The 63,991-nt window shown below is 32.7% G+C and overlaps 6 protein-coding genes across 7 annotated transcripts in view; 3 read left to right on the top strand and 3 right to left on the bottom strand.

The window, feature by feature from the left end:
- Positions 1-9,916: 9,916 nt before the first annotated feature.
- LOC100778889 (long chain acyl-CoA synthetase 9, chloroplastic) lies at positions 9,917-15,378 on the bottom strand. Its single transcript, XM_003526582.5, has 11 exons — positions 14,709-15,378; positions 14,557-14,637; positions 13,255-13,518; positions 12,938-13,069; positions 12,638-12,811; positions 12,263-12,492; positions 11,809-11,926; positions 11,591-11,722; positions 11,325-11,459; positions 11,054-11,260; positions 9,917-10,327 (listed from the first exon to the last, which is right to left on the bottom strand). Exons 1-11 carry the CDS (start codon positions 15,150-15,152, stop codon positions 10,160-10,162), a joined length of 2,085 nt encoding a protein of 694 aa, XP_003526630.1. The 5' UTR covers positions 15,153-15,378; the 3' UTR covers positions 9,917-10,159.
- An 11,148-nt stretch (positions 15,379-26,526) lies between these two features.
- Positions 26,527-30,803, top strand: LOC100778350 (UDP-galactose transporter 1-like). The gene is given in 5 exon segments (NM_001253288.1): positions 26,527-26,830; positions 28,107-28,356; positions 28,459-28,666; positions 29,606-29,837; positions 30,434-30,803. Coding segments are annotated over 5 exon segments (1,038 nt in total). The 5' UTR covers positions 26,527-26,719; the 3' UTR covers positions 30,671-30,803.
- Positions 30,804-31,159: 356 nt separating this feature from the next.
- LOC100777817 (uncharacterized) lies at positions 31,160-32,812 on the bottom strand. Its single transcript, XM_003526580.5, has 3 exons — positions 32,199-32,812; positions 31,645-31,766; positions 31,160-31,502 (listed from the first exon to the last, which is right to left on the bottom strand). Exons 1-3 carry the CDS (start codon positions 32,568-32,570, stop codon positions 31,343-31,345), a joined length of 654 nt encoding a protein of 217 aa, XP_003526628.3. The 5' UTR covers positions 32,571-32,812; the 3' UTR covers positions 31,160-31,342.
- A 12,104-nt stretch (positions 32,813-44,916) lies between these two features.
- On the bottom strand, positions 44,917-55,314 carry LOC100784968 (uncharacterized). The gene is made up of 16 exons (XM_006581520.4): positions 54,918-55,314; positions 54,562-54,696; positions 54,153-54,320; positions 53,713-54,003; positions 53,443-53,537; positions 51,985-52,069; positions 51,676-51,894; positions 49,350-49,409; positions 48,772-48,851; positions 48,146-48,468; positions 47,963-48,054; positions 47,738-47,867; positions 45,907-47,051; positions 45,543-45,823; positions 45,256-45,423; positions 44,917-45,163 (listed from the first exon to the last, which is right to left on the bottom strand). The coding sequence occupies exons 1-16, from the start codon at positions 55,146-55,148 to the stop codon at positions 45,049-45,051; spliced, it is 3,618 nt and encodes a 1,205-aa protein (XP_006581583.1). The 5' UTR covers positions 55,149-55,314; the 3' UTR covers positions 44,917-45,048.
- A 4,646-nt stretch (positions 55,315-59,960) lies between these two features.
- On the top strand, positions 59,961-62,704 carry LOC100777292 (lysM domain-containing GPI-anchored protein 1). The gene is made up of 5 exons (XM_003526579.5): positions 59,961-60,954; positions 61,070-61,187; positions 61,379-61,540; positions 61,659-61,690; positions 62,278-62,704. Exons 1-5 carry the CDS (start codon positions 60,297-60,299, stop codon positions 62,562-62,564), a joined length of 1,257 nt encoding a protein of 418 aa, XP_003526627.2. The 5' UTR covers positions 59,961-60,296; the 3' UTR covers positions 62,565-62,704.
- A 1,039-nt stretch (positions 62,705-63,743) lies between these two features.
- Positions 63,744-63,991, top strand: part of LOC100776751 (general transcription factor IIH subunit 3-like) — a 6,101-nt gene continuing 5,853 nt past the window's right edge. The window contains exon 1 of one of the 2 annotated variants that reach the window (XM_014776145.2): positions 63,744-63,991. This exon is cut by the window's right edge and continues 8 nt beyond it. The gene's annotated coding sequence lies outside the window, so the exon portion shown is untranslated. 2 annotated transcript variants of the gene reach the window in all.

Genomic DNA, 63,991 nt, shown 5'->3' with positions numbered 1-63,991 from the left:
TGATTTTGTCAGGTGAAAATTTTCTATATTAAAAATATTAGTAACACGTTATTTATATCCACCCCAGAATTTCTCGGTTTAGCTTCCCCCGCGTCCCCGTTCGTTGAATGCCTTCTCGGGTTGTGCTTTGTGTTTGAAGGAAAACTAAACAAACGTACACCAAATTGTTGGGCTATATATATGAAATTTTAACTTTAAAACAAATAAATGTTTGAAAAAAAATTCCTGTATTTCCCAAAATTTAATATAGCCTTGTTAGTGACAAGTTCGAGGCCGTGGGTTTGGATAAAGCATGTATCAATGCAAATTAGAGCAGAGACTCTTTCGGTTCAGGTAGGTATGAATAATAAATGAAAAAATATTACCATTGTAAATGCACTTTCTTTTTTTAGGTAACATATAGTAGTTTATTATTTTTCTTTCAAAGTTATATTTTTTTAGTTCTTTAAATTTAAATTTATTTTGTTAAGTTCCTTAAATTCGCAAAATATTTTTTTTAGTCTTTTTACAAAGTGTGAATAAAAAAAATAAAATATTGACAATTTTTATCATTTTTTGATCCTTAGAATTTAATTTTTTAAATTTTTAAGTATGATTTTTTACCATTTTAAATCATCAGAGTCAAATCAATAAAAAAATTAAATTAATTTTTAAAGTAATTAATAAGTTTTTAATTTTTTTACTAACTTAATTATAGCAATTTTAACCACCAAAAGCATATTTTAAAATAAAAAAAAATAGAAAATCAAATTTTGACAGTGAAAAATTATATATCTCTTATTTTATATATGACTTGCTAAAATAAATATTTTGTGAATTTTTTTTTAAAAAATAACTTTAAATTTAAAAACTAAAAAAAACTCAAATTTAAAGGACTAAATATTTTTACTAAAAGTAATATACTAGTATATAGTGTGAAAATGAGGGGTGCAAGCTTAGTTAAAAAATAATAGTTTAATAAAATGATTAATCATGCAGTTATTTGTTTTACATTATTAATCCTACATATAAATACGTTCTTAAAATTGTTTGTAAAATTTAATTAAAATGTATTATTGACTAAAAAAATTATATTATCATTCGATTACATATTTTCATACATGGTTAGATAGTTTTTTAATTAATTAGCTGAAAAAAAATTTATACTATCAATGAAAATTAAATAAATGAATTACCAACATAGCCCCTAGAATTGTAATAATTTATTAAATTGATCTATAAAATTACACATTGTCTACTTAATTCTTACTTAAACACTTAACTAGTTAACGTGTCAATTCAATATTTATACACTTTATTTAATTAATTGAATTAGATTCTTTAATTTTAACAATGTTAGATTACACCAATTAAATAAAAGAATTATCAACTGATGATGTACAATTTTAATGATTGATATGTCTTTTCTTAACTTAGAAACTAATTTGATTGATCATCATAATTTCAGAGAGACTGAATTGATTAATAATTCGTAATTTCAAAGATTATTTGACAATTTATTAATTTTATATACCAATTTAACTAATCTTCACAATTTTAATAAATAGATGATTCTCTCAAATTAAAATTTTCTATTGCTAGAATATAATAGAAAGCTGGTATGCGTTAGAGTTGTAGGATAGAGTTTAATTTTAATGTACAATAAACGTATTTGTTTACAGTAATAAGCGTATTCTTTTTATTACTTTCTACTTTTGTATCAACGTATTATTACATAATGAGTTTGACTAATTAATAATTACATAAAGTATCAAATTTACTAAATGACGTAGCAACACATTAGTGGATATAAGTATTATTTTGTTTTTGCACTGACAATTAATCGGAATGAAATTCATGATAGAAAATTATAATTAGTAGTCGTAATTCACAAAAAGAAATCTGAAAGTAGTTGTATTGTATTAATTCATGTAAATCATTTTATCCAAAAAGTAATGATATATAACTATTTTAAATATTCTACTAATATTTCTCATTTTCTTATCTCATATTACTCCTTTCTAGTGTTGAATAGAAGTTTCGGCCTTTGGAGGTTGCATTAAATTATTTCCTTATCCAAAAGGAAACACGAGGAATCTTCAACTAGTCCGGTGGGTGTGAGCTAGTGTGTGCCTTTTTTTAGAAAAAGTAGGAGTACATAGAGTAGATAAAAGCAATATTGTTTAATATAGTTTCTTTTTCTTTTTAAAAAAACTTTTTTTAAGAAAATATGTCTGTTTCAGAATTTTAAAATAATCATTAGCTGAATATTTTTAAATTTAATTAAAATCAAAATAATTTTAATGACTTTTCAAAAATCAGCTATGGTTTTTTTAAATTTTTTTTTTATGATTGTAAGCAACATTTTTTTTTCTTTTTTTCCTAAAATATCTAAATATAATTACTATAGAGTATTATTTAAAATCAGAATTATATTTTTTTAGGTTATAATGACATTAGTGTGAAATCTCAATCAATTTTAGTGGAGTTTTTTTTTTCTAATCACTTTTTTCTTTCATTCACAATATTTCTGAACCTAAAACCTTAAGGAAAATAATCTAATATTATTCAAATCAACGATTTATTATTATGATATTTCTATATTTTTTAATATCTAACAAATTGTCCCTTAATTAATTAGCTTGTTTACTATCTTAAAAAAAATATGTTAATAAAATATGCTTTTTCTTTCACCGTTTTTTTAAAATAAGTAAAAGTCTAAAATAAGAATTACTTTCTCCTTGTGATTTTTATAATTCTAAAACTACGTATCTTTTATAGAAGATAATATAATTTTTTAGTATAGAGTACATGCATTTTTTTACTTTATTGGAAATAGTTATACTCAAGTTGTGTAGAATCATTATAGACAACAAATACATTTTATCTCTACATAGTTAATGCAATCATATACTTGAACTCAAAATTATTGGTTGAGCTAAAATAATTTCATGCTAATTAATACACATATTCAATGGTATAAAAAATAACTTTATTCAAATTAAAAACATTTATAATATAGAATTAATTTGTTTAAACTTATTTATAGAAATAAGCATTTGTTTTAATAAAATAATCAACATTCTGTTTTTTAATGTGTTTATCTAAATTTTTTTGTTAAAAAATAATTTTTTATTTATTTTAAGAAAAAATTATATATTTCTTAAAAAAACACTTATATAAAAAAATATTTATTTTTTTAAGTTTAAATAAACTCACCCAATGAGACTGTCTCTTTCAATTTGATTTTTTTTTCTCACACAAAACTCCAATACTATAATTTGTTTGTAATTGTTAAATGCTATTTTCATTTTGATAAACTTTTTTTACACTATTTTCAGCTAACACAATACCCCGATAAGCCAAATAAAACTAGTTCATGTTGGCCTAAGAAACAAGCAAGTCTAACAACACATAGCAAATCCCAAATATCATAAAACAGCAGCAAAAATCAAAATGAAGGAAACGTGATAATTACATATCATTCTGTAATCATGAGGGCTACATTACCATGCATGAAGGATCAATGAGCTATACATAGGAAGAATAATCCCACCTAAGGTATGCATCATCTCCAAGTTCAACTCCGAGTTATTAGTGCACTGAGATAATGAGATACAAATAAGATATAAGGTTGTGATTCAAATTTAATTGATTGACATTCTAATAAAATTATTAATTGGCATTTACCAATAGAAAAAAGACGAAGAGATATAAGAAGAGAAAAAACATTAAAAAATGTCATGATTCTTCTTATGTTTAGTCCTTAACAACAATCAATATTTCTACTTAAAACATATATGTCAAATAATTTATAACTTTCAACACTTTAATATATTGATTTTTGTTATCTAATTATGCGAACAAAATAAGAAGACTCTTTTATTATACAAAACTTCAATAGAACACATCAAATTATCTTATCTTAAATGTAATTCTGAGCCTTTTATTTTTTAAAATTCACAATTTTTGTTGCTTTATTTTAAGATAAAGACACTTCATCTCTTAATTTTGTAAAATTTATGATTTTGGTCCTTTTATCAAACTAAAAGTGTTGAACATGGATTAAACCAATAATATCATGTTACATTGCTAAATTTAGATCACATTAAGTTAATCTCTTACATGTCAATGTTTTAGAATGATCAAAATTATAGATTTTATAAAATTGAAGAACTAAATATTTTTATTTTAAAATAAGAGGATTAAAATTGTGAATTTTAAAAAATATAAGAACTAAATATTTTTATGTTAAAATACAGGGCCAAAATAAAAAAATGGAAAAAGAAAGACTAAAATTATATTTAATTATCTTCTACCCAGACAATGAAAATGATCATATAAACTTCAAGGATATTAAAATATACCACATATTCTTATGCCTTCTTTATTATTATTAAAATATATGGTTGGGCCGTTTTCAACTTGGCATAAATTATCTGTGGTCTCCACTCATGGGCTGTTGTAAAACAAATGCTATTTTCAATCCGTCCCCTTTTTTTCTTCATTTTTGCAAACATATTGAATTGAACGTGTTAAATTTGTGAGCTGATTAAAATTAAAAGAACAGGAATGTAATAATCAGACATTCAAATGCGTGTAAATTACTGCCTGGTACCTAGAAAACAGAAACTTGGACCATCGCACCGTCTAAATCAAGACCAACTTTAAAAATATATTGAAAAAAAAACAACAAATTACAATTACACTCCCAAACTTTTATCAAATTACCTACAATATCATTTTTTAAAATTTTTCTACATCAACCATTCTTTAAATTTGAAAACATTACACTAATTTTCCTTCAAATCTTATACTAACACCTTCTCTTTACCAAAAAAAACCCTTATCAAATATACTAACACCTTCTACAAGAGAAATAAATATAGTGGTTAAAAAAGATGAAGGTGATTATATAATCCTACGAAATCTCAAGAGAGATTGTTATAATTTGATTTAATAATGAAGAGAAAAATAATAAAGTAAAGGATGGATAAGGTCAACATTTGCGACTGGCACTTGAATTTTGGGTATTAGAGCTTTGACAAGGTCAAAATAACTCATGCGGGTTCTTGGGCCATGCCCTGTCTCATTAACACCAAAGGCAGAAAACGTGTAATTTTACCATACTTTAAGTTAGTTTATTATATTTTTGTTTTGGGTCTAAAATTCTATTATATTGTTTGACCTTGATATGGAAAAGGTTGTAGTATTACCATGTGCAGAAAAGGTCTACTACAATAAACTTTTGTTAACCTAAGATAAATGCTATATTAATTGGTTAAAGAATTAAAATAAAAATAATTTTTAAAAATATTATTATATTTGCACAATAATTTTTAATAGAAATTTATATTATTAATTTATCAATTAATACCCTTAAAATATTGGTACATTGATTAACAATACTCTTAAACTATGTAAACTTTTATTCACTTATCAACCAATGACATAACTAGTGAAGTTAACAAGATATAGCATGGCAATTAAGCCAACATGTACAGTGACTGAAAAAGAGGAAACTATTTGTAAAAATGGCAATTCTTAAAGTCTGAAAAGTCACCGCGAACACCCAAATTTGCCTTCAGCAAAGGTGGGAAGTGGAAAGGGCAGAGATCAAAGCATTCAATTCGGTTTTGGATTGTCATGACTCATGACAAAAATTAAAGAAATGATAGATAAGTTAATAGTACTACTTGATGTATCATCCTCTTTTGCTAGTTGAATAAAACCAGTATTCTATTGGGAAAAAAAACTATTTATTCATGTCATTTAATTAATTCTTATTAAATAAGTGACATAGCTCACAGTCACATATAGCCCAGATCGAACAAAAGATTGTTTGTGCAAAAAATTCTTCATCCAATATAACGTGCCTGCGTGCAAACATGTGATATACACTGGTTAAGGAATTAGTATGATCGAATTTTCCTTTTAAAAGAAAAAGTATGATCGAATTTTCTTCTTCGTTATCTCTCTCCTTTTATGAAGCATGTGACAGACAAAAGACACGAGGAGATGGCCAGTAGATGCACTTGCTTCCTCTAGCATCAAATAATTTGTATATGATAATATTTTGCTGGTTACTTTTTAATTATAATAAATATTCTTTCACTAGTTCTTTTGAATAATTAAATAACACATAAACATTCAAACCTACGTACTTTTTTTTCAAAAAAAAAAAACTTCTCAAATTAAAACTCCATGAAATAATGCAACATTGTATATTTGTAGTGAATAAAAGAGATACAGACATAACCCCTTTAGCTATACTTTAGCAAAAGAAAATAAAGGGAGAGGGAAAAGTATACACAAATTGAAGAAAAAAGGGAAAGCAGCATTGGATGGAAACAAACAAACTAATGGTCACATGGGAAGAAGATGCGGAGACTGTTTCTGATTTGGTTGGCTTCAAGTCATGCTCACATCATGGCCCAAAGTTGGATGTGGGTCTCCTTCAATTCATTCTCCCTTGCCTCCTTCCTTTTTAGTAGTTCTCATTCATTTTCAACTTGTGTTTCAATTAAAACACTTGGAATTGAATTTCAACACTGGTCTGTATAGAAAACTCTTATCCATAATTAACTTCTATTTTTTCCACACCAATTTGAAGGCTTGAAAGGAATACATACTTAACTCAATCATAACAACTTATTTATAGCTTAACCCGAAGGACTGAATATGTCAGTTTTCAGTTGCACTGCTAAATCAGATATTTGCATTAATTATTATATATTAAATAAATGTCAAGCTTTTCTAAAGAGAAAAAGGACAACTACAATGTGGTGGATGTGTATCAATCACTGCTAATCAGTTTCCTTTCATTGATATAACCAGAGTCAATAAGGATATTGATATTTGAGAATAAAAAGGGAGAAATGATGCATGCAATATTCCAAGTTGGATGAAATACTTGAGAGACACATCGGATTGTCATAAGGTAGTAGTCCATTTTTTGGTAAGATGGGAGTGGCATGGTAGGGCATGCCATCTTTTGGAGTGGCATAAATGTTGTTACATACACAACCGTGAAAATGTTGTTTGTTTTAGTGGTGACACCTGACACGCCTCTCAACTGATATATCATCACTGGAAAAGAAAAAAAAAGGTAGTTTCAATCAATTGCATGGACAAGTACACTCCATTTGTAGTGACCGGAATAAAAAACAAATAGGCAAAAGACAGTTACCACTTCAACGAAATTTAAGTATAATTAGCCAAACATTATTAAAACTCATTATTGACTCAATAAGTTATTAATGAAATTACATGATAATAACATTAATAAGTTATTTACTCAATAAGTTATTTTGATGTTGAATTGAAAAAAATAGTTTAATTTTTACTAAACAATAAAAGTGTTCCACACCTTTAAGTGTAGAAAGTAAGGAAACATTTTAATAAAAATATTTTTTTTTGTTGTTTTTTTGTACATAAAAGTTTTAAGTAAGAGGAGAGCCTCCTTAATTATTTTAAGCTCAGAGCATACCATCTACTTCAACTATAATTTAGAATAGTCCATAATCTATTAATGGCAAATTAACCTATTAACTTATTAGAGTAGAATTTATGTGAAAATAAAAAGTGATATTTGCATTAACTTATGGAAGTGTTCATAAATCATAATCAAAGGGGTGAAAGGAATTAGTCTCTTACAGCGTGACGTGACGAATCAATTTTCAATTTTTAGTTGGAAAAGATGTCCATTTAGTGTCTGATTTACTGATTGTGTCTTAAAGATGATTCTCTCCAAAAGAAGTGAGAAAAAAATGGAACTGTTAGTAGAACTGTTTCCAGATGAGCATTACTTGCAGAACCAAACAAAGAACCTCTAGTTACCAAGGAAAACTAAGCAAACAGTACAATAACGAAATAACTAGGACCAATTTCTCTCCTTCAGTCCTTCTAGACTACAGCTTGTGAAAATGAGCAGCATGCAGGTGCATTTTTAAGATCCATGCTTCATATATGGGCAAGTTTTACATGTACAAGCTTCTCGGATATCTGTTATTGATAAACAAGATCAAGATGAGTATAGTTTGAGGTTTAGACACAAAATCTCCAAGTTTGTTTAGAGTAGAAGTGGTTAGTAAACACAGCATATATGATACGTGGCAAGCAAATGGTGAGAGGTGAATCGGTAATCAGTAATCACACAGTTAAGTGAAATACTAAAGTTTATGGAGATAGTCCGAAATCTTACAGAAAGTCAAAAGTTCTTATAATAGTAGTTAAATAAATAAATAAATAAAAGTAGAATTTGACTAAGAATGAAAAAGTAATATTTTTTTCAATAACTCATGGGGGTATATATACGAGTGTTCTGACGCGGGAATCACAAACAGAACCCAAGAGAAAGTTAACCATCTCTTGTTAGAAAGGTTAAATGAACCCAAGCAACTCTATAATCATAAAACAATCAAGGAGATGTTTATTTCACCAAAAGATATTGAATCTCTGGGAATCATTAGATCAAGAATGTTATTCTTAGATATATTTAAAAATGTGTTTGATTATATTTTAATATTTTTAAGATTATTTTTTAAAACTGTACACTAAAATTAAAATCGAAATGATGATTCAATGAAGACACTTATTTAAAGTTTAATGATTCAATCATAATTAAAAAATAATATTATATAATATTTTTTATATTTTAACTAATGAAAATTAAGGTTTAGATCAAGAATGTTATTCTTAGTTTTATATTTTTTAATATTATATAATATTTTAGATTGAATAATAAAATAAAAAACAAAAATAAAAAGACCGGTTCAAACTCCCATCCTCTATACCAATTCAACACCGGTTTTGGTCGATTTTATATCGGTTTGATCAATTTCTACCGGTTCTTAGATGCTCCGATTTATAAGAATATTGGAACCCGACTAATTTCTGGTTGAACCTTCCATCTCAATTTTAAAAACCTTATTTACAACATTTCCAACGGGATCCAAAATCGTACACTAGAGTTAAATGGTGAAAACAACCCGCGTAATGTTAGCTTGCAAACTCAGCTATTATACCTACCCTAACTAAAATCAGTGTGTTTGTTGAAAAATATAGCAAATAACAATTGTCCATAGAAAAATCAGTACACACCAACTCATTCAGAAAAAATATTTATATCCCTACAAAAAAGTAAGCATGCAGTCTCTTTTACGTTATATGATTAAAAGCATAAATTCAATGTTTGCAACTTAAAACCCAAACGTAGAGATATCATATATTCTTACGCTTTCTGTTACAACGGCCAAGACTGTTTTGAACATCATCATGAATCCATTTACTTCCGTCCATTCTATTTGGGAGAAGGAAAAAGAGCAATGGTCACCCGGAAATTGTAAGTTGTAACCAGACATCCACCCAAGAATTATATTTGTAAATATGACTAATTTTATTTTATAAGTGACTAAAAGTAAATGAATATAATTATCTATATCTGGTTAGTATTGTCTCCTGATAATTGAAAGACAAAAATAGGCAACCTGCCCTCAACCCAATTGAATTGTTCCAAAAGTATACACTCCGGGTGGGTATTTTTGGGTTTGGGGCTGAATAATAATAAAAAAAATCTTATATGACTAATCAGGCGAGTGTGGATTAGGAAAATAGTAGTTAACTTTGTCTTACAAATAATTAATAATATAATATAATATAATTATTAAAATATTTAATAATAGTTAATCACTTATAACACAACCATATTTATTCACGTGATTAATCATGTATGTTAGGTGTACAATTTTTGGAAGTACGATAATCAATACACTCGGGAGAATTAAGGTACTTAAAAAAAAAAGGTACACATATTGGCATATTGCCGGCTGGCCACTCAACTCAGGGCAGGGACAATGCTGGTTTTTGTCCAGAATTTTGGAACAAGAGCAGCGATAGGCAGAAATGCAAATTTTTTAATTCTCAGCAGATAAATTTATGATTGAAAAATTGATGAAATATAATAAAACGTTCGATAAATTTCAACACCCCCCGAATTCATGTAATTCAACATTTTGGCCTTCTACTCGTGATAAGCCTCGTTATGCATTATAAATATTATTTAAAATGGATAAATAATTCTAAATAAAAAGATAAAACCCTCCCAACAAAAATAAAGGAAAAAGAATTAAAAGTGGTTTCTTCCATTGGGACGAGTAACCAGATCCAATTTTGGTCTAGTCTACGAGGCATATAACTCTGAGAGATCTGCTTGAAAAGTCTTTCTAAGTATCTCTCTCTTGAGCTTAAGAGCTGCAGTGACTAGGCCAGATTCAGGAGTCCATGGTTCAGAAAGCAACTTAACTTTTGCAGGAATCTCAAATTTCTCCAGACGAGCCGTCTTTGCTTCCTGGAAATGGTTTACGATAGTAAGAAAATAGAATAATGTTACAGCATTTGTTGCAACAATAAAGGCTATGAATACGATGTATGTTGTACTCCGTTAAAATAGTACATACCCGATATCCCTTTTTTTATCAGAGCCCAAAAGAAGAAAAAATAAAATAAAAACACAACTACAAGAAGCAACCTTTATTATTTGTGTTTTGTTATTGAAAAAACCAGTCTAATTGTTAAAATAAAAAAGATAATTTAAATATTTTATACTTTTCACAGGAATAAAAGCTTTTCAAGACATTGAACCAAATTTATCATATTCATGAATTTGTATCTTCTACCATATTAAGGTAATGCTCGTTTTATTAAGTGAAAAATGGAAAACTAGAAAAAAGGCAGGCGAGGGAAAATATGGGATGCGAGGGTGCCAGATAGATGGCCACAAAATCACTTTCAACATTGTTTCATAATTCATAATAAAATGGAAGTTGCCAAAATTTGTTGTACAAAGCAAATATTTCCAACTTTTCCATCTCCTATTGTCCAAGTTCCAACTGCTCAAACAAGCATATTCTAGGACAATATTAGATGAAGAAGTGCTGTTACTCTCAAAGCTGACTCAGTTAACCTTAAGTTTAGATTTTACGGTTGATTTAGACAAATGTACTTTCTAAAACTGAATTTTCTTTCCAAAATATTACCAATAAGTTGTAAAAGAACTTTGATACAAAAGGCATACCTTTACAAGTGATGCATGCACCTCCTTCACAGTTTCTTCTTTGCTGCACAATTCTGAAAGATCAGAATAAGCAATCCCTTGCTTTGAAGCCCATTGCTCCAAAGCAGAATGAGAAACTACAACGAGTGCCACACAGTAGCTATGAAAAGGATCAGCATGCAACATGATATTGTCTACGAAGGGACTGGCAGAAACAGCTGCCTCAACCTGTATTTAATAAAATTATTATTAAATATTAAACGAAGTGCATTCCACAAACCAACATTCATACCTTTCCCAAGGACACATATTCTCCATGCTGTAGTTTAACTATGTCCTTTTTCCTATCAATGATCTCAAGGCAACCATCTTTATGGAATCTCCCTATGTCACCAGTGTAGAACCACCTCATTCCTCTTTCATCAACCTTTATAACAGAAGAAAAGTAGATATATATAAGTTAAAAAAAAAAGAGCAATATTGCCAAGGACTAGGTCTTCTAAAAGCTTAACAGTTACATGAAGTTTCATTAATAGAGAAAGAGAAATATAACAACACCTTGTAAGATTCTTTTGTTTTTTCTTCATTTTTGAAGTATCCAAGAGTGACATTTGGACCACCAATTACAATTTCACCTCGCGCCATTGGTGAGTCACTGGTTGAATATCCACCTTCGGGCCAGTCAATTAGCTGAGGGAAAAAAGGAGCATTTATGTTAGTAAATATTCCTTGAGGTTAAAATGTATGGAGGTGGATTACATCTAATCAATTACTACCTTAATATATGAGCACGGAACAGGTGGCCCAACACGTCCAACAGATGTATCGTCAAAATCAGAGAATGACCCACCAGCACAAGTCTCTGTTAGACCATATCCTTGACCTATTGGAGCACTGAAAATGAAAACCAAATATAAATGTGACAGAAAAAAGATAATACAGGAAATCTGTAAAGCAAAACAGAAAAAGTACATGATAAAGCTAGACAATTCTAGAGCAAATCTAGTATTTTTTATTTTAGAAGGCCAATCTATAGGACTTGAATTTTCCAAGAAAAATAAGCAAACTAACATAAAGTGATGATTATATTTAATATCAACTATCAAGCGGAGTATTTCTTCTTCACAAAGAACTTCTGTAGTGTTTTTTTTATTATTTCTTTAGGAGAATATCTTAGAATGATATTCCTTTATTTACAAAAAAAAGGTTTGAAAATGCAACAATACTGACCCAAGACAAATATTGATGAATCTTTGGGTATCACCAGAAAGGGGAGCACCACCACACAGTATAAACCGAATGCGACCACCCAAAATTGCTTGAACCTTTTTGAACACGAGAAAATTCCATAGAGCTTTTTCCAAGCCCCAGGCACCAAACCAGCAACCATTAATTGCTTGTAATCTTCGTGAATAGGCTAAATGAAACAACTTCTTTGACAATCCTCCCTTTGAATTTACCTGCACGATCAGGGTTTAGTCTTACTACGTTGACTGTATACCTACAACTACAAGGTTTATTCACCAAGCTCACTAACATAGAGACATCAACGCATAATATTGATATGTAGGAGTGTATTCTTCAATTGCATCACAAATCAAATACCTTCTTGAGCACTCCGTCACGTACACGATCAAGAATTGCTGGTACAGCTGCCATCACAGTTGGCATCAGTGCAGTGGAATCCCCCTGTTTCCCCTTTTTTATTTTGTTTGATGTATCAGTTAAAGTCAAAGGAGATCCATATCCTATACAACCTCCAACAGCTGCAATCAAATTCTAAAACAAGTATTTGAGTTTGTCAAAACATCCAACATAAGAAAAATTAAGAAACTAAAACACAATCTAAATTCCCTTTAAACTGAAATATTTATTCAATCCATTCACTGAAGTAGAAACCCATACCTCAGCTACTAATTCAAGGATATGAGCCATCGGTAAGTATGCTAGATAGACATCCTTTGGTCCAAGGTTAGGAACTATTATCATTACAGAAGAGACTGTTGCCAAGACATTGCCATGTGTCATCATCACACCCTGTGAAAAGAAAGAAATTCAAGAAATGATACAACAAAAAAGAGAGGAAGAGAAAAAGGATTACAAAATTAAGTTAAAAAAATGGTCCCTTCTAGATTCTAGACTACTATTTAGGAAATTCAATCCAGTGAAATGATAGAATAGTTGTCATTGGAAGAACAAAATAACTCAAGGACACTTTTCACCTTAGGTAATCCTGTACTTCCACTTGTGTACATTATAACTGCAACATCTGCTGAAAGAGGTAAATCAGCCTCAACAGGATTTTCTCTACCAAGCCTCTCAACATTAGAAAACGTAGTGATTTTCCAGCCATGCTGAGCAGACGAGGCATCAGATGGGATATCATCGTCCATGCATATCACACGTTTCACTGAGTCAAGTTGACCACTAATATTTACTAGTGATTTCAATTCTTTGCGCCCACAAATCACAGTTGTAACCTCTGTCTGGCACAGATTTTGCAAGTTAGCTTACAAAAAAAACAAGAACATGAACTAAGAAACACATCAAATTCAGTAAACCTTTTCAAAGCACATAAACAAAATTCAAAAAGTAAATCTAAATATTGAGAACAATCTACAGCAAAATTAACAAATATATAATGAAACAGAGTTGAATTCTTGACCACAAAATAAACTTTGAATACCAGAGTTGTATGTTGAGAAGTTGAATGACGTTCTACAAACAAGTTGTAAATGAAAAGAAGGGACTGAAGTTAAGAATAAAATCAAGAACTTCATCATGAGAAAAGAACAAATAATTAAGCGTATGTTTGGGGTAACGTTAAAGGGTTATCCAACGTACTTTTGCCAATGCATCCCCTTCGTAACTTCTCCATTTAGATGTGTTGGAACTTGAAATTTGTGCTAGCAATATTTGAACGGTTAAGCAAACATACGCTAATACCTTAGTTTACCTAAATGAAACCCTCCACCCGAAGGTTTTCTGTCCCTATTACTTCTGTTTTAAACAATTGATAGTTTATACAATGTCACCTTAACAATTGCCAAAAGCATTTATTTGGTGTGCATGGTAGGAGAGGAGAACATGCAACATTTTAAGAAGCATGTTATATTGTTATGCTATGACATTTGTTGTGAGACCGGATAGTCTTTGCAGTATTTCTAGTGTTCCACTACTGCTAGTGGTACATTTTAAAAATAAAAAAATCCAAGAGAAATTAAAAGAAAAATATATAACTTTACACTTATAATTCCATCGCCGTCCTTTTTTTTTTCATTTTCTATAATACCATGAGGACGAGTATATCTTATTCCTTGTTTAGAAATTTACAGTTTCTTTTCTCACCGTCAAAAATTTTCATATCACTATACAAAAGAAAAGGTCACAAAGATCTGATTCTACCTCTTAAGACTAAACAAATGAACCACATTATAGCATAATCATAGAAACATAATATATAGCAGTAACACTTCTCAGTCTGTAATGATTAACATAAATAAAGTCATAAACAGAGAACAAACCTCATTCAACGAGTGACACAAAGCTTCCTTTCCCAACGACGAATACATAGTCACAACCGTCACATTCCTCCTGAAGCAACCCTGAAAAAGAAACAAAACCATGAGAAACAAAAAAAATAAAAAATTGTTCGAATCACAAAAGACATACACACCTGCAGTGCAATAAACCATCGTTCTCTGGTGTCAGCGAAGATAGCAACGCGTTCCTCCCGGCGATGGCCGAGCGACGCCAAACCGGACGCGAAACTCGAGACGGATTCGAACACTTTCCCGTAGGTGAGCCACTGGTAGTCCCCGAGGTCAAGCTTCTCGAAGGTTCTACCGTCGGGAGAGGTCTCCATCTCACGCGCGACCAGAGCGCGCGTGCCGAGCAGAACGCGCTCCTGGTGCTCCCTGCATGCGCGCTCAAAGAGCTCCGCGAGCGTTGTGACGCCCTCCCACGCGGAGCTGAGCGGTGAATCGAAGCGGTGATTGCGCAGCGCGAGGCCGGGCTCGCCGCCGGCTTCGGCGGGGATGCCACGGCGCTTGTTGGAGCTGCGGCTGCGGTAGAGAAGGACGAGGAGCGGAACCACGAGGCCGATAATGTAGGCGTTCATATTGCTGATCCAACGGTCGCAGAACAATTCGGAGGAAATGTGATGTTGTTTTGGTGGTGGCGATCGAAGGAGACGGTGGTTTCAGAAGAACGATGAGCGGTTAATGAGTTTGCATTGGGATCATAGGAATGAGGAATTTGAAGAATGGACGTGGGAAGTGCTGTGAATGTGATGGCTAGTTGCTACTACACTGAGGCGGAGAGTACAAAGGGAGATCAGGTTTGGAATTTCACACTGCTTGTATTTATTTTAGTAATTAGTATTATCTTTTTTTCACAATCAATAAAAAAAATTAAAAATATTACTTCTTTGAAATACTACATGCAATAAATGTCCAACCAATAAATTGTTCATGCATTATGTACGTGTTCTTAATTTAAGTGAAATTTAAAATCAAATTTTTTTATTATTAAATAATACAAGTAGTAAATTTAAGTAGTATATATTAATTAAAAAGTAGTATGTAATTAAATTTTTTTTATTTTTAATAAAGAATATTTTATTTTATGGAGTAAAAATAAATAATAATATTATATTTTTTTAAGAAATTGGTGAAAATAACTCATGTGAATTCTAACAAGTCAATTTTTTTATCTATTAATTTGACGTAGTGAGTTAAGTTTTAAAAGTCTGAATTGGAATTAATCAAAAGTGTTTGAAAGCGAAAACAAATTATAAAAAAAAAAAATTAATTTGCTTTGGTTTTATTTTTCTAAATATCATGATTTTTGTATCTAGTCTCTCATTTTAAAAAATGATAATATAATCTAAATAGGTTGTTAACTTTTGATGAAAGTCTTTCTCATACGTGCAGCAGTTTTAGTTAAACATAGACAAACACGCTTAAAGGATGTAACTACTGATAGAAAAACCACTAATATATGATTATCGTTGAAGAAAATATTGGATGCAAAAGAGTTTCTAAAAGCGTGTAAGACCGTGTCGCCTTCCACCATAATCATGTGAGAAAATTAGATATGTACTTATACCAAATTTAGCAAAAGTGGCATTGACAATTAATGAGCAACTATTATAATCCTTAACTTGGATTGGATTTTAAAATTAAATTAATTATTTTGTTGGTCTTCCATTCCCAGTTTTCTATTATATTCATATTTTTCATATTACTTTTACATCTTTCCCTCACTTCTATTTTCTAAAATAATTTTTTGAAAAATATTTTATAAAATAGTCTTAAAAACTAAAAAAATAAGAATAATCAAACACTCCTGCATTGTGGAAAAGATTACTATCTTAAAACAATTGTGGACAAAATTTCCGCTTTTTAGTATACAATCAAGCTGGTAAATAATGTAGCCAATATAAAACAATTTATTTCACTGATAAAAAAACAATTTATTTATTCATCCATTGAATCAAGAAACTTGATTATCCCAAACTTACTTTTTTTTTTCAGGTGAGTGTGCATGTATTCTGGAAATTGAGTTTATAAACAAATTCCTAAAGGGGAACTGATTTTTCTAACTTTCAGTTTTTAAATTTTATTTACACCTGTTTTTTGCAAACAAAGAATTTATTTTCTTTGGGTCAACAAGCAAACTCTAAATTGAAAACCAGCCCTTTGTTTTTTGCTTTAGAAGCTGGTGGTGGGCCTCAGAAAATACTTGGGTTGTCTTGTGCGCGACCCAGGTGTAATTCTCATTCACGTGTTGTTGTTTCCCTTCCAATACCAAAATTAAAGACAAAAGAAAGAAACCTGATAGTTGATGAATGATCATGGAAATGGATGAGACATGTCCAGACTCACCTTGTGTCTGTGTGTGCTGGGGGGCTTCATGCCCGTGTGTTAAGTTTTTGCTGAGATGTAAATTAAAGAAATAGAAGAAACAGAAATTAAAAAAAAATCATAATATATATATATATATATATATATATATATAATAAAGTGATAACTTCTGTTGCTTTGATTGTATGTTGAAATAACAAATAAAATTTTATAATATAATAAAGAAATTTCTACACAGGCTAATTATAATAAATATCTCACTTTTCCTCGCAGATTTATTTCTAATCTGAAAAGGATATTTGAAGGTGAGTCCTACCAATAGATACTCTTTCTTCCCTGTTCTAAACAAAAGAAGATACTTTGTGAATAATAATAAAAAAAACTCTAAAATTAGGTATTCTTCCTTCCTATTATCTTTCTTTCCAAATTTCATCCCACCAAAAGAACCTAAAAACATGGGATGTAATTTTGAACTTTTCCTATGAAAAACAAACGAATCAAACTTCAAATTAGTCTAATATAATCGAGTGAGATAGAATAATTCATTTTTTATTGAACCCCTTTTTTTTCTTCTGAGTTAAATTTTTTTAGAGAGAGACTTTAACTCATTACTTTAGCAACTAAGCTCGTGGAAATTTTTCTACCACTAAAATAAATAGATAAAAAACTTAAAAGGAATTGAATAAAATTATAAATAAAATAAATTTCAATAATAATCATAAAATATATTTCATCCGTCATAAAATAAATGTTATACTTGAAAAACAATTGTCCCAAAACGAGTGTTATGATAATTTTTTAATATAGTATTAATTGTTTTTTAATAATAATCCTAAAAATGTTATTTTAACTTTTCAATATAATATTAATAAAGTATGTTTTATAAAATTATTATTCTTTTAATTATTTATTACTTTTCTTTCTCTGTGTAAAACAATTGAATACTCATCATTATTATCATATAGGGGGGAGCTGGGATATTCACAAAAAATAGGGGGGGAGCTGGGATGGTTGAAGAAATTAGTTTCTCAACAAATAATGTCGGGATACTCTAAGAAACCCAACAAATAAAAAAAAAAGAATTGAAGTGAATTAGTTTATTAATAGGGATAGTGCTAAATTATCAGGCATAGTTTAAGATTCTATGAGCATATAGTATATTGTCAAGTCATTTTTCTTTTGGTTTAAATTTTTTTTTTTGGTTCATGCAGTTTAGCATTTTTTTTCACTTTGATTTTTGTAAAATTTTATTTTTTATTTTAGTTCTTATAAAATATGTTTATCTTTTTTGTCCTTAATATATTTTATGTAGTGCTTTAAACGGTGAAAAAATATTATCTAAAACGTGTTAAGAATGAAAAGCAAAACAAACATATTTTATAAAAATTAAAATGAGAAAAAAATTACAAGAAAATAAAAAAATGCTAAATTGCAAGAATGGAAAAAGGTATTTAAATATTTTCTTTTCTAAATATAGCAATTGTCAGCCTTAGTTTAAGGTTCTATATAGGTATACCAACAAAATTACAGCAATTATAAACAAATGATAATTTTTATTCTTCATCCCATTTAACCTAGTCGACTAAATAATTTTGTCAGTCAAAAGAGCCTGTCATTCAAATGTGAAATATATTTGAAAAAGGTTGCATGTCTCTGAGTGAAAATGTACTGATATTAACGTATGGTTCATAAAATAAATTATACTTGCCTCTCAAGCTTTAGTGCATTACAAGTGAGTCTACAGCAACGATTATTATAACTTTTTTTTTTCGGGGGTTGGGTGGAAGAACTTACTGTTTCAATCAAGAAATAAGAAAATACCATACCTGTTAGTATGATTAAAAAGAAGAAAGAAACAATGACACCGATTACCAAATATAAAATGTGGTAAAGCAATGCACCAAAAAAACAGAGTAATAAAATGATCATATGATGGGTTGGTATGGTGATAAAATACTTAAGCAACATGCTATGCCTATCGGTAAGGATGGTTGTACTTCAGCAGGCTCATGGTGAGAACCGTATGTAACCGTGATTGAGAAGTTAAAATTAAATAAAGCTGTGCTTACGAATTTAACAATCGGTTTGATTTAGTATGTGTTTCTTCATGGTTGATTGGCCACCTTGTTTTCACTCAAGTCTGCAACTTGAATGCCAAATTATACCTCTTGCAAGGTTTGATATCATAAGACGATCTAACAACATATTCTATTTATGTGTATAATATAATTTGGAATAATAAAAGCTGACAAAAAAATTTAGTATTGTCTCCGTAATTCTCAAATGTTCGTTATGATAATTTTCTCAATTTCTATTTGATTTGGAGTGCTACTTGTTTATCCTTCACACCCTTTGGGTCATCGAGTTATTAGTAAATTAGATTTTTGGGCTGATGTATGTTTTTATTGACCAATTTGGACCTAAGACATTGGTCCAGAACATATAATTTTAAAATCTATAAAAAAATATATGAATTATTTAATTATGTAATCATTGAGTAAGTTTCAAAATATGGTACAAAATAAAAGGTTACAATTTAATAGTTAAATTGATAAACAAAAATACATACTATACACACAAGTAATTAATTGAATAGTGCAAGATTTTTATTAAATAATTTTATATTAAAAAATGTATGTAGAGATTAAAAGTTGCTATCACTGATCAAATTCTTAAAATTTTAAATCATGCCTTGTGTCAATTGGAAAATTTGACAAAAATTAACAAAATTGTTTCACATTTCTTAATAAATTTCAAATTCTTTAAGATAAATAATCTAAGGTATAGTATTCAATATCTTTTGAGGTTTTGGTGTGTTTATCAACCGAAAAAATAACATTTAATGGTAAGCTATAATCTATACTTACAAAATTTTGTTATTTCTTTGAGCTTTTCCCATCCCATGTATAATTTCTCGTTCCAGTAGCTGACTTGCATCACCAGGCAATTGCAGAGTGGTCACAGTATGAAATAGAGATAAAGTGAGTTAATCAAATTAAATTAACGGTAGTTTTCTGTAGTCTCCTAAATTTCGCAGTCACTATTATACCCTTTATTGGTGCAAAAAACAGAACCAACTTGTCCATCATGCTTAACACCACAAATTAAATCAATTGCCACTGGGAGAAAAGGATACAGGCTAGGTTGGTTGAATTGATGTAAGTTCCTGTTAAGATTTTAGCATGTATTGGTCTTGAAAAGGGCATCATTTTATTTTCTTAATCTTTTTGAAAAAATGTAAATTATATTAAATGTGAAATGATATAACAATAAACAGGACATATCCTGCCGTTAGAGAAAAACAAAAATCTTCTTAATACAAGAAGACCTAGATCAAGATGTTAAAACAAATGCAACAGGTGCGTTTGTCTATGCATAAGAAATTTAATCTTACTAATAACTTTTATTACAAAAAATTGATAATCTTCAAAAATCAGTTTGTTCCTAGACAGCCAAATACAGTAGATTATAATTGCTATAGTTAGGCAACGAAATTTTCCGTAAACATTTGATTTCGATCTGTCCCTAATTAAAGAGTGATGCTAATAATAGTTATACGACACTAATTACAATTAATTGACGCTCGGCCATATTTTTCAATTTTCATACCCAAAAAAATCACAAGATATCTCATAGGTACTAGGTAGCATAGACGAATCACATGGAATATTTCACAATTGTGAAAAGTTCCTATTGATGTGCCTTACTTTGCCAAACTTGGGCAGCCACATTTATTACTCAATTTTTTTTTCAATAAGATCGTGAATTCGTGATACGTCCGATTAGTCTAGCCACATATTTAATAAAAGTTAAATTAATTAAATGTTAAATAGGGACTGAATCATTTACTCGTTTAGCCCATATGTGATTTTGATGAGTTATTGAACACTTGTACTCATGTCATGTTCATGTGAACTATGGTGAGTTTTGTAGACCTTGTCATGTAATTTCTAAGATGATAAGTTTAACAAATACAAAGACATTCTCCTCTTGTACATTTTGTAATTGTCCATTGAGATCACCATGCGAATTCATTTTCCTTTTTTTTTTTTTTCCCTATAACTCAATCTTTACATAACTCTTGTAGTACATGTCATATTTCAAGATTAAAGATTTTTTTAATCAAATTTTTAGCACATGTAGCAATAGAATATATTTGACTGCTGTGTCAAATACAAGGGGAACGGCCGTTGACGCAGACCCTCCGAACCGTTTTAGAAGCAGTGCTATGAATCCAGCTGCAGGCAAGGAAGTAGCAAAAACAAACTAGTGCTTAATTTTGTCCTTTTATTTTTTTTATTTGGAAAAAATGTAAATTATATTAAACCCAAAATGATACAATAATAAACGCGATATACCCGCAGTTAAAAAAAATCAAAAGTTTTCATTATACAGGAAGACCTATATCAAGATGGTAAAATAAATGCAATAGGTGCATTTATCAATACTTATAAGAAACTTAATCTTACTAATAATCTCTATTAAAAAAATTGATAATCTTCAAAAATTAACTTGTTCCTAGATATCCAGATTTAGACCTTTTACTTTTCTAGGAGGTTTGGGGGATATACATTTGGCTTATGCTGACTTCGTAAACTCCACCGAACAAAAAGTATACAACAAATATCGTGGAACTATGCTACGGCTAATTTGAAGGCATATGATTCAATGGAGGAGGTGTATCTTGTCACTTTTGGTAGCACAAAACGAGAGCAACCCAATTTTCCATAAATATATTATTATGTTCATAATTAATAAATTGTTATAACATTTTTTATAATTTGATTGTTACTTTTCTATTATATCACTCATCTTTTTCTATAATTTATCAGTTACCGTTTTGTAAGGATATCTTGATTGCTGTTTATGAAGTGTTTTTATAGTATAAAGAGAAAATTAAACCACCCCACAACAACTAAAATCCTCTAGGGGAAAATACATGATACTCATGGACTTAGAAAGATATTGAAATAAAAGATGGAAGAAAACTAAAGACATGAAAATAATTCTGTGTAGACAGCTCAAACTTTGCTGGCTAATCAGCTAATTAGTTAGCTTCCCATGTAGTGTGGGTGAAAGAGACCTAAAAATATCTACCAAATGCATCAATTTTTTACTGCTAACAGGAGGAAGTACATTTGATTTGATGTTTTGACAATTATCGTACGTGTAGTTTTTATGCGTGTATTTATAATAATAATTTTGCGTCCAATTAACTAGGGAAGGTCCTTCTGGTGGTAACTCTGTGTTGCTGCCACTTGTCAGTACTCTGTACACTTTCATTTATTTTCTTAAAAGTACGTTTATGGGTAATATTTTTAGCAATATTCTTAGTTGTAATTTATTATGTTAAAAAATTAATAAATTACAACTTTCATATATTACCCATATAATCACTCACGTGTCATATCAGTCGATATGATATAATTTCAACAACTTGTATGAAAGAGATGACATCTGGGTACTGATAAATTGAAAAGTTACCTTAATTACGAAAGAGGCTTTGGATCTCTAATCTAAACTACCCTTCCGAGATCCCTCCTATCATGCTTTTACTGTCAGTTCTCAAATCCCTATTGTCCGGTAGTTGGGTTGCCGTGTGAATATTTTGAATTGAAAAATATTAAACATTTTAAATATTTTAAGACATTAAATATATATAATATATATTTATTTTAATTTAATATTTTCTTCATAAAATATAAAAAATTAAATGTGAGAAAGATTTAGCATTATTCAAAAAGATTAATACACATTTCTAAAAATGACAAGTACGTATAAAGTATAATTCATATTTATTTTATTAGTTTCGGTAACATATTTTTTAAAAGCATTATTAAACATGAAAGTAAAATGTAAAATGTAAAATGTTAGTAAAATTTATTGTTTTATTTGTTTTATAGCCTGTAATAAAAAAAATTGTTAACGCATAAATTTCAATTTTAGGAAATATAGTATAACTTGTTCCGGAGATGGAAAATAACATTGTAATTATAGTAAAAAAAATAAAAGACGGTGTTTTCTGTTATTATCCCTGCTGGATTTTAAATTTTTTTGGGCTGGTTTAACTCCTTTTATATCACATTAAAAAAAAATTAAAGAACAATATTACAAAGATATAACTTTTCTACCAAGGATAACATAATTTAATTCTTTAAACATATAAAGAGAGGTTTATTATCATTACCTGCTTATAGAAAATTTTTATAATAAGAAGCTAAAAGCAAAATTCACTTTAATAATGTTTTGTCTTGAGATTAATTTCATAACTTTTGATTATGAGATAACTTTTTTTTTTTAAAAAAATAATATATATTTTTTCTAAACAGAATATTATGGGAATATGATATGAATCATATAATTTATTCTTAAAATATATCAAATTATTATTTTTCTTTAAAATAATTACAAATGCTTTAGATTCTCATCGAAGGAGTTCATGATACATGTGGATAAAGATAGACTTTGAGTATTTAATTAACTAAATAAATTAAGTATATTTTTTAGCAGTCTTTTTACATGATTGGTATATATAAAAGAGTAAATTACACTTTCTTAAAAAAAAAGAGTAAATTACACTTTCTTAAAAAAAAGTAAATTACACCAATACATATTAAGACTTTTTGAGATTATGCATGACCTCATGACTTTTTAATATTTACAACAATTCCCTTCTAGAGACGTATAGTGTTGTGTGTTGTTTATTATGTAACATAGGCTGTCACTATGACACTATATAGAGAGAGAGAGGAAAGTTGGTATAATGTGTTTCATGAGTGGGTATTAATATAAGCTAGTTTGATTGAAATTGAATTTGAATATCTTGAATAATATTTTAAATTTGATTCTTATAGATATAAAAGATGTAATCAAAAAGAAAAAAGTTCATTGAAGGTGGTATGACAAAGTCTTTCTAGAAAGTAAATACTATTCAGAGAAAAAAAAACATATTTTGTGAACTTTTTAAAAGGTTAGAGAAATTTCGTGAAATCTCATGAAATGCTGGTGTAATTTATTATAAAGATGTAACTTATTTTAATTAAAACTAAATTAACGTTATCAAGAATTTATTAAAATAAATTAAATTCATAGAATATTATCTATATCTAAATATTAAATATTTGTTTGTTTTAAGTCAATTTTGCATTTCGAGACATGTTCATCGTAATTCTACAAACACAAAGTTTTGATGCCAAACGTAATTCAACGGATTCTCAAACAGTCTAAAAATATGTTTGGATATCCGTTAAAAGTTAGTTCAACGAAAAAAAACATATTTCCTAGACATTAACTTAGAAGTAACAGAACGTTTTTACAAGCACGCACTAAACAGTTGATGAAACCTTATAAATTTATTAATCTCAGCATGAAGTAGCATATATTGTAATTGTCAGCTTGGTTATACGTTAAAGAAAGAAAACGAGTATCACCGTGAAGCATTTTTTGAAGTAACATCTGCGTCCGTTTTTTTAAATTTAACGTAATTTTATAGTTAAGTAAACGGGGGTCAATCAAATTCAATTCAAGCATATGTTTGGACAGACTGTAAATGCATAAAATTACGATTTGATTTGTGAAGAATATATAAAAATTGCATCTGCTAGTTCTGATCATGAGAAAGATGCGCATAACAATTCATTCAAACACATGACTAAATATTACTATCAATAAAAAAAATAATTGTCTACGCGATCTCAATGGTGAAGTTTGTTTTTTAATTTTTCTGTTAGAAAAAAGTTTGTTTTTTTTTGTCAGATTTGAAGTTCAATTTTTGCCGCAAAATATTTTTTCTTAAGGAATATAAGTACAGATATAAAATAATCGAAAAACGAAAAACAATAACCCATCCCAGGCAAGTATATACATCGTAATTTGGATGGAAGAGTAAATGCCAACTTTTTTTATATGATATTAGAACCTTGCTTCAGTAGAAGTTAGTTTCACTGTTCCCGACAAGAATATTAACCAAACATGCCGTAGCATTTTTCCACAATAAATCGATCCGGTTGTAATTTGCGATTACATTGTTTCCTTATAATTTCTAAATTACATCCTTCTAATGTATTTAGTGTCATGTATAGTTATTTATAAGTTAATTTATTTTTTAACGATTATAGTTATTTATGCCTAAAAATTAATGTGTATTTTAATCCAGTTTATTTTAATATAAAAGACTTTTTTCAGAGATAATTTTTCTCCTCCTAATGTATTTAGTGTCATGTATAGTTAATTTTAAATTTCTAATATTAACTTTAAATAATAGAGAATGAAACAAAAAATATTTAGGGTCATATTTTTTTTATAAATTACATATATTGATACAGATAATCTTACTCAGGTCAAATAAAATTATTATAACTAACAAAATTCTCTTTTTAAATATTTATGTAACAATTACATTTATAAATTGAAAAAACATCTAAAATTAATTATTAATGAAGCTTACATTTTTAGATAGAGAGAGAATATACTTGAAAAGGCATATCATAATCGCCATTTTCGTTGAGGTTTTCTTATCTTAAGATTGATTAAAATATAGCACATTCTATATTGATTTTTTATTATTAATAATTTAATAGTACCATTACCCTTTTTTGAACATAACAGCATTAATATTATTAATTTAAATATAATTTAACAATAAGATAATATTGATTTTATGTTATAAAAGATAAGTCACTTTTAATAATTACAAATCCAAACATGATTTTATTTAAGAATCTAGATTATAGACTGTAAATTAATTATTCCATATTTTAAATAAAGCACTATCTAATTTAGTTATGATTCAGTCACACAATTTATTAATTTAATTAATTAATTAATAAAAACAACACGTAGAATAATATTTAAAACATTAATATCGCCAACTCGTTCATTAATGTAACACAATACAGGGAAACAATTAATTAAGAATATCCGACAAGATTTTGTTAACAGTTAACTTTAAGACAATAATTGATGGATTAAGGTTAAAGATATTTTTTAAAAAACATAACATTCAATGTTATAAACACATTTTTAACATAACTAATAAATTTCTTCATATAATACTGACAAAAAAAGAAAAAAAATACATAATGTTCAACGATTGATTAAAATTAATTAGTTTGTACATAAGTTAAAATAATTTTCAAAGAAACTAACAATAAATTAGCTTATACATAAATGTGAAAAGATTATTTTATTTTACTTGCTTATAAATATTTGTGGAAAATTTAATTTCAACAGAGCTTGTATTTTTTAGAATAAAATATTATTGTCCATCATTATTTTTATAGGTAGGAATTAAACATAATATAAAAAAAATTAACACTCACGTTTTAGTTAAAGTAACACTTTAAAACATTGATTAATAAATAATAATAATCTGAATGAAACTTGCAATTTGCATCCAAACAAGGAATTGAATTAATTAGTACTGCAGTAATTACTTATTTAGAAAGTAGTATTGAAAAAGTGGGGGAATGTTGATGGAGAGGCAGATCTTGAATTGTGACCGAATTGACCCCGAAGCTGGGAGGTGGGAATAGCGTGGGACCGACGAAGCAAAGCAGATAGAAACATAAAATTTCCATGGCGTGACGGGGGAGAGAGCCAAATCGAACTGAAACGTTTCGAAATTCATTTTTTTTTTCTAACATACTTAAAGAGAGAGAGAGAGAGAGAGAGAGGGGAGGGTTGCAAATTCCATGAGAGCAGAAGAGGTGCCTCTTACTCGTCTCGTCTTTCACCGTTACGAGTGAGTTCGACCCCTCCTCTTGCTCTTCCTTCTCTTCTCTTCTCTTCTCTTCTCATATCAAAGCAATAACCCTAGAACATGGAAGAGAGCTTCGTTTTCCAGTGGAGCGTCATCAGATCTCTCTTGTCCATCCTTCAGTGGTGGGCGTTCAATGTCACCGTCATCATCGTCAACAAGTGGATCTTCCAGGTTCCTGTTTTCTCTTTCTCCTTCTCCTCCTCCTCCTTCTATTTTCAATTTCGAAATAATCACCAATTCGCCTTTTGTTTTCTAATTCGCGAGATTTGTTTTTCTGTTTACGTTGATAATTTGTGTGATGTCGTGGGTTTTGTTAGATTCCGCCGTTACTATGCTCGACACTGATGCTTCGTGTGTAATGAAATAGTCCGAGTGTGGTTTCAGAATACAACTGCCGTGGATTACTGTTTTTTTTGGAGTATTTGTGTTGATTGCTATTTTCGGCGTTGCGTTTTGATTTGTAGAATTTTGGTTGTTTGACGAAACCTTTATTGTGCGTTTCGATCGAGTTGTTTTGTGTTTGAAATGGCGTGTGAAATTGATGATGAAAGTGATTCTTCTCTCAAAATTAATCAAAAATCAAACGTGATTCCATTCCCAGCCGGTTCACTGGGCTAGGTTGCAATTCCAAATTCGTGTTTCGTTACTGATCTGCGTACTCTCAGTTACTTCTAACACGCACGTTGTAGGTTTCTCTTAAATTCTCAAGTTATTGGTCTGGATTTGATTTTCTCTTTGGCCGAGATTTAAATCCATATGTTCTTATTTTTCGTGCATTTGAGCTGAATTGCTTGTTAACCATTGCAAAATCCTTCTGTGTTTAAATCTTGGATTGTGTTGTATGAATTTAAACAGCTGAACTAAAACGTGTAAAATCTTATAACTCTCATTTAACTTTCCTACTGTATAACATATCTTAGTTGATTTTAAAATGAATTAAAATTAATCGTAACAGGTGGTAGGTGATTAATTTGTGAACAGTATTTGTGGCTCTAAAGCTTCTAGAAGTGTATCTTTTTTTTTTCCCATGGAGATCGGGCTTTCTCCTGGTGTATATATTGTACAAGATTCAATTATGTTTTTTGCTGGTCAGAAAAGGTGTGATGGTTTTCTTAGGTTTTATCCCTGGTTCTCAGAACTCCATTTGGAAGGGAGTAATTTTTAAATATTCATTTCATGATGAGTGATGACATTGATGTGTAGATTTTTTTTTTTCTTTTTTATGTGGAGTAAATGATTGTGATCTCCAGATTGTTTAGATCTTCTATGTTTGTGTTCCATCTATAATGAAGAAAATATCTGACAATCTTTACAACTTATTGCACAATCCATATCTGTGTATTTAGCATTCATTCTTACTCACCTTTGTTACTCAATCATCAATTCATCATATTATAAACTTGTATGGATTATATAGCAAACACTAACATTTTTTTTTTTGTTACAGAAATTGGATTTCAAGTTTCCCCTATCAGTTTCCTGTGTCCACTTTATCTGTTCATCCATTGGAGCTTATGTGGTAATTAAGTTGCTGAAGCTTAAACCACTGATAACTGTTGACCCTGAAGATCGCTGGAGAAGAATCTTTCCAATGTCATTTGTGTTCTGTATTAACATAGTTCTGGGGAATGTGAGCCTACGATACATTCCAGTTTCTTTTATGCAGACAATAAAATCATTCACACCTGCCACCACAGGTAGGTTTATTAATCGGTGTTAACATTTCTGCCACATATTTGCTACCTGCTTTATATTGAGACTTGAGGATATTTACATCTGATATTGGTGAACTGGCACAGTTGTTTTGCAATGGCTAGTGTGGAGGAAGTATTTTGACTGGCGTATTTGGGCTTCTCTTGTACCTATTGTTGGAGGGATTCTTCTCACATCTGTAACAGAGCTTAGTTTTAATATGTTTGGATTCTGTGCTGCCTTATTTGGCTGTTTGGCTACATCTACAAAGACTATTCTTGCAGAATCTCTTCTGCATGGATACAAATTTGACAGGTACCATCTTTTTTTATGGTTCCATTCCCTTTGTTGTTATTATCTTTGTATTTCTTTTTTTCCTTTCTCCATTTTTTCGTCTTTCTGGACTTCCCAGTAGACTTTCCACTTCCTAGTTATTTCCATGCCTGTAATACCTATTTGTTGTGGAACATAAGTTTTATCTCATTCATTGCAGTTTTTATTAACTTTTTCTCCAATGTAGAGCTAGAAAGTATTCTGTAATTGAGCTTCCAAAAGAAGCAATTATATATAGAGTATGAAAATCTTCATTGTTGTAGGCTTTTAGCTAAGCGGTATGCCTTAGCATGTATGGAAGCATTTCTGACCAGTATCCATTATGACACCAAGTTTACAACGATGTTTCTTGAGTTACTTTGTATTTGTTTGCTTCAAAAGAAACAGAAAAATGTTGTCACTGGCAAACTGGTGATATTTTATTTTTTGGGGTATTTGAAAGTTTAGAGGCTTTAAGTGCTTTCTTTCTAGTTTAAGAGATGGAAATGCCTAATCAAGTGGCCAAGAATCATCGATTTCGGAGGGAAAATGAATTTAGGAAGGATCCGATCCCAAGTGACATTGAATCAGTTGGGGGTATAAGCGCTGCTATTTCAGCAGTTGGTGTTGGAGGACTGAATGCCAGTCGAAAGGCGCATCTATGACTTAATACCTATTCATATTCCAAGGTTGGGGGCATGCCTCAAGACTCTGTAAGGGCTTTACAGTGGTACTTGTAGGTGACCTACTGATGAAAGTGTGCACCAACAGGAATAGCACCCAATACGTTTTTTTTTTGTCAATGTCATTTGATCTTGTTATTCCTTGTATCTTGGCTATGCTATACTTTGTTCTACTGGGTTCTTGTCTTGGTTTCTCTGAATTGCTTTGCCATGACTTTTATGCAGTACACATGCTAACTTTTATTTTCATGTATCTCAGCATAAACACAGTTTATTACATGGCACCTTTTGCAACCATGATCTTGGCGGTTCCTGCCATGTTACTTGAAGGCAATGGAATCCTTGAATGGTTAAATACTCATCCATATCCTTGGTCGGCTCTCATCATTATTTTTAGCTCCGGGGTGTTGGCTTTCTGTCTTAACTTCTCCATTTTTTATGTGATTCACTCCACCACTGCTGTAACATTTAATGTTGCCGGAAATCTTAAGGTGAGAACTACCCTGCATAGTGCTTCAACCATCATGAAAGGCAATTGGTTCAATTATTGTATTTTTAGAAACTGCCCATTTTTTTTCCTACAAGAGATGCCTTTCTCCCCTCTTGCATTTTGTTTCATCTTGATTTAACACTTGCTTTCTAGTTTCATTGAATTTATTTATTAATATTCATTCTTCGACTTTGCATATTAGTCACCAATGGCCTGTTTGTGTTGTTAGGGTGGCATAGTTGGTTTTGTTAATGGTGAAACAGAACTATGATATATTAAATCATACTCCCTCAATTTCATTTTATTTGTGACTTTTGGAATATTTTTGTGTCTCAATTTTTTTTATCACTTGGAATATAAAAAAAGTATTAATTACTTTTTTTCAATAATACCCTTATTTATTGATATTTTTTCACCTACAATAACACTCATTAGTTCTTTTCACTGTCTATAATGAATAACAGCATTTTAGTTAAACAACATTGTTTTGTTATGGTGATTGATATAATGAATCATTTTCTTAGGATGTACTTATGCATTAAGACAAACAAAATGAGACGGAAGAATGAATTAATCAGAATCATATTTTTTGTGCAGGTTGCAGTTGCCGTCCTTGTTTCTTGGCTGATATTTAGGAACCCAATTTCGTATTTAAATTCTGTTGGATGTGCCGTGACTCTTGTGGGATGTACATTCTATGGTTATGTGAGGCACAAACTCTCCCAACAGCCACAAATCCCAGGAACTCCTCGGACACCCAGGACTCCCAGGACCCCTCGTAGTAAAATGGAGTTGCTTCCTCTTGTAAATGATAAATTAGAAGATAAGGTCTAGTTCATTTAGCTACATGAGGTTTTAAGCCTTTTGAAGGCAGTAATAGCGATAGGTACAAATACATTAAAATAACTTCGGTTATTTATTGTTAGATTACCCCCGAAATCTTTAATACAAGTTTTTTTTTTGTTAATTCTCTTTTTCTATTTATCCCCTCTAGCGTAGAGTGCTTTTTTGTCTCCATTTGGCTTTCTATATTCCCCGTTTGATTGTATGCACTGTAAACACGGACGATTATTGTTAATTTATTGTTATTTTTGAAAGTGCAAAACGAATTCCTATAACAATAATTTTGACAGATTAACGTTTATTGACAAAATTGTCTGTTCCTATTTAAACGCGAACAGTTGGTGGAATTGTCTACTAGTGATTCGACTGCATGTAATTTTACAATACAGGGAGATTTTAACGTTATGCTGGAAATTAATGCTCACTGACAATGACTTTTTACTAGCTCTATAACAGAACCTACTAATGAAAGAAATGATGTATTGTTCACAAGCATGGACAATTTGATTATTTTACTCATAGTGACATTAGTACACGATATAGTTAGAACTAGTTACAGAGTGATATAGATTATAGATGACGATGCAAATACTAAGGTTAGTTTTACCATTTCCCCATTTATCCCTTCGAAGGTCTAAACTAGCAGCAACTAAACTTTTCAATCTAAGCCAAAAGCCAGAAGTTCTTCTGCCACCTAGTGCTGATAAGGTATCCATTCGTGCCCTGGCTTCTCTTCCTCACTCCAATTGTCAAGCACTCTGCTTTATTGATGCAGAACTCCACAAACTCCTCTGTACTACTGCTTCCGTTGCTTCCACAAAGACTGCAAAAATAGTGATTAACTTGTTAAATTGCAGACACTGAATCGCTTAAAAACTGAAATAGAGAAACAAGAAATTTTAAAAATTGATATCAGAGGTTGAAGGTTGCTGATTGCAGTTGTGTATAGATGACATGAAACTCACCAGCTAAAAAGAGAAGATGGCTTCTTTTGGCCCAGTACCAGGACAGAGACCTCCAGCTTCTTTACTTGGCTCATTACAGTTGCCAGTTTTGGCCCTTGGATTACGAGCGCTTCCACTTCCACCTATGTCAGACCATATAACCTTATCAGTAACTCTCTTTTTTCAGAACAGCATAGGAAGAACCGTGAAAAGAAAAGGCTGAAGCATCTGAATAGCTCTCATGATTTCTCTCTGAAAAGTGAGAATGAAAGGGGGACTAATGCAAGAAGCCAAGACCGTTTGCCATCCAAAGAAAAAAAAAAGCTGGAAAAGAATTAATAGCAAAAGAAACATTGTTAAAAGTAAAAAAAAAAAAAAAAAAAAAAGAAGGAGAGAGAGAGAGAGAGAGAGAAAGGGAATGGGAATGGATTTCCTACTCCAGTATTATTGAACATCATTGTAAAATCATAGAACTGTTTGAATCAAGATCTACCAAGCACAACGACTACATCATTGCATGAAAGGAAAGTGTAAGAAACACATGAATATCCTTGGCGCAAACATAACCAACTTACCCCTGGCTTGCAATCTTTGCAAAGAGACCCAAGATAATTAACAAGATAAGTGGAGCAAGAAGATTCAGGAGCCTTGTGAGGAGGCACAACGTGAAGCAGAGTCAAGGAATCACCCTTGTTAGCAACATGAGTGAGTGCCCATAACATTGCATGCTTGGAATGCGAAGTGTCATCAACCACCACCATCACCCTCTTCCTCCCCACATTCCCCTGCATCATGTTAAACCCTTCCATTAGATTCACACTTGTCTCACACCCTCCAAAGCTCACTCCCCAATCACCACCACTACTATTATATCTTCTCTCTTTCCAAGCCTCCTTTTTTGCACTTAACTGCCTCAAAAACGAAGCCGAAGAAGAAGAACTGAGCATTGAACAATGAACACTAGATTTATCCAACCACAACACAAGTGTACTATTATTATTACTAGAAAAAGTGGGGTGTAGGGTGCTAGAGTGTAGCAGAGGTTTTGTTTGACAGATTACTATAGCTAGGAAAACACACCTGCTAGTTCCTAGAGAGAGAGAGAAGAGAGAGAGGGTGATGTGTGGGGGGATACGTGATGCAAAATTTGCGAAGTTGGGGGCTTTTATTATTTTTTTGCAAAGATTAAAGTGCCACGGGAATCTGTGGTCTGTTTTGTGCATGATGCAAAAATAGGATCTTTTGTGAAATCTTTCTCATCTATTCCAGAATCTTTTGTACCATTGTAGTAATGCTTGTTTTGTCATGATAAATTGAATCGTTAAGTATTGTCTACGTAATAATAATACTAAAGAACATATTACCCATAACATATGATGGGTTGCCTCATGCCACATGATGTAAAGTGGTCCATCAAAAGACTTATCCTCAGCTCTCAATTCTATTAGTCAGTATATATAGATAGAATCGAGATTTTGGAGGCAAATTCTTGGATCTAAAATGCAATGTTTGCAACTTCACATACATATTGATACTGTATTGTAATCTTATTGTGAAAGAACTTTGATGCATAAAAAAATGTTTGTATATGGTTTTAAAACTTAATTATGATTAAGTTAATGAACAGTGCATCGAAGAATTACCCGTAAAAATTATGTTAAATACGAAAAAAGTACTGTATTACGTATTTCAAATTGACATTTATTATTTGAATGAACAATTCAAAGTAGCTCTCTCCTGAACTCTTACATTATTACTATTAGGAGGTGGATATAAATGCAACTCAGTTTAACCAAAGCAGTGTCCTCAATTTAGCTTGCCTGGGGAATAGTATGAGTGTATTTACTATTTATATTAAATTTCTTCTTTTTGTTGAGATTATAACTAGTTAGTTGTAGTCTTGTTTAGTAGTAGCTTGTATCTGAGAATATAAATACTTTGTAACACACACTTTACAAATTAATCATAATATTTTTTTCTTCTTTCATCTTCATTCTCTATTTTTCTCTCCTCTGTAACTGAATCCTAACCAACTCAACATGGTATCATCGACCTAACGATCCATTCCTTTTGCTTCCGCCACTATGCCACCGCGTATAGCACCACCGCCACCGGCGGATCCCTCTACTGATCCTACTAGTCCGTTCTTTGTTCATCCTAGCGACGGTCCCTCCTCCGTCAAGGTCACACCACTCCTCGATGGTTCCAACTACCATTCTTGGGCGAGGTCTCTGCGACGCGCTCTCGGAGCCAAACTCAAGTTCGAATTTCTTGACGGAACAATTCCGATGCCGGTTGATGCCTTCGATCCGTCGTTCCGAGCTTGGAATCGCTGCAATATGTTGATTCATAGCTGGATTCTCAACTCCGTTGAACCTTCCATTTCCCGATCCATCGTTTTCATGGATAACGCTTCCGATGTGTGGCTCGATCTGAAAGAGCGTTTCTCACAAGGTGATTTGGTTCGTGTTTCAGAAATTCAACAAGAGATTTACGCTCTCACTCAAGGTACTCGATCTGTAACTACTTTCTATTCTGATCTGAAAGCGCTTTGGGAAGAACTTGAAATTTACATGCCGATTCCAAATTGCACATGTCATCATCGTTGTTCTTGTGATGCGATGCGTCTTGCTCGTCGTCATCATCATACGCTTCATGTTATGCGTTTCTTGACTGGTTTAAACGATGAATTCAATGCGGTTAAATCTCAGATTCTTCTGATTGAACCTCTACCTTCTATCACCAAGATCTTTTCTATGGTGATTCAATTTGAACGTCAAAATTGTGTTCCTAATCTTGATGATTCAAAGGCTCTTGTTAATGCTTCAACTAGTAAGTCTCAAGGTTCTGCTAATGGAAGATCTAATTCTGGTTCCAAGCGCTACTGTACCTATTGTCATAAGACGAATCACTTTGTTGAGAATTGCTTTCAAAAGCATGGTGTTCCTCCTCACATGATGAAAAATCACTCTGGTTCTGCTCATCATTCTGCAGTTGATGGGGGAGAACGTGTTGAATCTTCAACTGCATCTCAGAACACCACAAGTGTCACCATGACTCCTTCACTTACTCAGGAACAATTAGATAAGCTTCTGCAGTTAATTCAACCTCCTTCTGTTAACCATTGTAATGCTTCTACTTCTAAACAGGTTTGCTCATTCAACACTGCTGGTCCTTCATCAGCAGATACGAAGGGTATGAAAATATCTCATTTTTTTTATTCTTCTATTTGTAATAATATTGCTCTTGATACCTGGATCATAGATTCAGGTGCTAGTCATCACATATGTGCCTCACTGCACTGGTTTCACTCTTATAGTGAAATCAATCCCATGATTATAAAATTACCAAATGGTAATCATGTCACCACTAAATATGCAGGCACAGTTGTGTTTTCCTCTTCTTTTAGTATCACCAATGTCCTATATGTTCCTACCTTTACAGTCAATTTGATTTCTGTCTCTCAATTATGTCACCATACACCTTATACACTCAATTTCACTGACACTATTTGTTCCATACAGGAGCAGAAATCACTGAAGATGATTGGTTTGGGTGAAAGCAGAGATGGCTTGTACTACTTGACTCAGACAAATAAGGAATGTGCTTCTTCCAACTACAACATTTCTTCCATTTTTTCCTCAGCAAATAATGTCCATATACCTGAAAATGCAATTTGGCATTTCAGGTTAGGTCACCTGTCTAGTTCTAGAATTGCTCTTTTACACTCTCAATTCCCCTTTATTGTAAATGATTCTAGTTCTGTGTGTGACATCTGTCACTTTGCTAAACACAGAAAATTACCTTTTGTACACAGTTATCATAAAGCAATAAAATGTTTTGATTTGATTCATTTTGACATATGGGGTCCCATCTCTATTAAATCTGTTCATAATCATGCTTATTTTCTTACTGCTGTTGATGACCATTCTAGATATACTTGGATAACCCTAATGAAAAATAAATCTGAAGCTAGACTTCATGTTCAAAACTTTATTCATTTTATTAAAACCCAATATAATCATTCTGTTAAATCCATTCGTACAGACAATGGTCCTGAGTTCCTTATGCCAGATTTCTATGCCTCCAAAGGTATATTACACCAGACTAGCTGTGTTGACTCTCCCCAGCAAAATGGCAGGGTTGAGAGAAAACATCAGCAAATTCTAAACATAGGTAGGGCTCTTCTTGTTCAGTCTAATCTCCCCAAGTCTTTTTGGTGTTATGCTGTTTCCCATGCTGTATACATCATGAATAGAGTCCCTGCACCAAATTTACAAAACAAATCTCCTTATACTTTATTGTATAATACTGCCCCTGATTTTGATACTCTCAAAGTGTTTGGTTCTCTAGTTTTTGCATCTACTTTACAATCACATAGAACCAAGTTAGACCTTAGAGCTAGAAAATGTGTTTTTCTAGGATATAAATCTGGTGTGAAAGGAGTTGTACTCCTTGATCTATTAAATAATTCCATATTCTTGTCTAGGGATGTGACTCACCATGAACACATTTTTCCCTATCAGTCCTCATCTCCCAAGACTCCTTGGGAGTATCATTCCATCAGTCCTACTCCAAATGACAGTGACATTACCTTAGATAGTGACATTTCCTTAGACATTAATGCTGAGCAGTCACCATCACCACCCCACTCATCTTTATCTCCTAATATTTCAAATGACACTGTCATTTCTGATACCTCTACCTCCACACCTCCACCTAAAGATCACAATGATTCTCCTCTATTACATTCCAAACCCATCAGACAAAGAAGGGCACCATTACATTTGTCTGACTATGTTTGTCACAATACATCTCCAACTTCACACGAATCTCTCACTTCAGGTACAAAGTCTAAATATCCCTTGTCTTCTTTTCATTCACTTACACTTTTGTCTCCTTCACACAAGGCATTTAGTATGTCAATCACACACTGCACTGAGCCTCAATCTTATGAGGAAGCTAGTAAGCATGAACACTGGGTAACAGCCATGAAGGAAGAATTAAATGCTTTGGCTAAAAATTGTACCTGGAAAATTGTTGAACTCCCACCTCATACTAAACCCATAGGATGTAAATGGGTTTATAAAGTCAAACACAAAGCAAATGGCCAAATAGAGAGATACAAAGCCAGATTAGTAGCCAAAGGCTACAATCAAGTAGAAGGGATTGACTATTTTGAGACCTTCTCCCCTGTGGCTAAGATTACCACTGTTAGGACTCTTTTGGCAGTAGCTGCCATAAAGAATTGGCACCTTCATCAACTGGATGTCAATAATGCTTTTCTTCATGGAGATCTTCAAGAAGATGTTTACATGAAAATACCAGATGGGGTAACTTGTGCCAAGCCTAATTCTGTTTGCAAGCTACAAAAGAGCTTGTATGGGTTGAAGCAAGCAAGTAGGAAGTGGTATGAAAAGCTGACTAATTTGCTTCTCAAAGAAGGTTACATACAATCAATTTCAGATTACTCCCTATTTACTCTCACCAAAGGAAATACTTTCACTGCACTGTTGGTATATGTAGATGACATCATTCTTGCAGGTGATTCAATTGATGAATTTGACAGGATCAAGAATGTTCTTGATTTAGCTTTCAAAATTAAAAATCTGGGTAAGTTGAAATACTTTCTTGGGCTTGAAGTTGCTCATTCTAGACTGGGTATTACCATCTCACAGAGGAAATATTGTCTGGATCTGCTTAAGGATTCAGGATTACTTGGGTGCAAACCTGCTAGCACACCTCTTGACACATCCATAAAGTTGCACAGTGCTGCAGGCACTCCTTATGCTGATATTTCAGGTTACAGGCGCATAGTTGGGAAGTTGTTGTATTTAAACACAACTAGGCCAGACATTGCTTTTGCAACACAACAACTTAGCCAGTTCATGCAAGCACCCACAAATGTTCATTTCAATGCAGCATGTAGAGTATTGAGGTATTTGAAGAACAACCCAGGCCAAGGTATTTTCTTTAGCAGAACTTCAGAAATGCAACTTATAGGTTATTCAGATGCTGATTGGGCAGGCTGTATGGATTCTAGAAAATCCATATCTGGATATTGTTTCTTCATAGGCAAATCTTTAGTGTCATGGCGTGCTAAAAAGCAAGCAACTGTGTCCAGATCATCTTCAGAAGCAGAGTACAGGGCTCTGTCTTCAGCTGCTTGTGAGTTGCAATGGCTGTTGTATCTTTTTGCAGATTTGAGAGTTCAGCTTACCAGAACTCCAACTCTTTACTGTGACAACCAAAGCGCAGTCCACATTGCCTCAAATCCGGTTTTTCACGAACGCACAAAACACTTGGAAATTGATTGCCATCTTGTGCGAGAGAAGCTTTTGAAGGGCACTCTAAAGCTACTACCAGTTTCAACAAGTGATCAAGTGGCAGATTTTCTCACCAAAGCATTGGCACCACCCAAATTTCATGATTTTGTCTCCAAGCTTAGCATGATCAACATCTACCATGATAAGCTTGAGGGAGGGTGTTGAGATTATAACTAGTTAGTTGTAGTCTTGTTTAGTAGTAGCTTGTATCTGAGAATATAAATACTTTGTAACACACACTTTACAAATTAATCATAATATTTTTTTCTTCTTTCATCTTCATTCTCTATTTTTCTCTCCTCTGTAACTGAATCCTAACCAACTCAACACTTTTTTACCAAAAATATTATTTTTTTGGAATTAAGAGTGATAAACATTTCTTTGAAAACGATTAGAAAAACAAGAATTCTATAATTGTGCCTATCTGTGGTGCTTTAACTCTGTACTAGGAGTAAAGTTGAAGATGGGGATGATTTTAAGCTTCAACCATTTGAGCAGGAAGCTTCAGTGGGATAACCTCACCTTCCAAAATAAAATCGATTGATTGTCTTAGAGATCCGAGCAAATAGGCAAGGGAAGTCATTAATGAAACAATTAAGTTTTGACATGAAGAAAATACTAGAGAAACATATAAAAATACCGACATGTAAGTACTAATTAAGGATTGGAAATGTGGTTGTATTTCTCCTGTTACCCAATAAATGAAATCCTAAGCATTACGAAATTGGTTTCTCTGTTCCTTTTCAAGCTATTCTCTATTTCTTTAAAACGACGTTTTTTTTAGAGTTATGTTAACATTTAAGACAACTCTCAAAAAAGATCATTTTGAAGGGACAACTTGAAGACACTTTGAAAAGGAACAAAAAAAAACCAAATTCAATATTTACTAGTATAATAAAACTCCAATATCACACTTTTGGCATTGATATAAGGAAGAATTGGATGATTTAAATTAGTACGGTATAATCAAACACAACTAAATGGGAGCATAAGAGGATATACAATGTATAAAATGAATTGTTTATTTTAATTTGGGTTTTATAATTCTATATATATTTAAATATTTTATATTAAAATAAGTGTTTACTATTTAAAAAATATATTATTTATAATAAAAAAATATTTCTTATATAAACAATCATGTCATCTACTTTTAAGAATAAAAAATTTAAATATTATTTAAAATTTAAACAAAAAATTTTATTAGAGATCCTCTGATAATACCCTTACAGTAAAAAAAAAAAATAGTAGACTAGTATTTTTTCATTGCACAAATATTTTTTTCAATAAAATAACAGTTTCTTTACTTCTCATTCACTCGTCAGTGGTCACGCAGCAGTAAGAATCCTGACCTGACAGGCTATAATAATAATAATCATAACATATTTTAAAAGATTAAAATAATGGGATGGTTTTATTTATTTAATATGATGAGTTATTTATTTTATGCATATAAAGGCAAGGGTGTCAGAAAAGAATAGGGACCCTCGTGAATTGGGTTTTTTGTTTTGTATGGTTTTGGAAGGTGAGTGAGTGCTGTGTAGTGTGCTCACAACGCAGAAGTTCGTACCTCCAAATTATTGCTCCCGTATAGCTCGCTGAACCAACTCAACTACTCAACTATTCATGATACTCTTCTACATTATTACCATTCTACCCTTTTATTTCTTTCTCCATTTTTATTTTCAATTACGGATTTAGTTTCCTTATAATTTAATTCACAAAATTGATCCTGAAAGTTCAATTTGGACGTTGATGTTAATCTTAGACGTTGATTGTCACGTGTCAATACCACGTATGACTGCCACGTGTCAACGTCTGAGTGATTTCTTGTAAATACTTCATTTTTGTAGGTAAAATTACACTTTTAGTCCCTCAATTTCACTCCAATTTCGATTTTGGTCTCCTTATAGTTTAATTCACACTTTTAGTCCCTCAGTTTTATAAATCTCTTTACTAATTATTCCTACAAAATTGGTCTTTTGAATGGTTTAGTCACTGGTGCTAGAGACATGGTAGGTCTTGATAAATCTCGCACTTCTTTTTCATCGCAAGTTTTTCACTCATTTGGAATCCAGACAAAAATCACTTTTTGTCTCTCTCCTACTTCCAGGATTGTTCAACTTGGGAAAGTGGCGCATGAATCCCAACATGGGTCTGAATTTTCCAGATCTCTTACTTTAAGAGGTTCTGTAATAACCTCCTATTTTTTTTCTTCTTTTTTTGTTCCCCCATGCAATATTATGTGTATACGACTGCTTAAGTGGCCTATGTATGACAATGGTATTTTTGTTTGAAATTTGAAATATAACTTCTCTAGTAATGAAATTTGACTGAATTTATAAAGGGATTTATAAAATTGAGGGACCAAATGTGCAAATTAAATTATAAGGAGATCAAAATTGAAATTGGAGTAAAACTGAGGGACCAAAAATATAATTTTATCTACAAAAAATGAAGTCTTTACAGAGAACCATGCAAACGTTGACATGTGACATTGACATGTGGCAGTCACACGTGACATTGACACATGACCGTCAACGTCCAAATCGGACTTCCAAGACCAATTTTACAGGGATTTATAAAACTGAGGTTCAAATTTATGAATTAAATTATAGGGAGACCAAATCCAAAATTGGAGATAAAACGAGAGACCAAAATTATAATTTTGCCTTCACAATTGAATTGTTTTCCCTCCTAAGTTTAATTATTTAAAGATGGAAGGGCCATGTGGTAATTTGATTTTCAGGTTGCATTAACACTATTTTCATGACAGTATATCGTGTTTGGAAACTCGTTGACAATGAAAAAATCACATTTAGAACATGAAAGCTATAATTATTAGTTCTTGAAAATTGGATCAAACCACGAAAAATCATATCTGAAATGTGAAATAAAACATACTATTAAGTTGTTGGGTCAAATTTAATTACCTTGGACACCATTCTGACCCAATTCATTATTCACATTTTTACTTGTTAACGTATAGATCTCGAAAGCCCTAAAAATCAGATGCTAAAAAAATCTCTACAAAACCCTAAAATTGTGTAAAGTTAGGATGATTAAAGAAGATGATCCTTATTTATTGAATATGATTGAGCCAAATATCTAAAACTTAATCATTTTATGCAGTAGAATGTCCGAGCCAAGGTTAAAAAGTCCAATTGTCCTTATATGAGCCGTCTGTTTTCTATGTTCGATCGATCTACTTTGGACCATTATTCAAGTTGTATATTGGTTTAAAATTATAAAATTGATTTTTATATGTTTTAGCAAAAGTCACATGTTTTAATATAATTGTGTTTTATATTAATTTAGACGCATATTTTGATTACATTTGATAATTTAAAATTAATTTCATTAAAATTAATTCTACAATCTCTTAATTAAACCAACACTTAGTGCAATAAACGCCAAAAAGATTATGTGTCACTGAGTTAATGCATGAACTATGTGCTGTCATTACTTATATGTATGTAGGTGATTAAATTTGATTAAAATATGTGTTTAAATTAATTTAGTTGTGAATTTTATATATTAAAACTTATGTCTTTTTCGAAAGGATATTAAAACTTTTGTCATATTATGTGAAGTTAATTTAAAAAATAAATCAAACTCTCCTTATTTAAGAATATTATTTTTTCATCATCCGTAAATAGTTTATTTAAGTGCTTAAGTAAAATATTAAAAGATATTGTACTAATAGTATGATTACCAAAAAACATTATGTGGGTTGACGAGGAGACGGATTCAAAAGTGGTTAACCTTAGATTTGGTCAGCTAGATAGCAAACGGTGATGAGCACGAGTTATTTTAAGTAATTGGTTAGAAATTTGAATCCTTACTCGTACGTATGGCCTTATTGGAAGGGACAGACGCAATATATTCTCCATAAGGATGCTCATCAATACAAACATAACCGAACACCTCTTATGTATATGTATATGATAAATTTACAAATTACAATGCATGGTAGGGTTGAGAAGCACATTCTGATTCAGCAAATAGCAATATACTACTACACTACTACGTATATATATAATAACGTTAAATGGCAGTTAAGGGAACATGAGAGCATGTCATTCATTAAAATGAGTATTTAAATGAGCAACAAATAGAGTACAGACGAAATAGCGTTCAGCACTTGAGCCTGAGTCTTCGCAACTCGTGAAGTACTATAATAAAAATGGTATCAATCTTCTTTCATCATAAACATGCAATACGACACAGTATATATGTCTTTCTCAATTGATCCTTACCGGATCCTGTCCTTCCTCATCACGATATTCATCTCGAATTAGATCTTATGAAAGAGAACTAGACAAGGTTTTTTGATAACCAGGATCCACGTTCAAAAGTAGTTTCCATGGGCCATAGTAAACATCGAACAATGACAAGCATATATCTCATATTGGATAACCTACATTTCCACCTCAGTTGGGTAGAGAGGACTTAAAAATAATACCAGACATAAAGGACTTTTCATTTGTTATTTTGGGAATCATTCCCTATTTCACCATGTGTTTATTATGGGAGTGGTTAAACATAATCAACACATGGTAAGGACCAATCACATAAGCAGAATGTCCTCTCGAAATATATTTCTATATTGTCTCAACTTTTAAATACCAAAAGAAACCTCTCGATTTCATGAATGATTTTTTTTTTCTTATGAAAATCTGCTAACAATTTTATTGGCTTAAATCATAATTATTGGAGATGTACTCAAACACTTTAATTGAAAGTGACAAAATGGAACATTCCAATCTAATTTAACTCTTGCCTTCATTCCGGAAAAAAAAAAAAGGTTATGTTAAGAGTCACCTATAGTTGACTTAATTAATAAAAAAATAGAAAATAATATAAACCAACTAAGCGCATAACTATAATTAATAATCATGAGTTATAACTTCATCAAAATGTTAAAATATTTCAAACATCAAATACATTTACCAATGACCTTAAAAGACCAAAACTATAAATATTACTAATTTATTTTATTAGTAATACTAATAGATCTCCTTTTAAAAAAAAGTAATATTAATAAATTTACAATCACAAATAAATTTAGTTGGGTTACAATAAAATGATAATTATATTTTTTAAAAAATTCACCGAATGAATTCATGAAACCCAGTTCATCGTAAATATGCTTTACGCAGAACAAGGTATAAAAAGTGGATTAATTACGTGAATCAATCCAATCCAACTCATTTAACGGTTAAATAAACCATTCCAAGTTAAATCCAAAAAATGTCTGAGACACATTTAACCACCAGCTTTTAAGGGTAGAAGTAGAACCACCACTAGTCCACTACGGAATAGTGTATGAAACCCTCCAAGTATCACGAACGTCGTCCATGTATCATTTTATTTTTGAAAAGGCAGCCAATATACCAATTGAATTGTATTTTTGAGAAATACTAACAATGCATTTTCAAATATATTTTTAACTATTGATTGAAATTGATTAAAAATTATGAATAAGGTTAATTAAATAATGAGTGGAAGTTACATAATTTTGTTAGGATAATTGTATTAAAAATAATATGTGACTATTTATTTTCTAGACTATTTCTTTCTGTCGTCTGCCAATGTACATCCTGAATGTGTCCACCATACATTTTCCTTACCAATTGGTTCCATTTTTAAAAAATCTATTACAATTGTTTGTTCTTTTCTTTTAACTCCCCTCTCTTTGATGGTGATAGTGTCACCGCATGATGTTGGATCGTTGATGAGGAGTGATGGTATAAAGTATAATATATATACATATTTCAAAAGGGAAAGGAAAACCGAAAGTAAAATGCAGTGATGGCAATTATGGCTGTCTATGCCACGAAAGGTCTGTGAGACTGAAACCGGGGTCAAGCCTGAGAGAGTGGCAGGCTTGGTATGTCAAAAGCAATGGAACAAAAAAATAAAATATAAACACAATCATATTGCTTTGCTGCATCACTACACAGCAAGACTTTTTAGGACCTTAGAATGATTATTTCATTAGAATTAGAATACAAATGAAGTATCGATGGCCATTTGATGAAAAAGATTCCCCACTATACGCATTTTTGAGTGACAACAGAAGTTTTTTTTCCCGCTTTTTCCATAGAAAAATGTTCAATAAAAATAAAGAAAGTTTATGTTTATTTTTATAAATAGTTAGATTAATTTTATCTTAATAAAAAAATAACTTTTAAACCTCATGGTATGAAAAAAACATGCATATCACATAAAATTTAACATTAAAATAAAATATGCAATTAAAGTAATAATAATGTGCCACAACTAATAGTATAGCTTTGATAAAAAAAAATCTGTTATTCTTAAAACACTTCAGATATGGGAATCTTGTCCCACGCCTCTACCTGGACACCTTGGTCCTTGGGTGATGTTTTGGGCGTTCGTTTCTAGTTGTCTTTTAATCTGATGTATGCATCCAAAAAAATATACCTGAAAACATGACATCGTATGCCTAATTCAGATCCATTTTTTCTGGCACCATTAAATCAACAGTGTCAAATTTCTATATTTTTAGGAATAATTGCATTATATGTAGGCATATACAATATAAGTACTATTCTCAACAAAAGAACATTGCTTTATCTGTTTATCAGCAAAAATACAAATATTAACTACGGGGTTTGGTCTTGTGAAAGGGTTAGTTCCCACGACATAGTAAATTCAAGTTCAAAATTCTTATAGGAGAAATATTTATATTTAGTGTTTGACTTCATTTTGAACAAAATTGTATTCAATGAAAGATACACGAGGAGAAAAAAAAAATGTAAGTATTAACTATTAAGTACAGGATTTCGTATTATTGCTTTTCACCCAGGTTTAAGTCCGAGTACCAATTTTATTATTAAACACGGATGTGGGTACGGGTCTCGATCTCGAATACCAACTAGATCTTACAAAGACACTTATGTTATGCATTGCAAAAAGATGAAAAAAAAAATTTCATGCCTGGATCAACTCCTACCTCTTCTACATTCTGTCACTGCTCTAGTTCAATTTACAATCTTATGTCAATCATCAACACGTTCTTCTAATTGATTATAGGCATTATTAAACATATACAGAAGTTATCATTTGTCTTCTATGTTGTATGTTGTGTAGAATTCTTTCTGTACAGATTACCCTCACTCACCAACGATATATCTTCAGGAGACAACGTGGTACATCTGTTCAAGTAATGGTGAAAACCACGTACCCTGCATTGAAACGTGGTTAAGCAACTATTCAAGGAAACCTGGTTAACTTATGATAAATCAAAAGGCTTAAAAATGAATTGCTGAACATGTACCTTCCTCTTCTCTTCTTCTCAACTCCTTGTGAACTGCGGGAAGCTTCTGCCCTGGAAATTTGGCGTAATGAAGATAGATATTCATTGAATACATCACCTTTTAATGCCAAGTATATTCTTGCAGGAACAATGGATTGGATGGCCTCGAACTGAGATGTTTTGTTTTCACTGTACAAGGCTACCATAGTAAGATTTGACATCGAGACATGCCCAAAAATGTTGTACAAAATTTACCAGAAAATTTGTTACGAGAGGAATTGAGTATTAACTAGAGATAAAAAGGCTACCTCTTCTGCGTATTATTTATTGGGCTGTTCCACTCTACTTGCTTTCCAGTATAGATAACTTTGCTTCTCGCGAGATCCTGTCCAGTTAATTTAATGGTGGAAGCCAACATCTCAGAAGTAATATCAACACAATTTGCACAACCCAACTTTGATGCTTCATCTGCTATAAGCTTAGCGTAAAAGCAAAACCCATGTTCAGCAATGGTGGACGTCATTATTTGTTCATGATACCGAATAGATGTGGTTTCACCGGAAAGGAACGCTGAAGGTTCCATAATATCCTGCACATATATTCTCATAATTGAGTGCCAAATCCACAAAGAAATACTTCTCAATATTCATTTCAGCTATAAAAGGCACTTACACGTTCATGAAATAAGTCAGCTTCTGAAATTAGATTGTTCAGTCCACTAGCAAGTCTAACAACTTGAAAAGCACCTAGCTGTTCTGAGGTAGCATGCTGTCTTAAATCCATTCGACACTCAAGAAGATCTCCCCACAACTTTTGTATCTTTTCTGTCTCAGCAAATGAATTAGATTGCAAACACGTTGGCTTTAGTTTGAAATCCACACGACTGCACTCATCCATCACATTAACAATTGTTTCCATATGTTCATCTAGAACATCTTGTTGAACTCCTTTACAAGAATGATCTGAAATTTCAGTATCCAACAAATCTAGATTTTGTGACAGTTTTGTTAAGTGCCTAGGAACACTGAAAGTGAATGGTTTCAACTCATTATAAACAGAAACTTCCTGAGGACCAAAAAGGGGGCCAGAAGACACTGCTTCATACATTGACTCCGTTCCATTTTCAATTTCAGTCTCAGGAACAAAAGTTGATTCTGGCACACAGGATACATCTAATGATTTACATGTTTCATTTACGTATGTATCATCAGTTGTTTCTGAATATTTAAAATGTTCCTCCTCTGAATGCTCCAATTCGGAACAAAGCAGCTTGCGAACTGATGTACTAGGGTAGTTTCCATTTAATTGAAGTTCAGAGGGATATCCATTATTTTCTTTCATCGATTGTCTTGTATTAGCTTCTTCATGTGTGTCTACAGGATACCCATTATTTGAATCCTCATCCTCAGAATCAGAGGACATAACTACAAGTTTCCTTCGACCATTATGCCGAGAAGATGTAAGTGGGGAACCAGAAGAATTGGAAAACTCAGAAATAGCATTATATTGAATTTCAAGCTCACTGTAATCTGTCAAAGACCCATTTCTCTTAATCATCTCCACCTTCTTGGCCTCTATATAATCAGCCTCCATACACTGCACATTTAAATCATTTTGCTGCTCATTTATGGGAAGAAGCTCTTCTGTAACTAACCCTCTAGAGTTTTCTTCCATTATATTTGTTAATTTGGCGATTTCATTCTCAATTAGTTCGGATATCTCTGAGGGGAAATCCCAGGGCATTATCTTTGGTAGTATCTGATGGCCAAGCTCAAGATCAAATGGAAGTGAGCCATAACATGTTTGTGTCATTACATCTGTGCAGTAAAGGGGGAAATCATAAGGTTTTGCAAGCAATTACAATGGCAAGACAAACGGGAATTATAAATGATATTATATTTGGACTATTAATTCCTAAGCACAAATATAATAGCCAAAATTAAACATAGCAGCTTTTAGAGTTGTTAACTTGTGAAAGAATCACGGGGGGATCTACCAAAATGGAGTCAAAACAGTTAAAAAATGGGGAGTGAAAGTAAAGGAGAAAACTAATAATACTATTCACTAGCAAGAATTTTGAATTGAGTAAACACTGCTTGCTATTGCACTAAAATACTAGGCGACTACAACAAACTACTTTCCTAAACACTTAAACTTCTTAAAATCACTTCCTAAAATCTTAACACTTCAGCATAAAAAAAAAAAATCTTAACACTTCTTTAAAAACAAAACTTTATCATGACTTCATCAAGGAAGACAAATCAATCAATAATTATATAAACAAAAGCAATCTGTTTTAGGAATAAGTTCAATTAATTTCACGGCTTTTCCTAGTTCATTTTACCCTAAAATGTGGCCACTCTCAACTTTTAAATATTTTTCCATATTCAATAAATGCATACGAAATTTTTTTTGCTTTGATGCGTACATGCTACTACTTACTGCTAACACAAATTAATATAGTCAAGAAACACAGAAGTGAACCAAATGCTGTGAGGTATACCTTTTTGAAATCTTTTACTCTGAAACCAGAACTGAAGATGCATAATGGATTTTCGGATATCTCCATCACAAGAATGTATAAACTTCTCCAGTAAAAGAGGATGGATGTTGACTCCTTCAGTGAGACAAACCTGCATGTCATATAAGATTAATATAAATTTGGACGGTTTTCTTTTACTGCTTGAGTGCAGAGGAGAGGGAAATCCTCAAGGATTGAAGAACATACAGTGTACAAATGGCAAAGCAACTCCTGTGGCGATGGCAACATGAATGAAACATGGAGCACGTCAAAATTACCTGGCAGGCCAGGATTCACACCTATTGTACAGCAATTTTTCTTCATAAATATGAACATCTGACAAAATCTGTAAATTAAGCAAAAATGCATAATTCTAACTAGTCATCTTACTATTACTGGTCAATATAATTGGCCCCTTTGCAGTCTCAGCAATCTGTTGTATGGCAGCAATACATCCACGGTCTTCAGGAGAAAGGATGTCTACATCCTCAATTAGAATTAAAGTTTGCACTTTATCACATGATGCAACTACATTGTTTTTGCCAAGTAACTTCTGTGATGATCCACTGGGGATATGAGCTTCATCATCAGATATGGTTATCAGTTCATTCACCCCATCATTCACCTCATCAGCAGCTTTACCACTTTGCAAAGCCGAAGCCGGGGACAACTTTGTAGTTTTCTTCTGTGAACTTGAAGTGATTTCTGATGCCCTGAAATATATACACATCAAATAATATATTATCGCAGAACAAGTTAGCAGAAGCTTCTTGCAATGAGTAACTTGGTTCTGCTAAAATACAATTGAATCAAGGCATCTACATTCCCAAGTTAAATAAGCTATTGATTTCCTGTGAAATATGAAACGCTCCCCCAAAAAATGGAACACTCAACTATGCCAACAAAATATTGCAGGAAAGTGAAAGCAGATGTAACACAATTACAGTTAGTTAAAATTACTCAGTTCCAGAAGATTGGAAGCTATTGGCAAGCATTGATAGAGCAAGTTAGCAAACCTTTTAAACCCAAGTGAACCAAGAGTATCTCCAAAATAATTCCTGACAGCAGTTCCATTTCTACAATCTGATGCATTAAGCTGTTGAGACAACACAAACCATAATTAAGTTTGAATAAGTTCATGGTTGAAAAGACATATAAGACAACAAGGAAAGTGAATCTTTTAACAACTAGCAGATGTTTTAAAAGAAAACAAGATGCTGATAGATGTTTGAGGGGAATATGTTGTGCACATCTATTTCTCAAGAAATTTGAATGAAGTCTATATTAGCAACTGGGCAATACAATTAATTGTTTCGACCATACTTTCTCAATGTTTTTAATGAAAAAAATAACAATCTTTCAGACTATCATTCTTCCCACTGAGCAGAAAAGACCGAGTTTACATTCAAAGTTCAGAGAAAATAGCAAACTTTTCTTCAAGCTAAATCCAAATCTGGCTAAATAATCACTGCTTGATCTTCGGTGATGCTTATAAAAAATTAAGGTGGTTATTTAGAGGATCAATGAATGTTATTACAAAAGTATATCAGTTCAAAAACATAAATTTAAATAATATATTAATAAACTGTAGTACCTCTAAAATCTCAAACCTTTGCTCTTCAGCACAAGCATAGACTGCTGCAGACTTGCCACTCTACGATATTAAACTTATGTTTAGCCACCAATATGAACAGGTGTTTTACGCTGGAAAAAAAAGACAGATTCTAGCTACAGGTAAATAACGATAATGCTTCGCAACTATGTTAAAGTTATCCGGGTTAAAAAAACATTGAAATGGCATGAATAGTAAAGTATTAGATTTTATGCAAATGCAAGTAACTTTTTTTGAACTGCCCTGAACAACATAGGCCAACATTCCTGTAAAATGAGAGAAAATATAGAGGGATAATAGATTGAAACCGTGTGTCAAAGTACACAGCGGATGCTCTATTATATAGAGCTCATTACAATAAATACTGATAATGAGAGGATATTCAGTTTCCTCTAAATCAGACATGTTTCCAATAAATCAAATCCTAATAAATCTATACATTAAATATTTCTGATTCTCAACACTCCTCCTCAAGCTGAAGCTTACTAAGCTGTAGCTTGTTACAAGAAAACTTATTCCCAACAAAAAGATAAAACTTGAGCTCCACTAGAAAAGACAATAGTTTGAATGACAACTCAGGAATGTTGGTGAAGTCGGGGAATATTGCTAGAAAAAGAGAGCTGAGATATTCATCGGCCTAAGAAAAACAAGTTCCGACTTTCTTAAAACCATCTTTTGGAAGCTTCAAACCAATATATTGAAGACAACTCAGGGATCTTGGTGAAGTTGGGGAATATTGCTAGAAAGAAAGAGCTGGAATACCCATCAGCTTAAGAAAATTCAAAGCAAGTTCCGATCTTCTTAAAACCAAAAGATTTGGAAGCTTCAAACGAACCGTGAAGACCCAAAATTATTAAAAGTGCAGAGACGAAATCGTCATAAATAGCCAACGAAGCGAGAGAAGTCACCGAGAAACACGATGAAAAAAGACAGCGGCCGCCGGAACAGTAGCGGTAGCTGGCCGGAAAATGAAGCAGATTTGCCGGTAAAGTGCGGCGCGTAGAAGGGCTCACCCAGGGACAGTGGGTCGCCGGAAAAGTGACGGTGACCGGTGGTGACCGGAAAAGTTGTCGGAAAAGGAGAAAAGGGTTGTCGGAAGACAGGTAACGAGCAGAAAGGTCCACTAGGATTTGGAAAGAAGGGCGACAACTAGAGAAGTCCACCAGAATGTGGAAAAAAGGTGAAAGAAGAATCGCCGGAAAAGGTGCGGCGAGTATAAAGGTCCACCAGAAATTAGAAAAAGAGTAATGGAAGAAAGGCGGTAATCAGTGAGCAAAAAGGCTCACATGGACAGTGGGTCCCCAGTGAACGACGGTTTTTTACTTATTCCCTCAACCAAGCTCCAAATAACATGTAAAATGAGAGAAAATATATAGGAATAATAGACTGAAACCGTAACTGTGTGTCAGACTGCACAAGATGCGTATTGATATAGACAAGTAGTATGAATTACACATAGTTAAAGTTAAAGGATATTCAGTTTTCTCTAAGTTTGCAACAAATCAAATCCTAATAAATCTATACTTTAAATATTTCTGATTCTCAACAATTCCTAAGCCCTTGATATTATTATTAGAACTCAGATTAAAGAATTAATAAGAATGATTTTTCTTATTTTGATCGTACACAGATCACAGATGAACAGAGGAAATTAATTGCTGGAAAAGTAAAATAGAGACAAATTTAAAATACAATGACTAAATTAAATAGGGATTTGGCTATTGCCATATTAACCTTGAAGAGGTAAAAGATCATCAATAAGTAATAACCGCAACACTAGTAATAGAAACAGTAGACTTGTAAGCATAGAGTTGTTCCTAGGCAAACAATAAGCCACAAAGACGTCCCCAAGAATGTATTCATTCCTAATCCTAGCATGATTTTAGAATAGAGGATAAAAGCAACCACATCTAGTGTGTTTTGGTGCCTTTCAAGTAAAAGGAATGCAACAATTTCCAGTCTCAATTTTGTTCATAATCAAATGGCTCGAGATTTATGTACCCATGGTTTTATTAATTTTCAATTTTTTGTTTGATCATCCATACTTTACTTCCCCATTATTTTATGTTGTTTTCAATGATCAATAGGGCATTAGCTTTTATCTTGATTTGAAAGAAACTGTATTTCAAAAATTATTAAGTCTTAGTACTTATCCTAAAACTACTCCACCCACATAATATTAGTTTCAGAAACTGACCATTATATTACTGAATAATAGTAGCCTTCAATATATGCATAAATGATTAGCATAGGAGGCAATTTATGTAAAGAAGTGTATGCAACTGTTTTGAAGTAGATTTCCACTCACCCCAATTGGTCCTGTAATTAAAAGAACATTCTGCAGGGAATCCTCCTCATTTATATCTTCTGAATCGTAGTCGCTACAAGAGCATTTATAATCATCATCAACATCTCGCATGTCACTTTTATCCATGTCAGAGATATCCTTCCTGCTTTTATAACGTCTTTCATGCCAAAGATGTAGCCAATCACGCAAGAAGTTCACTGATTCATCATTACCACATACCTACAAAACACAAAACAAGTAATGTTAAGATAATAGAAAATTGAAAGAACATGCAACTTTAATTTTAAAAAATAAAAATAAAAAAATTACCTCAACAGCCTTTGTTGGCTTGTATTTGTATGTCCATAAGCTGTTCTCTGCCTTATCTACACAACTACGGTAATAAGATCTCATACTGCAATGCAGATTCAGAGTACAAGGTTAAACTCACTATCCGGAAATAAACTTCCTATGCAAGTCTTAAGCTTATAGTACAGAAAAATGAAGTCACTCTGATTAAAAAAACAAAATAAAAAAGCAAGAGTACAATTATTCTCTATTTTGCAATTGATAAATTCCAGTGCTTAACTACTTGGGGAACCCAAGTACACTAGACCATACTTTAGTTGGCTGAGAGAGAGAGGAACAGGATTGCAGAAATAAATTGCTATTATCAGGAAACCCTGACTATCAAGATGGACACCAAAGTTATCTAAACCCATCTTGCTTTAAGCCAAGAGAATCTCAAATAAGCCAATCAGTTAGGGTTCATATCTTCCTGGACAAGACATTTTCTTGATTGGATCCAAAAAGCAGTCCTGGAATGGCTAGTGAAAAGATAGACACAGTAAACGGTTGAAACACTTCCTATTGTATCAAAATTAAGCAACTTTGATAGAATGCATCTTTCCTAACTTAGCATTAGTTGGGAGTTGATTCAGCACAAGTGAAAAAAACACTAGCTGGGAGACTCCTTAATCCTTACTGTGTCATAATCATAATAATATTAAGTTTATGAAATGATTTATTTCTCTAGCAATTTGGGATTTATGTGGAACAAGCAATTTTCTGACTCTCATTCTGTAAGCTTCTGGCAATTAATTTGATTCAATAATAAACAAGCTTTTAGAGCTCTGACAGCCAAAGATAAATATCAGGGAAAAAGTTGGACAAATTTAATAAACAGATAACCAACCGTACACATGACTGATGGCTGTTACATTTATCATCTCCCCTGGTCCTTAAATATACATTTTTATAAATAGCTTGTACTTCATCTTATTATTTAACAAAAAAAAATCAGATGAAAACTAGGAGATATCCTTGTAAACTAGAAATCAATTTGCTTCCTTAAGTATTTTTTCAATTTTTTCTTCACACATTTTTTCACTCTGATATCTCTTTACCAAGTTGTTTACAAGAACTTTCCACATATTTCATCAAAAAAACAATCCCAGACTTTCATTTATTGCTGAAGATGATGTTCAGCAATAGGAATTACTTACAATTTGCAAATGCTTGAAATGAACATATATATAGGGGCTTATATTATGAGAACAATTTTCATTTTAAGTATGTCAAACTATACATGCATGAATAGTCAAGATTAAAAATTACTAAGTAACCACATGACCAAAAAAGTCAAGTGCATTTATATTTTAATCTCGACCATTTAAATAAAATTTAATGGTTTCATTATATTATATATAATGGGCTACCGGCTATTGTCATGTACTAATGCTATTGCCATGAAGATATTGGTGTGGCAGGAGTCATGCATTTGCTAACCTTTCTTGAAGAAATCTACTTGGTGGTTCAGTATCTGACTTTCTAAAAATGCCAGCTTGCACTGTTGTAGTAACGGATTCATCCACCTCCAAGTCCTGAAAACAACTTTTGACCATCAGTTAACATAATTAAGACAAAGGGGATAGTATATGTCACCCTCTAAACTATATTTTGTGGATTACCTACATACCACAACTATGCATAGAGGGCAGGTAACTAGAGACGGAACTACAGAAGTCATTTATTAAAAATATACGAGAAATGGTATACCTGTTTGGCATCTTCACATGTCGGAGGACATGTTTTCTCTGCTAGTGAAGCTGAGTCTGATGGTGATACTTCTTCTAGATTTTCTGGATGTATACAAAGTCTATCTGAAGATAAGGCATTCTGAGAAATTGAAACACCTGATGGATCCAAGGAACTACGAAGCTTATCAAAATTCAAGGATTCAACAGAACCCTCCAAAACAGATGAATTTAAAATTTCTGGACCATAATTCATAGTGGTAGTATTCTCCAAAAACGCCCAGTTTCTCCAGTCAAGGGATGGGGTATCATCCTGCATGAGCAAATTTTACACCTAACTCAAAAATATGGTACTACAGAATTCAAAACCCAAACTCCAACGAAATATATGTTACCCCCCCTCTTTTACTTGTTATCACATCACATAAAAGCAATAGCAAATCCCAGCCACAATTAACATACCTGAGTATTTTCAAATACATGAATAGGACCACAGGTAGTCCTTTCTTCCTCACTCTTTGTTGTCGATAAATTACTTCCTGAATCAGCCATGTCCTGAACTTTCTTCCCCGCCTTCCACAGTGAAAAAAATGGATGTATCTGCCGTCCTGCAAATATCCTCGAATCTTCCTGGTTTAAAACAGGTTTTAAAAATATAGAAATGTCAGAGATTGTCATATCATAGTTAAGTGGCACTGGCAATGAGAGTATGGAACCGAAGCTAAAGCCACAACACAATGAAGTTTCGCCCAATGTCTTATATTTACAGCATTCACGAGTTTCGCCAAATTTTGTTATTTCGCACAATCCAAAACACAAAACAGTGACGCACTAAGCAAATTCCAATAATGCGAAAACCAAACACACTAACCTCAGCAGCCAATTTCGCTTCTAAAAACAAATCATGCTCCGTTGCATTAACCGGATCGTAATCAGCCAACACCTGCCGCGAAGTTGAACCCTTGTTAGTCCCATTAGCCGATGCATTTTTCTTTGGCGTGGCATTCTGCTCGTAGAGAAAAAACAACAAAACCAAGTTAAATACGATTAGAATTTGAAGTCCTCAGTTTTCTCACCTTCCCAGCAACACTTCAATTTTACCGCGACATTAGTAAGCACGATACATAAACCGAAAAGATTTCATAATTAATTAAGATTTTAAAAAAATGAAATTTAAATTAAAAGTTTTAACTTTTAAATGAAGAAAATAGAAGATGAACTAACTACCTTGGAAGCTTTTTTTCGAGGAGTGGTTTTAGCCTTGGGCTTCTTCCTCTTCTTGTGATTCTCAGCGTCGGAGTAATCCTCATGGCGTTCGTCCTCTTTGTCGTTCTTTTCGACGGGCTCTGGTGGCTTGTGAGGAAAGAGCGTCGTCTGGACCAGCCGCCGGCGAACAATGCGGCGCGGCGGCTCGGCTGCATTGCAGGAGGGACTGAGCTGAGTGACGGTGGCGTCCATCTCGATGGAATTGAATTGAATTGATGAGATCTATGAGGTATGCTTTCGGGATTTGGGATTAAAGGAAAAGAGGAGCGTGATTTTGAGAGTTGAAAATAGGGTGAGAAAAATTTGGAGGGAAATCGGTTTCGATCTTTCCGAATTTGGAGGGAACTCATGGCCAGGGGTATAAAATAGTATTGTCCTTTTCAGTTTTCATTGCATGATTGCAGTCATAATTGTTTCGTTTCCGCGATGCGTCGAACTTGGTGTTTACTTCCTGTACCTCCAAATTGCTTCCTACACCCCCGCAAAGGACTTGAAGGGGCACAATTACTAATAAACATGGGGTGTTTTACTTCACATGCCACTATGTTTTAAGGTGCTTTTATTAATAATTTCATCTATTATACACCTTAATTGCAAAGAAAAGCTTTTGGCTATAGCTTATCTCCATTAAGTGTGTTCAAATAAGCATGTATTTCCAAATCTAGGTTGACAATGTCAATAATTGCAAGCTATAATGACTCTTAAGTGATTTGATTAAGAGATGTTTTTATTACTATTGGAAATATCTTTCCAAAATAAAGTATACTTATTCTGAAAATGTATTTTTAGAACTATGTACCATAGTTCATAGTTCTGGAAAATACATTTTTGGAATAAGTATGTGTTATTGTAGAAAGATATTTCCAGAAGAAAAAAAATGGATTACAAGGTGTGTACCCCTCTAAGGAAAAATGATATAATGAATAATTAAAATATAAAAAGGATGTGTAAATAGTATGTTTTTATTCGTTTTGGCAATCCATCGAACTGGACAGGACTTAAGCCCACCTTTAATCTTCTGTGCGGCCTAATACAAAAAGGAGTAATGTTATTAGATAATGTTTGTTTTAAGGTTTGCTTCTTCTTCCTTTTTTTTTTTTTTTTTTGAGATAAAGGTCTGCTTTTTCTATTCATGAGTATGTTAAAGTAGTTATGATTTATAAAAGTTTTCATACTTGTTGTAAAGTCATTCCTATAAACATTTTCATTTAATACGGGGAATCAAATTTATAATATTGTAATAAAAGTTATATTGTGTGTTATTTTTAACTTAGTTGTTATAAAATATTTGTTACTCATTTAACCACTATTGATACATGTAAGAAATCTTTAAAATTGAACAAGGTATTAGTGTCTGATATTAAAAAAAAATTGTCAAGTATTTTTACACTTATAGCTCACAAAAATATCATAAGTTGAATTTCAATTTAAAAAATTAGTCTTTGAAGGACAATGTGACAATGAAAAGTTTTAGTGTACAACAACAACAACAACGCCTTATCCCACTAGGTGGGGTCGGCTACATGGATCAACTTCCGCCATAATGTTCTATCAAGTACCATACTTCTATCCAAACCATTAATTTCGAGATCCTTTTTGATAACCTCTCTTATAGTCTTTTTGGGTCTTCCTCTGCCTCGAATTGTTTGTCTTCTCTCCATCTGGTCTACTCTCCTCACTACAGAGTCTACCGGTCTTCTCTCTACATGCCCAAACCACCTAAGTCTATTTTCCACCATCTTCTCTACAATAGGCGCTACTCCAACCCTCTCTCTAATAGCTTCGTTTCTAATTTTATCCTGTCGAGTCTTACCACACATCCACCGCAACATCCTCATCTCCGCTACACCTACTTTATTCTCATGTTGGCTCTTGACCGCCCAACATTCTGTTCCGTACAAAATCGCCGGTCTTACCGCAGTCCGATAAAACTTTCCCTTTAGCTTGGTCGGTACCTTTGCATCACATAACACCCCCGATGCTTTTCTCCATTTCATCCATCCTGCTTGAATGCGATGATTCACATCCCCTTCAATTTCCCTATCATCCTGTATTACAGACTCAAGATATTTAAATCGTGTGACTTGAGGGATAATATGGTCTCCTATTTTCACCTCTGAGTTAGAAACCCTCCTTCTTTTGTTGAACTTACATTCCATATACTCCGATTTGCTTCTGCTTAGGCGAAAGCCATGTGTTTCTAGAGCTCGTCTCCAAGTTTCCAACCTCTCATTCAACTCCTCCCTCGACTCTCCAAGGAGGACTATGTCATCTGCAAAAAGCATGCATCTTGGCGCTATCTCTTGGATTTGTTATGTGAGGACATCCAGAATTAAGGTAAAAAGGTAGGGGTTAAGGGTTGACCCTTGATGTAAACCAATTGTGATGGGAAAATCGTCTGACTCTCCACCCTGTGTCCTAACACTAGTCGATACCCTATCATACATATCTTGGATAGCTCGAATATATGCAACCCTAACCCCTTTCTTCTCTAGAGTTTTCCACAAAATCTCTCTAGGCACTCTATCATACGCTTTCTCCAAGTCAATAAAAATCAAGTGCAAGTCTTGTTGGCCCATGCGATATTGCTCCATCACCCGCCGTAATAAATAAATCGCTTCCATGGTCGACCTTCCCGGCATGAAACCAAATTGATTCTCAGTAACTTGAGTCTCCTTTCTTAATCTCCGTTCGATCACTCTTTCCCATAATTTCATGGTATGACTCATGAGCTTGATTCCCCTATAATTTGCACAATTTTGTATATCCCCCTTGTTCTTATAGATTGGCACTAACGTGCTTCTCCTCCATTCCTCCGGCATGCGTTTTGACCTCATAATTTCGTTAAAGAGTTCGGTGAGCCACTCAAGACCTCTATCTCCAAGAGTTTTCCACACTTCAATAGGTATGTTGTCTGGCCCCACCGCCTTACCATTACTCATTCTTTTCAACGCTTCCTTTACTTCCTGTTTCTGAATCCAACGATAGTACTTATAGTTCATGTCCTCTTCTCTTGTGTCTAGACTGCTAGAGTCATATCCATATCCATCATTAAATAAGTTGTGGAAATACGCCTTCCACCTTTCCTTGATATCTTTTTCATGCACTAAGACTTTGCCTTCTTCATCCTTAACACACTTTACTTGATCCAAATCTCTAGTCTTCCTCTCTCTACCCTTAGCAAGCCTATATATAGATCTTTCTCCGTCCCTGGTTCCTAGAGCTTGGTATAGTCCGTCAAAAGCTTGGGCTCTTGCCTCACTCACCGCCTTTTTGGTTTCATTTCTAGCTATCTTATACTTATCCTAAGTTTCAGAATTTCTACACCTAGACCACTCCTTGAAACACTCCTTTTTTACTCTAACTTTGCTCTGAACATTTAATGAAAAGTTTTAGTGTAACGGACAACTAAAGATGGTCTTTATCAATTGCCAACAGGTGAATTTAATTTTTTTTTTATGGACATGCCAATATGTTATTGTAAATCACAATTCCTATCATTTATTTTGTCTTTGTGCTGAAAAAGCCCCTAAAATTCCACTACAATGAAATGAATTGAAGTGTATTTGGATAAAGAATTTTAATTATTTTAATCTAAAATTCATTGTTTGGATTTTTTTATGAAAAATTTAAATTTTTTGAATTTTAAAACAGAATTTTAAACAACTAAAAATGTGAAATTTTAATTTTCTTCTAAAAAGTGATAAATTGAAATTCTTTTTTTGATAGAAGAATATTCCAAAATGTTCGTGTATTTTCTTTTTAACTTTTATCCTCTCTTCTTCCACTGAAAGTTCCCGAAACCCCGTTTTGGAATTCGCAACCTTCTTTCCTCATGTCAATGATTTTCTTTCTAAAGAAACACTGTCTGAGCTCGCGGAGTGTTAATCAAGTGTGGGAGTATAAGGGGACATGTAAAACTATACTCGCCAATCAGGGGAGCAGCCGTCATTGCCTATCACGTAGTGGAGGTGCTCGTCGGTGCGAAAGGTCTAGATTATGTCTTGCATTGTGGTTGGGTATAGTGATATACATATTTTCTTTGAAAACATATCAACCATATTTTCTTTTTTTCTCTCTGCATTTATTTTCTTTCACCCTCACAATTTTAATTTTTTTTTATTCAAATATAAAATTTTAAAAATAAAAAATTCAATAAATAATTTTAAAAATATAAATATTTAAAATTCTTTTAGAATTCTAGCGCAAACACACTCTGAATGTTTTAATGCATGAAATTGCACACTAAACAGGTAGTTTGCGAGCCTCGATCCGTATATCCACCACTACTTCGTGTCCAATTCTTGAAATTACTTCAGCGTTGAAACCAGTGCAGATATGTTCTCATAAAGGAACAACCCTCCAAAGAACAGTTACCTTAATTAATTATAAAATCATTAAAAGAATATATACAACTAATAATAACTAATCAAATAATCTGTAATTAAATATCTAAGATAATCCTAATAGAATTTTATTAATGTGTTAAAAAATTACAGTATTTAATTTTCGGCTCCGTTAGATCCTATATTTGCCCCTTCTTCCAAATATGGATCCGTTGACTCACTTTAACTATACCTAAAACAGTTGAATAAATGGATGATAATTTGCTTGAAAAAGATGATAACTTGTAATAAGTAAATCATGAGGATATTGAATGGTGAAACAGGTTCAAACGTAGATGAACTTCCCAAAAATATAAAATTAAAAAATGTACAGTAGTTTAGCTTCCGTCATGGGACTCCCCACAAGTATGCGGTTTACTAAGGTATCTATAGTATTGGCATACGAGGGCAGCAAGAAAACTATAAATTCCTTACCCAGATGCCAGAAAAAGCAATGCGGGCCATACCAGCTTGTCCGCAAATCCGTAAAAGCGAACTGCTAAATTACCGAAACATCCCCATCGTGCGGTGCTCCCAATCCGACACAAGTCATGCCGCCCAAAGGACAAAACCATAATAATTCCACCATTCTAAATAAGCAACGTTACTAAATCAAATAAGAAATGATATTTTGACATTGCTTGAGTATTCTTAAAAAGAATTGTTTCATTTCAGGAAATTAAAAGTAGGAATGATTTGGATTCTGGAGAGGGACAAAGATGTCCAGCGAAGCAAGTAAGGTTGAAATCTCTATGATCGAAAACAGTGTCCTTGTGGCTCTCCTGGTGTCTCCTACTCTATTCTCCCCTTTCGTTGGCTTTTGAAGGTGAAACTTTTCCCCTCTTCCGTGAGAACAGAACAACCTCAGAAAACCCTAAACCCCTCCAACCCATTCCCACATTGTACTACCCTGTTAGTTAGTCAAGTAGCTTCACTCACTCTTTCTATTTCCAGAATGCCAAATCCAAATCCAAAGCACCTTTTCCACGCCACTCTCTTCCTCTCGATACTTCTCCAGGCGCTGTCTAAATCCACGATTGAGCCATGCTCGAACTCCGACTCATGCAACGCGCTTCTGGGATACACCCTCTACACGGACCTCAAAGTCTCCGAAGTGGCGTCGCTCTTCCAAATCGACCCCATCGCGCTTCTCACCGCGAACGCCATCGACATCTCTTACCCCGACGTGGAGCACCACATTCTTCCCTCGAAGCTCTTCCTCAAAGTCCCCATCTCCTGCTCCTGCGTCGACGGCATTCGCAAATCCGTCGCTACTCACTACAAGACCCGCCCCTCCGACACCCTCTCCTCCATCGCCGACGCCGTCTACGCCGGCCTCGTCTCCTCCGACCAGCTCCGCGAGGCTAACTCCATTTCCGACCCTTCAGTTCTTGATGTGGGCCAAAACCTCGTCGTTCCTCTCCCTTGCACCTGCTTCAACGGCTCCGATAACTCTCTCCCCGCGATTTACCTCTCTTATGTTGTTCGCCCCGTTGATACCCTCGCTGCCGTTGCTGCTAGGTACTTCACCACTCTCACTGATTTGATGAATGTTAATGCCATGGGAAGCACTGCTATTAACGACGGTGATATCCTCGCTGTTCCAATACCCGGTAATTAAATTAAATAATGTTACTTTTTTTTTTGTTCCTTACAATTTATAATTTCCTGTTTAATTGCTTACTCTCTCTTTTTTTTTTTTTGTTTTTTTTTTCTCTCGTGTTGCAGCTTGTGCTTCGAATTTTCCGAAATCCGCCTCTGATTTTGGCATGCTTGTCCCTAATGGAAGCTACGCCATTACCGCGGGGCACTGTGTGCAGTGTAGCTGTGGACCCAAAAACCTTGAGTACCGACTAAGCAACTCTTTCCTTTCTGTTTCTTATTTTATTTATTTATTATTCTTTCTTCACTTGTGCATAATCCTAGATTCTCTTTTTTGGGTGTGAAGTGAAAAATGGGCACTGTAGAGTTTGAGAAGGTGCTGCCTGTTAATAATGTTTGATGGTTTATCGTTTTTTTTTTTTTTTTTTTTTGCAGTTTGTACTGTATGCCGGCTTCTTTGGCTGTTTCTTGCTCCAGCATGCAATGTAGAGGCAGCAACCTTATGCTTGGGAATGTTACCGTTCAGCAGACTAGTGGTGGTTGCAATGTTACTGCTTGCAATTATGATGGCATTGTTAATGGCAGCATTGTAACAACGTATGTTTATTTATCCTCTGCATACCTGCATTTTCCCATTTAAATATTTTAATAATGTCTATTTTGCTTAACTGGTGTTTGAATTTAAGCTTGTTTAACATTTCTTGACTCCCTGCAGGTTGTCCCCTTCTCTTCAGCCTCAATGTCCAGGTTAGTGTTACACACGCACACACACCCTAAATGCACTGTACAATTCATTTTCTAATCGTTGTATTCCATTATAAAGATTTTAAGTATATTGTACATATATTTCTTTGTTTTGCTTTTCATTTTGGATGATTTATTTACCGAGATTTGTTCAAGATCCTATGTTGTCTAGTGATATGGCCAAAACAGCGTATTTAAGTGAGGGGTTGAGCAAGGGAGGGGTGTTGGAGATGACAACTTTGAATTCTGAAATTTCATTATGTTAAGAGATACAGACAATGAATCATGGTCAACCTTCATGCTATTTCTATGTGCTATGCATATTGTCAGCAACTCTATGCCAATTCTGAGTTTAAAATATAGAGTTGATTTGCAGAACTAGAATTTAGTTAGGTTTGATGTCGTGTAGCAATGTAGACAATCTGTATTTTGTTCTAGATCCTGGGTGGTCAGTGCTCAGGGATGTTATAGTTGCAATTCCTAATTTAACATACTCCCATCACCCCTAGCTCCCAAAAGAAAATTTGGTGACACTAAGTATTTCATAATTCACGAATCACCTTCTAAATATATTTTAAATGATGTTGCAGGGCTGCAGGAATTCCCTCCTCTTGTTGCCCCACCTACAACCGTTGCAAGGGACACGGTGTTTGCACCAGCACCAGCACCACTGTTCGATGGAGATGGTCCAGCATCACCCAAATCATCGCTGGTGCCTTCAACGGGGCTTCCAGGAGGATTCTCTCCTGCAAATGGCCCTATTAGCGGCATATCTTCTGGTGCTTCGGCTGCATGCTCCTTGGTGAAACCATTTCCCGCTTTGACGTATGCACTAGTGTTATTGCTTGTCAAGTTGATGATACCCGTGGCATTGTAATCTTCTCAATTTTGTGGTGGGTTTAGTTGGCCTGCTACTTGTGTTTGTGACAGGTGCTCTGTCTATTGTAGCTGCTAACATTCATTTTGTACCCTTGAACTGATTTGTGAATCTGGAAAACTATGGGATTTCAGGTTTCATCTCACGCTTAGCCATTTATTTTTTGGTGCTTTGCTGAATTATCGTGTTTTTCTACAGTCAGTAATTTTAGGTATAATCTGGGTCAATCTGTATAGAAGCTCTAAATCGGTTTTATTATTATTTTTACTATTTTTTTCTTTTTGTAATGCTAAGTTAATTGACATTCTTGTTTTTTCTGCCAAATCTAATACCTTTCTTTAGATATTTGATAACAATTTTCTCTACCATGGTCCAATTTAGGAGTGCAACCTAATGCAAATGAGAACAGAATCACATGACTTTTGTCCTCTTGTTTCTTAATTTTCTTTAAAAAAAAGACCGCAAATCTGATAACCACGAGTCTCTTTTTAACTTCAAATTAGGGGCAGGAATTGAATGCATATACATTTTTTGGGTCTGAAAGAACAGATGATTATTCATACAAATGTTGATAGGAGCTCAAATTATTAAACTCACCATTCAGAGTAAGTAAACTCAAATCATTATAATCAGTTGCTTTTATGTATTTAAGCAGTATATAGAACAAATTAGCTACTAAAGTGACCAGTCTTTTGAAGAAAACTATGCAAAATAATTAGACTAGAAGCTAAGGATAGTCATCTTTTCTATGCATTCGTGCAACAAGCATATTTGCAACTGTTGGATTAAAATCAAACAGTTCAGATTTCAAATGTGTATTTTAAATCTAATTTACTGAAATAAAATGAGTTATTTAATTCCTCTACGGAATTCAACACTTGTTATATAGTCAAACTCGATGCTGGTCTGAGAGTATAAACAGCTTGTAAACAACTAATTTTGCCGAATTTACCACTATTTATATGAAGTTAAAAAAAATGAGAGAAAAGAATGAATAAAAGAAATTAATAAAACAAAAAAAAAGAAAATAAAAGAGAGAAAAATGGAAAATTAAAAAAAGAAAAAGAAAATTACACTCTAAGCCCTAAGCTATTAACTCATGTTGAAACTAATTCAAGCCATTCCATAGACTCAACACACTCTAACCTAAATTCTTATGTGTCTTTGGTTTATAGTTGGGAGAACCCCAAATGATTCGTTGTATTAAAAGTTATGAATTTTTATTTCTTAAAAAATATGCATGAAAATGTGTGTTCATTAAAACAAATGCATCCCAGGTGTTAGTCACGTCCTCATTTGTCAACGTGCTATGTTACCCGCAAGGCATTCTTCCCCTTTAACCGGACACACCTGTTAGCCACTACGAGTGCTTCTAACAAGCATTTCCATCTTCAATTTGGGCACTGAACTGTTAACAGAAGGCAAAC

This window comes from Glycine max, chromosome 6 (assembly GCF_000004515.6).
Source record: "Glycine max cultivar Williams 82 chromosome 6, Glycine_max_v4.0, whole genome shotgun sequence".
NCBI classification, from domain to species: domain Eukaryota; kingdom Viridiplantae; phylum Streptophyta; class Magnoliopsida; order Fabales; family Fabaceae; genus Glycine; species Glycine max.
This window is presented reverse-complemented; position numbering and strand designations above follow the sequence as displayed.

Bases quoted from the DNA above. Each gene is read 5' to 3' on its own strand.
- LOC100778889 (XM_003526582.5), bottom strand. From the start codon at position 15,152: ATGAACGCCTACATTATCGGCCTCGTGGTTCCGCTCCTCGTCCTTCTC. The intron at 13,070-13,254 runs GTGAAAAGTGTC...TTCTTTTCACAG, and splicing joins GAAGTACAGGATTACCTAAG to GGTGTGATGATGACACATGG. The intron at 12,493-12,637 runs GTATTTGATTTG...CTGATCGTGCAG, and splicing joins GTGACGGAGTGCTCAAGAAG to GTAAATTCAAAGGGAGGATT.
- LOC100777817 (XM_003526580.5), bottom strand. From the start codon at position 32,570: ATGCTCAGTTCTTCTTCTTCGGCTTCGTTTTTGAGGCAGTTAAGTGCA. The intron at 31,767-32,198 runs GTAAGTTGGTTA...GGTCTGACATAG, and splicing joins GCAAAGATTGCAAGCCAGGG to GTGGAAGTGGAAGCGCTCGT. The intron at 31,503-31,644 runs GTGAGTTTCATG...CTATTTTTGCAG, and splicing joins CCATCTTCTCTTTTTAGCTG to TCTTTGTGGAAGCAACGGAA.
- LOC100784968 (XM_006581520.4), bottom strand. From the start codon at position 55,148: ATGGACGCCACCGTCACTCAGCTCAGTCCCTCCTGCAATGCAGCCGAG. The intron at 54,697-54,917 runs GTAGTTAGTTCA...CTCTACGAGCAG, and splicing joins CTCGAAAAAAAGCTTCCAAG to AATGCCACGCCAAAGAAAAA. The intron at 54,321-54,561 runs GTTAGTGTGTTT...GTTTTAAACCAG, and splicing joins AAGCGAAATTGGCTGCTGAG to GAAGATTCGAGGATATTTGC.
- LOC100777292 (XM_003526579.5), top strand. From the start codon at position 60,297: ATGCCAAATCCAAATCCAAAGCACCTTTTCCACGCCACTCTCTTCCTC. The intron at 60,955-61,069 runs GTAATTAAATTA...CTCGTGTTGCAG, and splicing joins CCTCGCTGTTCCAATACCCG to CTTGTGCTTCGAATTTTCCG. The intron at 61,541-61,658 runs GTATGTTTATTT...GACTCCCTGCAG, and splicing joins AATGGCAGCATTGTAACAAC to GTTGTCCCCTTCTCTTCAGC.